The sequence below is a fragment of the Lolium rigidum genome, chromosome 7 (assembly GCF_022539505.1).
Source record: "Lolium rigidum isolate FL_2022 chromosome 7, APGP_CSIRO_Lrig_0.1, whole genome shotgun sequence".
NCBI classification, from domain to species: domain Eukaryota; kingdom Viridiplantae; phylum Streptophyta; class Magnoliopsida; order Poales; family Poaceae; genus Lolium; species Lolium rigidum.
In genome coordinates, this window is record NC_061514.1 from 156,739,163 (window position 1) to 156,810,282 (window position 71,120).

Below are 71,120 nucleotides of genomic sequence, written 5' to 3' on the forward strand. Positions count from 1 at the left end.
AAATAGCCAAAATTCAGAGGGTGAAAAAAAATCCAAGAAAATAAAATTTTATAGCACATAGAGGATGACATGCGGGTCCCATGAGCCACCAGGTTCCTCAACCTTTCAAGGCATGAGATCGAAAGAAAAAGGCAAGTGACCAAAAATCAGAGGGTGGAAAATAATCCAAGAAAAGAAACTTTTATTGTACATACAGGATGACATGCGGGTCCCATTTTGCAGCAGCGGTCCCAACGTTTCAAATGCGACTTGAGATCAAAAGAAAAAGAAAGTAGCCAGAAATTAGGGTGCCAAAAAAAATCCTAGAAAAGAAAGTTGATGGACATAGAGGATGACATGCGGGTCCCATGACCCAGCAGGTTCCTCAACGTTTCAAACGTGGCATGAGATCGAAAGAAAAAGGCAAGTGACCAAATATCAGGATCCAAAAATAATTCAAGAAAAGAAACTTGATTGTACATAGAGGCCGACATGTGGGACCTATGAGCCGACAGAGTCCTCAACGTTTCAAAGGCGGCAGGGGATCAAAAGAAAAAGGAAATAGCCAAAAATCAGAGGGTGAAAAAAACCAAGAAAATGAACTTTTATAGTACATAGAGGATGACATGCGGATCCCATAAGCCAGCAGGTTCCTCAACGTTTCAAACGTGGCATGAGATCGAAAGAAAAAGGCAAGTGACCAAATATGAGGAGCCAAAAATAATTCAAGAAAAGAAAGTTTTATAGTACATAGAGGATGACATGCGGGTCCCATTTAGCGGCAGCGGTATCACCGTTTGAGAGGCGGCAGGGGATCGAAAGAAAAAGGCAAGTGACCAAATATGAGGTGCCAAAAATAATTCAAGAAAAGAAAGTTTTATAGTACATAGAGGATGACATGCGGGTCCCATTTAGCAGCAGCGGTATCACCGTTTGAGAGGCGGCAGGGGATCGAAAGAAAAAGGCAAGTGACCAAATATGAGGTGCCAAAAAAAACTCCAAGAAAAGAAAGTTGATTGCACATAGAGGATGACATGCGGGTCCCATTTAGCAGCAGCGGTCTCAACGTTTCCAAGGCGGCAAGGGATCAAAAGAAAAAGGAAGTAGCCGGAAATCGGGGGTCAAAAAAATCCAAGAATAGAAAGAATTTTGGTTCATAGAGGATGACATGCGGGACCCATGGGTGCCAAAAATAATCCAAGAAAAGAAATTTTATTGTACATAGAGGATGACATGTGGGTCCCATTTTGCAGCAGCGGTCTCAACGTTTCCAAGGCGGCACAGGACCAAAAGAAAAATGAAGTAGCGAGAAATCAGGGGGTGAAAAAAAATCCAAGAAGAAAGATTTCAATTGGGCTGCATCTGGACATCTTGGCCTTCGAACTATCCTGCTTGGCCTTTTGACTCGTACAATTTCAGCCCACTCCAAAACAGGAAAGTTTGGAATTTTCTAAAAAAAACAGGAAAGTCCTATGCTTCACAAAAACAAAAAAAAACAAGGAGATTCAACATATAAGTTTGTTTATGTAAAAATAAAGATTTATTTTATCCGTTTGAAATAGCTCAGAGCGCAATACACTGTTTATTGTCTGCAAAATAATCAAGATATCACATGTTTGTTGTACGGGGAGGCTAACATCGGGGACCCATGAGCCAGCAGCATCGTCAACGTTTTAAAGGCGGCAGGGGATGGAAACAAAAAATAAACCAAAAATCTATTGGTAAAAAATCCAAGAAAAGAAACATTTTCGTTCTAAGAGGATGACATGCGGGACCCATGAGGCAGCAGCATCCTCAGCGTTTATTGTTCATAGAGGCTGACATGTGGGACCCGTGAGCCAGCAGCGTCCTCAACGTTTTAAAGGCTGCAGGAGATCGAAAGAAAAAATAAGCCAAAAATCATTTGGTCAACAAAATCCAAGAAAAAAACATTTACCCTTCTGAGAGGATGACATGCGGGACCCATGAGGCAGCAGCATCCTCAGCGATTTCAAGGCGGCAGGGGATCAAAAGAAAAAAAGGAAATATCCAGAAATTGATTAGGGGTTCAAAATAAATCCATCAAAGGAAACTTTTATTGTTCATAGAGGTTGACATGTGGGACCGACACGCCAACGAGCATCCTCATCGTTTCAGAGGGGGCATGAGATCAAAAGAAAAAGGCAAATAGCCAGAAATTAGGGGTCAAAAATAATTCCAAGAAAGAAAACTTTTATTATCGTAGAGGATGACATGCGGGACCCATGAGCCAGCAGCTTAGTCAACGTTTCAAATGCGGCATGAGATCGAAAGAAAAAGGCAAGTGACCAAATATCAGGTGCCAAAAAAATCCAAGAAAAGAAAGTTTTATTGTACATAGAGGATGACATGCGGGTCCCATGAGCCGGCGGGTTCCTCAACGTTTCAAACGTGGCATGAGATCGAAAGAAAAAGCCAAGTGACGAAATATCAGGATCCAAAAATAATTCAAGAAAAGAAACTTGATTGTACATAGAGGTTGACATGTGGGACCTATGAGCCAGCAGAGTCCTCAATGTTTCAAAGGCGGCAGGGGATCAAAAGAAAAAGGAAATAGCCAAAAATCAGAGGGTGAAAAAAAACCAAGAAAATGAACTTTTATAGTACATAGAGGATGACATGCGGGTCCCATGACCTGCGGGTTCCTCAACGTTTCAAACGTGGCATGAGATCGAAAGAAAAAGGCAAGTGACCAAATATCGGGATCCAAAAATAATTAAAGAAAAGAAAGTTTTATAGTACATAGAGGATGACATGCGGGTCCCATGAGTCGGCAGCTTACTCAACGTTTCCAAGGCGGCGGGGATCAAAAGAAAAAGGAAATAGCCAAAAATCGAGAGGGTGAAAAAAAATCCAAGAAAATAAACTTTTATAGCACATAGAGGATGACATGCGGGTCCCATGAGCCACCAGGTTCCTCAACCTTTCAAGGCATGAGATCGAAAGAAAAAGGCAAGTGACCAAATATGAGGAGCCAAAAATAATTCAAGAAAAGAAAGTTTTATAGTACATAGAGGATGACATGCGGGTCCCATTTAGCAGCAGCGGTATCACCGTTTGAGAGGCCGCACGAGATCGAAAGAAAAAGGCAAGTGACCAAATATGAGGAGCCAAAAATAATTCGAGAAAAGAAAGTTTTATAGTACATAGAGGATGACATGCGGGTCCCATTTAGCAGCAGCGGTATCACCGTTTGAGAGGCGGCAGGGGATCGAAAGAAAAAGGCAAGTGACCAAATATCGGGAGCCAAAAATAATTCAAGAAAAGAAAGTTTTATAGTACATAGAGGATGACATGCGGGTCCCATTTAGCAGCAGCGGTATCACCGTTTGAGAGGCGGCAGGGGATCGAAAGAAAAAGGCAAGTGACCAAATATGAGGTGCCAAAAAAAACTCCAAGAAAAGAAAGTTGATTGCACATAGAGGATGACATGCGGGTCCCATTTAGCGACAGCGGTCTCAACGTTTCCAAGGCGGCAAGGGATCAAAAGAAAAAGGAAGTAGCCAGAAATCAGGGGGTCAAAAAAAAATCCAAGAATAAAAAGAATTTTGGTTCATAGAGGATGACATGCGGGACCCATGATCCTGCATCGTAAACGGCTCGATCGGAGAGCGTTGAACGAGATGGCGTGATCGAGAAAAAAACAATGCCAGAGAGGCTGCCATCTGGGCCCTACATCCCTCGACGGTGCGGATTTGCGTTGACTCGGCCGGCGAACCCGAGATTTCGAGATGCACCACGTCCCGGGCCACCATACGCCACGTTTTGGCCGTTTTCGTCGGGCTAGGTGGCCTCAAAAACGAGAAAAAAACGTTTTGACATGCACAATGGAGAGACCAAAAATCGTCGGCCATGGTACACCAGCAACCACGGCGCGACTTCAACTTCGTCGGCCATGGCAACTTTTCTTGTAGTGAGCATCCCCAAGCTTAGTTCCTACTCGTCCTCGAGTAGGTAAACGATAACAAAGATAATTTCTGAAGTGACATGCTATCATAATCTTGATCATACTATTGTAAGCATATGAGATGAATGCAGCGATTCGAAGCAATGATGAAGATAATGAGTAAACAAATTAATCATATAGAAAAGACTTTTCATGAATAGTACTTTCAAGACAAGCATCAATAAGACTTGCATAAGAGTTACTCATAAAGCAATAAATTCAAAGTAAAGGCATTGAAGCAACACAAAGGAAGATATAAGTTTCAGCGGTTGCTTTCAACTTCAACATATTTATCTCATGGATAATTGTCAACACAAAGTAATATAACAAGTGCAATAGGTAAACATGTAAGAATCAATGCACACAGTTTACACAAGTGTTTGCTTCTAAGATAGAAAGAATAGGTAAACTGACTCAACAATAAAGTAGAAGATAGGCCCTTCGCAGAGGGAAGCATGGATTACTATTTTTGTGCTAGAGCTTTTATTTTGAAAACATAGAAACAATTTTATCAATGGTAGTAATAAATCATATGTGTTATGTATAAGACATCCTATAAGTTGCAAGCCTCATGCATAGTATACTAATAGTGCTCACACCTTGTCCTAATTAGCTTGGATTAACACGGATTATCATTGCATAGCATATGTTTCAACCAAGTGTCACAAAGGGGAACCTCTATGCCGCCTGCACAAGGGTCTAAGGAGAAGGTTCGCATTGGATTTCTCGCTTTTGATCATTCTCAACTTAGACACCCATACCGAGACAACATAGACAACAGATAATGGACTCCTCTTTTAATGCTTAAGCATTCAACAACAGATAATATTCTCATAAGAGATTGAGGTTTTGTGTCCAAACTGAAACTTCCACCATGATTCATGGCTTTAGTTAGCGGCCCAATGTTCTTCTCTAACAGTATGCATACTCAAACCATTTGATCATGAAAATCGCCCTTACTTCAGACAAGACGAACATACATAGCAACTCACATGATATTCAACAAAGGTAAAAGTTGATGGCGTCCCCGGAAACATGGTTACCGCTCAACAAGCAACTTATTAAGAAATAAGACACATAAGTACATATTCTTCACCACAATAGTTTTTAAGGCTACTTTCCCATGAGCTATGTATTGTAAAGGCAAAGAATATAAGTTTAAAGGTAGCACTCAAGTAATATACTTTGGAATGGCGGAGAAATACCATGTGGCAGGTAGGTATGGTGGACACAAATGGCATAGCTCAAGGATTTGGATGCACGAGAAGAATTCCTCTCAATACAAGGCTAGGCTAGCAAGGTTGTTTGAAGCAAACTCAAGTATAAAGGTGCAGCAAAGCTCACATATGAACATATTGTAACTATTATGAGACTTTACATTGTCTCCTTGTTGTTCAAACACCTTAACCAGAAAATATCTAGACTCTAGAGATCAATCATGCAAACCAAATTTTAACAAGCTCTATGTAGTTATTCATTAATAGGTACAAGGTACATGATGCAAGAGCTTAAACATGATCTATATGAGCACAACAATTGCCAAGTATCACATTATTCAAGACATTATACCATTTACCACATGCGGAATTTTCCGTTTCCAACCATATAGCAATGAATGAAATAGTCCAACTTTCGCAATGAACATTAAAGATAAAGCTAAGAACATATGTGTTCATACGAAACAACGGAGCGTGTCTCTCTCCCAAACAAAGAATGCTAGGATCCGATCTTATTCAAACAAAACAAAAATAAAAACAAACAGACGCTCCAAGTAAAGCACATACGATGTGATGGAATAAAAATATAGTTTCACTAGAGGTGACCTGATAAGTTGTCGATGAATAAGGGATGCCTTGGGCATCCCCAAGATTAGACGCTTGGGTCTTCTTAAAATATGCAGGGATGAACCACGGGGGCATCCCCAAGCTTAAACTCTTTACTCTTCTTGATCATATTGTATCATCCTCCTCTCTTGACCCTTGAAAACTTCCTCCACACCAAACTTAAAACAAACTCATTAGAGGGTCAGTGCATAATTCATATATTCAGAGGTGACATAATCATTCTTAACACTTCTGGACATTGCACAAAGCTATTGAAAGTTAATGGAACAAAGAAATCCATCAAACATAGCAAAACAGGCAATGCGAAATAAAAGGCAGAATCTGTCAAAACAGAACAGTCCGTAAAGACGAATTTGGTAGAGGCACCAGACTTGCTCAGATGAAAATGCCAAAATTGAATGAAAGTTGCGTACATATCTGAGGATCACGCACGTAAATTGGCAGATTTTTCTGAGTTACCTACAGAGAACCATACCCAAATTCGTGACAGCAAGAAATCTATTTCTACGCAGTAATCCAAATCTAGTATTGACTTTACTATCAAAGACTTTACTTGGCACAACAATGCAATAAAATAAAGATAAGGAGAGGTTGCTACAGTAGTAACAACTTCCAAGACTCAAATATAAAATAAAGTGCGAAGTAAAATAATGGGTTGTCTCCCATAAGCGCTTTTCTTTAACGCCTTTCGGCTAGGCGCGAAAGTGTGAATCAAGTATTATCAAGAGATGAAGCATCAACATCATAATTTGTTCTAATAATAGAATCATAAGGTAACTTCATTTTCTTTCTAGGTAAGTGTTCCATACCTTTCTTGAGAGGAAATTGATATTTAATATTACCTTCCTTCATATCAATGGTAGCACCAACAGTTCGAAGAAAAGGTATTCCCAATATAATGGGACAAGATGCATTGCATTCAATATCCAAGACAACAAAATCAACGGGGACAAGGTTATTGTTAACCATAATACGAACATTATCAATCCTCCCCAAAGGTTTCTTTATAGCATTATCAGCGAGATTAACATCCAAATAACAATTTTTCAATGGTGGCAAGTCAAGCATATCATAAATTTTCTTGGGCATAACAGAAATACTTGCACCAAGATCACATAAAGCATTACAATAAAAATCATTGACCCTCATCTTAATAATGGGCTCCCAACCATCTTCTAACTTCCTAGGAATAGAAGTTTCAAGTTTTAGTTTATCTTCTCTAGCTTTTATGAGAGCATTTGTAATATGTTTTGTAAAGGCCAAATTTATAGCACTAGCATTGGGACTTTTAGCAAGTTTTTGTAAGAACTTTATAACTTAAGAGATGTGACAATCATCAAAATCTAAACCATTATGATCTACAGCAATGGAATCATTGTCCCCAACGTTTTGAAAAATTTCAGCAGTTTTATCAGTTTTAGCAGTTTTAGCAGTTTCAGGTAATTTTGCACGCTTTGCACTAGGAGTAGAAACATTGCCAACACCAATTATTTTACCATTGATAGTAGGAGGTTTAGCAACATGTGAATCATTATCATTACTAGTGGTGGTAATAGTCCAAACTTTAGCTACATTATTCTCTTTAGCAAGTTTTTCATTTTCTTCGATTTCCCACCTAGCATGCAATTCAGCCATCAATCTTATATTCTCATTAATTCTAACTTGGATGGCATTTGCTGTAGTAACAATTTTATTATCAATATCCTTATTAGGCATCACTTTCAATTTTAAAAGATCAACATCAGAAGCAAGTCTATCAACCTTAGAAGCAAGAATATCAATTTTATCAAGCTTTTCTTCAACAGATTTGTTAAAAGCAGTTTGTGTACTAATAAATTCTTTAAGCATGGCTTCAAGACCAGGGGGTACACTCCTATTATTGTTGTAAGAATTCCCATAAGAATTCCCATAACCATTACCATTAGCAGCAGGATATGGCCTATAGTTGTTACCAGAATTATTCCTATAAGCATTGTTGTTGAAATTATTATTTTTAATGAAGTTTACATCAACATTTTCTTCTTGAGCAACCAATGAAGCTAAAGGAACATTATTAGGATCAACATTAGATCTACCATTCACAAGCATAGACATAATCACATCAATCTTATCACTCAAGGAGGAGGTTTCTTCAACAGAATTTACCTTCTTACCTTGTGGAGCTCTTTCCGTGTGCCATTCAGAGTAATTTATCATCATATTATCAAGAAGCTTTGTTGCCGCCCCCAAAGTAATGGACATAAAGGTACCTCCAGCAGCTGAATCCAATAGGTTCCGCGAAGAAAAATTCAATCCTGCATAGAAGGTTTGGATGATCATCCAAGTAGTTAGTCCATGGGTTGGGCAATTCTTTTCCAAAGATTTCATTCTCTCCCATGCTTGAGCAACATGTTCATTATCTAATTGCTTGAAATTCATTATGCTACTTCTCAAAGATATAATTTTAGCGGGAGGATAATATCTACCAATAAAAGCATCCTTACATTTAGTCCATGAATCAATACTATTCTTAGGCAAAGATAGCAACCAATCTTTAGCTCTTCCTCTTAAGGAGAAAGGAAACAATTTCAATTTTATAATATCACCATCTACATCCTTATACTTTTGTATTTCACATAGTTCAACAAAATTATTAAGATGGGTAGTAGCATCATCAGAACTAACACCAGAAAATTGCTCTCTCATAACAAGATTCAGTAAAGCAGGTTTAATTTCAAAGAATTCTGCTGTAGTAGCAGGTGGAGCAATAGGTGTGCATAAGAAATCATTATTATTAGTGTTTGTGAAGTCACACAACTTAGTGTTTTCAGGAGTATTCATTCTAGCAATAGTAAATAAAGCAAACTAGATAAAGTAAATGCAAGTAACTAATTTTTTTGTGTTTTTAATATGGAGAACAAGACAGTAAATAAAGTAAAACTAGCAACTAATTTTTTTGTGTTTTGTTTTAGTGCAGCAAACAAAGTAGTAAATAAAATAAAGCAAGACAAAAACAAAGTAAAGAGATTGGACGTGGGAGACTCCCCTTGCAGCGTGTCTTGATCTCCCCGGCAACGGCGCCAGAAAACAGCCTTGATGCGCGTGAGACACACGTCCGTTGGGAACCCCAAGAGGAAGGTGTGATGTGCACAGCAGTAAGTTTTCCCTCAGTAAGAAACCAAGGTTTATCGAACCAGTAGGAGCCAACAAGCACGTTGAAGGTTGATGGTGGCGGAGTGTAGTGCGGCGCAACACCAGGGATTCCGGCGCCAACGTGGAACCCGCACAACACAATCACAGCACTTTGCCCCAACGTAACAGTGAGGTTGTCAATCTCACCGGCTTGCTGTAAACAAAGGACTAGATGTATAGTGTGGATGATGATGTTTGTTTGCGAAGAACAGTAAAGAACAATTGCAGTAGATTGTATTTCAGATGTAAAGAATAGGACCGGGGTCCACAGTTCACTAGTGGTGTCTCTCCCATAAGATAAGCGGATGTTGGGTGAACAAATTACGGTTGGGCAATTGACAAATAAAGAAGTCATAACAATGCACATACATATATCATGATGAGTACTATGAGATTTAATCGGGGCATTACGACAAAGTACATAGACCGCTATCCAAAGCATGCATCTATGACTAAAAAGTCCACTTTCGAGTTATCATCCGAAGCCCTTCCGGTATTAAGTTGTAAACAACGAGACAATTGCATTAAGTATGGTGCGTAATGTAATCAACACAAATATCCTTAGACAAAGCATCGATGTTTTATCCCTAGTGGCAACAGCACATCCACAACCTTAGAACTTTCGTCACCGTCCCAGATTTAATGGAGGCATGAACCCACTATCGAGCATAAATACTCCCTCTTGGAGTCACAAGTATCAACTTTGCCAGAGCCTCTACTAGCAACGGAGAGCATGCAAGAACATAAACAACATATATGATAGATTGATAATCAACTTGACGTAGTATTCAATATTCATCGGATCCCAACAAACACAACATGTAGCATTACAAATAGATGATCTTGATCATGATAGGCAGCTCACAAGATCTAACATGATAGCACAATGAGGAGAAGACAACCATCTAGCTACTCGCTATGGACCCATAGTCCAGGGGTGGACTACTCACACATCGATCCGGAGGCGATCATGGCGATGAAGAGACCTCCGGGAGATGATTCCCCTCTCCGGCAGGGTGCCGGAGGCGATCTCCTGAATCCCCCGAGATGAGATTGGCGGCGGTGGCGTCTCTGTAAGGTTTTCCGTATCGTGGCTCTCGGTACTGGGGGTTTCGCGACGAAGACTATATGTAGGTGGAAGGGCAGGTCAGGGGGCGTCACGAGGGGCCCACACAACAGGTCGGCGCGGCCAGGGCTTGGGCCGTGCCGCCCTAGTGTGTCGCCGCCTCGTGGCCCCACTTCGTTTCCTCTTCGGACTTTTGGAAGCTTCGTGGAAAAATAGGACCCTGGGCGTTGATTTCGTCCAATTCCGAGAATATTTCCTTACTAGGATTTCTAAAACCAAAAACAGCAGAAAACAACAACTGGCTCTTCGGCATCTCGTCAATAGGTTAGTGCCGTAAAATGCATAATAATGACATATAATGTGTATAAAACATGTGAGTATCATCATAAAAGTAGCATGGAACATAAGAAATTATAGATACGTTTGGGACGTATCAACCACCTGACATACTGCGGCACAGCGGGAACTGTGGCGTTCAGGATCCGGAGAGCTGATTTGCATGCATGGACTATTGGAGTTCCAAGGAAGGTGTGGTACGCGCCCGCACTCTTTTTATCGAAGGGGTTGGGTTTAGCTGCGGATCCGGCTTTAGGATCCGGCGAAGCATCGTCCTCATCCATCGCCTCGAAACTGTCTTCCTCCTTGTCCTTGTTCTTGCCCTTGCCACCTTTGCCGCGTGGGCGGTGCTTCCGGGCTCGCTTGTATCCTGCTTTCGGGTCAGATTTGAGATCGTTGACCCACTTGCAGTTGCGGTTTGTGTGAGTGGACTTCCCTGTAGCCGGATCCAGATGGGCCAGGCAAGGCATGTCTCTGTACTCTTCATAAGTTTGGGGAGCGCGGGTTCCGGCAGCGGTGACCTCATCGCCACGCTGCTGGCCCCTTCCAGCTCCGCCTCTGCGGCCGCGGCCTCTTCCGCCTCCTTGGCCTCCGCGTTGGAAAGCCATGGTGATCAAGTCGGATCTGCCACTCCTTTGGTCATCAGGGGGATTTTTCCGCTTGGTGCCGCTGCTGCTACCGTTATCACAGTTCTTCTTTTGCTGATGCAAGGGGATTGCTGTAGCTGCCAGATCTCCGCCTGCGTCGTCATCGGCGGCAGTATGATCACTGGCGATGGTGATCATGTCATCCAACGTCAGTTTGTTTGCATTGACCAAGCAGGTTAGCTTGTGCCGCAGCAGTCCTCCTCGCTGCAAGCCACCAATAAAGGCGTGCATTGCTGTGCGGTTATCGACGTTCTCGCACTCGTTCCTGGTTTGCAACCATCGGGTGAGGAAACTCCTTGATGTTTCACCCTTCTTCTGGATACATGCTTGTAGGTCGCTTGTCGTGGCAGGTCTCTTGTAGGTGCCCCTGAAGTGTTTCTCGAAGGCGTTCTTCAGGTCAAACCAGCAAAAGATGGAGTTCTTCTCGAGGTCACTGAGCCAGATCCGGGCTGGACCTACAAGGTATAGCTGAAGCATGCGGCCGGCAATATTAGGGGTTCCTCCGGCAAAGGTTACTGCATTATAGTAATCCTCAATCTAGGTATCCGGCCTTTCCGTGCCATCATAATTCTTCAGGTTTCATGGTAGCTTGAGGTTCATTCGTGGCTTTCGTTCCTCCCGAATCATCCTGCCGAAGCACTTTGGGCCAATGTAATCAGTTTTGTACTCATTGAGGCATTCTCGGGCATCACGTGGGCCGCCGCCCGGGGTTTTTGAGCGGGAGCGAGATCTCCGGCCACCGCCTCCGCCTCCGCCTCCACCACTTGGTGGTGGTGAAGGATACCTGCGAGGGGGCCTATGGGATTTTTTGCTTTCGCCTTCAGATTCCCGACGGTCTTCCCGTGGTTCGCTCCGGCTCCGGTGGCTACCTTCACCTTGGTGATAGTCTCCTCCATCGTTCCGGCTTCGACGGGGTTCCGGCTCACGCTCCGCATTCCAGCCCCTCCTGGGCTCAGGCTCGCGATCATTGTTCTGGCTCCTTCTGGGCTCGGGGTCACGATCGTTGTTCTGGCTCCGACGTGGTTCCGGCATACGCTCCCTGGTTCTCGGGGGCTGCATGTCGCGGATGTTGATTCCACCGGCCCCATGGGGCCTGGTGTTTCCGACTGGACTACGGCGGCGAGGAGGCGGGGGACGCGGGTACCCGTTAGGCGGAGGTGACGGATTCCGGTACTTGTTCCTACCAGCGTACATTGCATCCTTTCCCTTCTTTGGATCTGACGGAGGCGTCTTTGATGGTATGGGGATCGGATTTGGGTGCTCCCTGGTTTTTCTTCTGCGCTCCGAAGATCCGGTGCGCGATTCATCATCGGGATGGCGATTGGCGTGGGCGTCCTTCTGCGCGGTAGAGACACAGTGATCCGGATTGGATTCCAACCTGCGCGAAGTATCTGCCTTACTCTGCTGCTTCATTGCTGAGGCAACGAGCGTACGAACGTAGTCGATGTCAATCTCCTCGTCCTTCTTTTTCAAGATCTCCGCAGCCTTTTTCATGTTGTCCTTTGGGGTTGCAAGTGGTTGTTGCTCAGTGGGGGTTGCGAAAGTGATCTTGCGAGGGGGTATAGCCTCCCGCCTGATTTGATCAACCTCCTGCTGAAGCTCGGTGACCTTGTCTCTCCAGTGCTGTTGGAGCTCCTTGACTTTTACGAGTTGTTGGTCAACCTCAAGTTCTCGCTGTTGGAAACCTTCCACGAATTGCGCGGCTTCTTTCCTTTCGTCCAGCATTGCTGCTGCAGTTCGAGCGATTTTCTGGGCTGTTGCCAACATCTCCTGCCTCTTGGCCTCTAAAGCCTCCGGGTCTGTAGCTTCCTCAGGAGTTATTGGTTTGTTGAGGATCGCCAAGTGTGCTATTGCGTCCATGCCTGCCTGCTCAACCAGTTCTTCTGGGGACAGGATTTCCTGACGCGGTCGTTCCCGCGATAGCGGAGTACCTGCATAGGATGGCTGTGGGTCGGAAGTGGTGTGCTCATCTGCTGATTCCTGCTGATCCAGTGCTGCTAAGGTTGCAAGAACCTGCTTAGGCTGGGCGGAATCTACCTCGATTTGCTCACCACCTCCGAGTTCCTTCAACTTGCGATCGTACTCTTCAGTGTCCATGGAGGAGGTGTCGTCGGAGGTTGGGCTGAGGTTGCCCAGGATCGATTCTTCACCCGGAGCGTCGCTTTCTCCGACAGCCTCCTGCTAATCCGGAGCGTCGCCGTTTTCCGGTGCCTCAACCTGCACGGGGCCAGCTCCGACTTCATGAGGGGCGGCTCCTGCGGTATGGGCTATGAAGTGCACGAAGTGACACCTTTGCTTCTCTAACACCTGGGAGATTCAGGCGGATCTGCATTGGTCTTCCACCGTTATTTCCTGCTTAGGGGCGGATTGGGTGGGCTTTGATTTTTCCAGATCTAAGGCGGAATCTTCCTTAGGAAGTTCCTGCGACTCAGATCGGATCTTCGCGACTGCGTCCTGCTCAGCGGCGGTCGCGTCAGCGTTACTTACCAGTGCGTTCCCGTCGGAATCGACGGTCTCGCCGATGAAGATGTGTATCCCGCTGATCGGGATGATGGAGAGCTTGACGGGGTTTGTCTTAGCCGGAATCCAGCACTCGTCCTCAGGGACGATCGGGAAGTTTCCGGCGTACATGACGCGCCCCACGGCGATGGTGTCGCCGATGCCTCCGAAGGTAGAACCCTCCCGGTTCCGGCCTCCAGACGCCGCAGGCCCCACGGTGGGCGCCAACTGTCGTTGCCTATTCGACGGTACCTCGGAGGAGGGATCCTCACGAGGGGGAGAAGAAGTAGGGGCCATAGGGCGGAGTGCGCTCGGGACGGTGGTACGCGATTTACCCAGCTTCGGAACACCTGCTCGAGGACAGGGCCTACTGCTGCTTGTCTGGAATTATCTGGGCGCTTTCGTGTTGTTACAATGAGTTATGGTTGTGCCTCTAGGGCTCCCGGGATCCGGCTTATATAGGCGCACGGATCTAGGGTTTACATGGAGAGTCCTAGCCGGAAAACAAGTTGCCTAACTACGGTACAATGTCTTGCCGTGTACGTCAAGGATCCGCCTTCCATCAGGGCTGTGCAGGATCCGGATACTTCATGGGCCTTCACGGATCCAGCCTCCTTCGTAGGTCGGTTGGGATCCGGCTTCCTGTTCCTGGGCTGGACTTCATCTTTCAGGACCTACAGCAACTGGGTCGCCCGATGGGTCACATGCCACATCACCATCTGTGGGCCACCCGGGCTTGCCGGATCTAGGCCATGCCGTTGATATACCCATAAAGTATACCCACAACAGTAGTTGTCTTGCGTCAAACCATTTATGAACTTCATGGAAGAAAATGGATGGGATTCTATTTAAAATGTACGCATGTTAGATTGGGAGCTTCATTCCCCATCTTGCCGCGGGGAGGGGGGGTTCCTTCTTGCAATATGCGGACGATAAAATTCTCTTTATCGAGCATGACCTTAAAAAAGTTGTAAATATGAAGATAAAATGTGCATCTTTGAACAATTATGTAGCTTATAAATCAATTTTCACAAGAGTGCGATTTTCTGTTTTAGAAAAGAAAAGGATGAGTAACGACAATATAAACAGATTTTGGATGTAAGTCCGGTTCCTTACCCTTCTACCTTGGGTACCAATACATTATAGAAAACTTCACAATGATGAGTGAAATCCAGTAGAGAATCGCTTCACTCGGAAGCTAGGATGTTTACAAAGCAAGTTGTTGTCTTATGGAGACCATCTTGTCTTGATTAATTCAATATTAACTAGTTTACCATATGTTCATGCTTTCTTTTCTTGAAATGCCGAAAGGGGTATGTAATTGGCTTAATTTTTTTTAGGTCTAGGTTCTTTTGGCAAAGTGACAAAAAGAAAAAGAAATATCCCTTGATAAAATGGAGTATAGTTTTTGTCGACCTAAAGATCAAGGTGGTCTAGGAATTGAGGTACTTCAGCTAAAAAACAATTCTTAGTCAAAAAAATGAGTTTTTACACTTCAAAATGAAGAGGAGGTATGGAAAGAATTATTACATAATAAATACCTTTAAAATAAAACTTTATCTCAAGCACATATATATAAAGCCCACAGATTCACCTTCCTGGAAGGAAATCATAAGTGTTAAGGATGAGTTTTTTAATAGGGATCATTTTAAAGTAGGAGATGGTGCAAATGTTCGCTTCTGGAAATACACTTGGTTGCGTGATACACCTTAGCATAGCAATATCCATTATTATATAATATTTTCCAAAATAAAAAATGTCTTAGTCGCCAATTTTTTCACGTAAGCTCGTTTGAATATTGGTTCCAGAAAAACTTTGTCGAAAAATAAATGGAATGATTGGCTTCATTTATGCCAACGTTTGATGATAGTACACCTCTCAGATGGTATTTTTACGGTTAAGTCTATGTTTTTGAATTTAATGAATGGTCATACGAGGTTTCTTTGCAAGTACTTGTGAAACTTATAACATTGAAATTAAAAAAATTCATGTGGTTTCTAAATAATAAGGCTTTATAAACTAAAGATAACTTAGCTAAAATAACTGAATGAATGTCACAAGTGTTGCTTTTGTGACTAATTGGATTTTATAGAATATTCATTTCTTTCATGTCATTTTGCACATATAATTTGGTGAATGATATATAATGTATGGCCGCCAACCAACATCACAAATATTTTTGAAAATCACTTAAATGGGCAGACAAGATTTAAAAAGCTCGAATTTGTATTGGTGTCTCGCTTTATGTTAGTCTATCTGGAATGTTAGAAACGATTATATCTTCAATAACACAATGGCACAACCTTTTTGCAGGTTATTCACTTGGCTTCTCATTGGATTCAACTTTGGTCCTGGCTTCTCCTGACGGATCAACGAGACTCTATGGTTACTAGATGCAACCGATTGTTGATGGTCGCTCGGGACTTCTACTCTCACGCTGGCTGGCAACATAGTAGTAGACTTGAAGATCAATATCTAGTTTATGCATCTTTTTTTTTTTGGTTGATACATGTCTCAACTTTTTGGATCCGTGATTGCAACAAATTGAATATGTGAAACTCTGTGATAGAAAAGGTATGTGTGCGTCAACTGATGTAGAGGACAAGGCTATGCTCCCCATTTCGAAAAAAACAACAACAAGTAGGCATGTGGATCCTTCGAGTTGGAACTTTTAAAGGTTTCGACATTTTCTTCTCATAACGTTCTTCTTCTGGATCTTGAAACCGGAACACTGCCGGTTCCACTCTTAGCTTTCAACTAAGGTGTGAAACTCGGCATCCAAACTCTGATGACGCTTTATTTTTAGAAGATCATGTGTTCTCGGAAAGTTTCAATATTAATTAGGGTTGGAACCTCTGACATCCATCTCTTGATTGGGCAGCTTCCATAATTTGTGTCAGAGCTCCAATACTCGTTTCTTACATGATGATGAGAAGCTTCTAGTGATGTTGATTGTTTGAACATTGGGGGTCGGAGTTCCTTACATTTTCTTAGAGAAGATGTCTCTATGATCAATAACAAAGCCCAAAGGTTAAATAAACATTGTCACGCTGCAATCGCCGTGTTATATCTAACTTGAGAAATGCATTTTGTTCAACTTGAATTTTACACATTATTTTCGCTGCATCTACACTCCTTTTTTCTTAAAAGAATTGTTATACCTTCCGGCCTCCGCATGAGCTCATACACACAACAATAATTTTATTAAATCGGATGCAACACAACAATGTGAAAATATCAACTAACATATATAACTTGAAATAGACACAAATGGTGGACCATGACAAGATATGAGCAAGCATAAGCAACTAAATTGCCTATTACTGCATGTATGTACACATGATTGCTTAAGAAATTATTAACTTCCACATGTGCTGTCATACTAGGTGCAATATTCGCTTGTCACTTCTCTTTCTACACGAAGGAACACTAAGGTGTGGGTGGCCATGTGGTTTGTGTGTTCAAATAAAAAAAATTCGTCATTCTTTGCATATGTAAGCCCAATGTTTGAAGCGCATATAAAAAATAACAAAGCAAACCCTAGCCTCCTGGACCACTCTAACGCAACTCTGGAGGCACTGCCACAAAAGTAACCGCTTCCTACCACCCCAATCACTTTGCGGCCATCGGATCAAGACCGTCATCGCTAGCGGTGTGTATCTCAAGCCCTTTTTTCCCTATGGATATTTCCTACTCCAACTTACCGAGTTCCTTGATCTGAATCATGTGTTGCCAGGTACACATCAAATCATATGGCTTCAAACCCCGGAAGGTTGCGACACGGGAGCCTCACTGACATTGTCTCCCATTTTCCTTTGTTTGGCCTATCGCCCAAGACCCGATTCACAATCCTTATCCACCGGTGGCATGCACAAACATGCAACGAGCGCTCCTAGCGAATCAGATCGAAAGGGATTTGGACGTGCACATCCAAAGTTCCTCTTTTCTTGGCATGGATACCATAGTCTCATGGCCTAGGAGTAGGTGAGCATATTCCTTGTTGCTTCGAAGTAACGTGCCACAAAGCTACACGCTTCGTTGATGCTATTGGGAACGCCACATCACCGTCTTGATTACGATCGTGCTGGAAGAGGTTGGGAATGTTAAGGAAATTGCACTCTGAAGGTTAGAGGATCTCAATGGCACATGTCACTAGTTCAGAGCTATGCCAATGAATCGCATCACAAAAGTTGTGAGAAGCAGGCCATGATTAAACATATTTGTGTGTGGTCGACGAAGCCTGCTAGAAATGGGTCATCTCTGATAGGCCAACATGAGCCACAATGGTTGTTTCAAATGCCTGTTACCAAAATACTGCAGATTGACAGGTTGGTCTCCGTTTCCAACATGTGCCTCTATGCAAACATAGGTTCAAAATAAGATGTTGATGATGGTTGCATGACCTTTATACACATCTCGTAACCCTCAGAAAAAAAACCTAACCCTCACTCTCCCCACATCTAGACGTGGTGCAACGTCAACGCTTGCAAATACCTTCACGTCTCTCTTGTCCTATTTCGGCTCGAGAGAGTGCATCCATCGTGTAAAGGCACAACTCATCGTCCTCCTATCCTCTTCTACTAGCTAGATTTGGTCACACCAGGTAAAAGGTGGGAACAAATAAGAAGCCCCTCTCCTTCCTGCTCATTCACGTGGAAGAGGATGTTACCAACACAGAGGGATCCTCCTTCACATGGCGTGTCGATCCACTGGTGGCAAGGCCGACGAGGAACTGGCCAGACTAGAGGACGATAGTGACGGAGAACTTCTGCCAACTCGAACGTATAACTCTTTGTGTAATCGTTCATCATGTCGATGAACTAGGGTTTATTCCTGGCTAGGGTTATGAATGTTATGTTTAAACTATATTACTTATATTTGTTTAGATTTTGATTTATTGTGGTTTTTCTATTTACATTATATGGGCCATTCTATGTTATTATTCATGCTAGGATTTTGGTGGTTGTTTTGTTATTATACCAATCAGGTTCAGTAAAGTTTTCCTATAACTAGTTATTTATTTGGTTAAATTGTTCTTTGTCGTCATGCAGATGAAATAACTTTATTCTTTATTTACATTTAAATTGGGATATAAAGCTATTACATTCACAATTAACGTTACACATTTAAATTACATCTATACCACCTACCGGGGAAAACTATTACAACTTTGAAATAAATGCAGAACAAAACTAGCTTTTAATTTATTATATTCAAAATCTATAGATGCTAGACTCAACTATGTGCACCAAAAACCTATGATAAACAATATAAAAAATTATGAGATGGCAAGATATATAACGTCAAGCACGAAGCTATCACAAGATAAATGCATAAGTAAAAGAACTAAACCGAGGCACGTACATACATATGAAGATGTATCCCAAAATTCACTCACAATGGGAAGCTAATATCTGTTGGAGAGTTGTGGATGCACAATGCTCTCCAAGCGCCATCAAGTCTCACCTTATTCTCCTCTAACCCTCACGTAATGTGAGGTGCCTCGATCCATTAGGAGGTCCCTTGAAGGCGACAACATAAACTTTACAATAATCTCGAAGCAATCTCCCCAACTTAATTGGAGGCTCCCAAGAATCGCCACCAAGCTCTACAACACCAAGATTATGGTCCAAGGTGAAACCAACGCTCTAGGGATCCAAGAACCCAAGAGCAATAACACACAAACTTTAACACACTGAATTCTTGTGGAGAACTCAAATTTATGCACCAAATGCAATGAAAAAAAACCACAACAGATGCTCAACTTATTAGCTCCCAAATCCCACCAAATCAACTAGTGCTATGGAGAAATATGAGCGGAAGAACAAGGGAAGAAATCAAACTAGGAGTCTAAGATCTACATATACAAAGGCTCCCCTCACAAATAAGAGAGATTGGTTGGTGGAATAGTACACCTAAGTATCATCTCTTTTTTCCCTCAAATAGATGCAAGAATCATGGAATGGATAAAGGGTTAACAAGCTCAATACGGTCAAAAATGGAGGGGGGGGGGGGGTGATCTCAACAACTTAAAAACCATTGGGAAAGAAGGACCCTTAAATAGTCTCCCCCAATAATTTATTTCAACTCTTACACGTATAAATTTGGTTACCTGTACAATCGGGTAGGCGTGGTACTACCGCTTGGCAGCTAGCCATTGCACAACATCCATGAGAAAAGTCCAGGGCGGTACCACCTGACTAAATAATGAGGGAAGTACTCCCTCTGTTTCAATGAATAAGGGTTATAAACTTAGTAAAAAAAAGTCAGCATATTGCAAGTTTGACTAGTGTGACAGGCAAAAATATGAAAAATATGATACCAAATCAATATTAGTAGATTTGCCGTAAAATATAATTTCATAATCTATTTATTTCGTACATGTTGTAGATTTTTACATTTTGTTTCTTTATGTTTGGTCGAACATAGTAAGCTTTGAATTTTAAATAAATTTATTAGACTTATTCATTAGAACAGATGTAGACACCTCTGTCCCCACTCACTTTTATTTTTCAAGACATACTTGCCATAGGCTCAACCCTCTCATGACTTTTCTTCAGATCACTCCTTGAATAACACCTTAATTGGTAATCACTTAATCTTCTTTTCCTTCTTATTCTTTAAACCTTGAAGACAACATATTGTCCATGTGTTGCATATGAACAAACCTTTTAAGTATAGCTCAATGTAAATATTAGTTCTTATGGATTGTCATCAATTACCAAAACCACACATAGGCTCCATGCACTTCCACACATCCACCCGTCGGCACTATGAATATTTGGTGTACTACATAAAATACTCATTTAAATATGTTTGGTTGAGCAACAAATGGTGTTGTCAAGATTCCCATGAATGAGTTGACTTAATATATCTTAGTAATTATTTCAGTCCCCTTAAATTTAGTGTATTTATATTTAACCATATTTACTAATTGTTGTAATTTTATCTCAAGGAGTTATTCAAGGTGTTGCGTGTTTATATGATACATCGTTCTCCATATCTACATCCTTCTCTCAGAAAGCGGAAATGAGTTGGGACTGATATACTAGCTATGGTGTAGATTAGTAAAAGGGTATATGGAAGAAATCGTTAATTCTTTTTGCCCTTTTCATGATAGGTTTAGTGAGATATTGTTGTCATTGACATGACAATGTGTAATCGGTCATATTATGGTACAAATGTAATGACGAAATTGGTCTATGTTATGAATAAAATTCGTTTTAGTGTTTATGGTATGGGTCATTTTAGTGTGATGTGAAATGTGTGCTCTTGATATAGACACACGAAAAATGCACATTGCGAACGAGAAGCACAAAACCGTACTTGGCGAGCCATTCTTTTTGAAGAAAACGGAGAAAAGTGGAAGAACATTGCCAACTAAGGGCCTCAACAGAAACATACATTACCTCAGTGGCCAAAGAGTCATTCACATCGTACGTCGTTACGAGGCTCACACAACAAATTCATTTTCTGTTGCCCAAGGGGATTTTGACCTGTTGCTACAGAATCGATATTTACTAGTTGGTGTGTCGATTAAGAATACTAAATTATGGTGGGGCACGGAATGATAACATTCCAACAGTTTGTGTGTGCACGTTTTTTTGTTTGTATGGCGATGTACATGCGAGAAGTTGTCTCTAGGCGTGTTTGCAGCGGATGGCATGAAGACGATGCTTCACGGTTTGTGTGACGATGTAGACATAAAAACTTTTGTGGGGTGACCTTGAGCTTTGTATCACTGAATTGCAGTAGCGTTCTCCAAAAGTGGAGTAGCCACATTGGAAGACTTAGTTTTTTGTGGTCCATTTTGCTAACCGAGTGTCGACTGCCATGATAAAAAAAAACACTAGATCTGGTGTGCATTGGTTGTGTATGTAAATGGTGAGTTTCTAGTTGTTTTGTTGTTAAATGCATCGTCTGGAGATCTCGAACTTTATACTAGGTAAAAACCGATGATTAAAACTTGTGGTTGAATTGGGCGATGGTGTTGGTGCATTATTCTCTCGCTAAAGGCGTCGCGGTTGGAGAACCTGCTCGCCTATGGTGTTGTTGTTTTCTGTTGTTGCCCGATCTTTTTTGGCGGGCCTTTTTCTTTCGTTTTTCTCGTTTTCTTTGTGTCTTTTTAGTTGTGTGCTAATGTAAGTTACATTATTGCAGGGCGAAACGTAATTGATATCATGTCGATATAATATATGGGTGTGACTAGTTCTTAGCCTATCGAGAACTATTGAGAAGTAGCTTAGTTCTCAGTAGAGTAGAGTGACGTCATCGAATCTTAGTTGCAACCTATATTGGAACTTACCATTAGCACAGATCAAGAAGAAAATCTAACAGTTTGGAGGCATTTTTCATAGTAACCTCACTTGCAACTGATTTTTTTCAGTTACAATAATGTTTAGAACTGAAAAAATCTCAATTGCAGCTCAACTTACAACTCAAGTGAACGAATCACGATGCAAAACCGATGTTACATGAGTTTACTGAGCACTACCTTAGTTCTCAGTGAAAACTAGCAATTCCCATAATATATTCCTCTCATAAAAAACAAGAATCAATAGACCGAAGTGCTGTGTGAACAGGTCGATGAATCTCATTCCGTGGGCAACGAGCATAATGGATGATCCAACAAGCCCGATCGTTGAAAAATTAGGTAAATTTAGCAGCGGGTTCATCCGAAGGATTCTCCGACCGGAGCTGCTAGAGTGTCGCAGTGGCAACCACTTATGTCTTCTGATCCGCCTTTTGCGCGAGCACTCACTGAGCAAGCAATTAGCCAGAACCGAGGGAGAGAGGGAGAGGATTAGTCAGGCCGCACTAGCAAATCTTCATGCTGGTGGATTCCACACGGTCTTATCTGTCCACAGCATGTCAGATTTATTAATTCTACTCTCCATGAGGTAAAATTCAGATTTCAAGAACCTCCAAGTCAGAATTGCCTCCCAAAATCAGACACTTTAAAATTGTTTGGTGGTCAATCAATCCACTGAATGCTGAAGTATGAAGACCTAAGCGAAGCAACTGTCAACTGCCATGTGAATAGTAACCGCAATGTTTGAGAAAAACTTAAAACGATAGAAGTTGATTATGATATGTGGTTACCCTTAAGCTAGCACTTTAAGTTGAAACTGCCTCTCCAGATTGCTTTTGTGGTTGCTACTGATGCTCATGAACACACAGAAAGCAGGGATTCGTCTCTTTATGCCTAAATGTAGTAGTACACACGGGACAGAGAAGTTGAAACCGCCTCTCCAGATCGCATTTTTGTGGTTGCTACTGATGCTCAGGAACACACAAAAAGCAGGGGTTTGCCTCTTTAGCCAAAATGTGATGGTACATACGGGAAAGAACAAGCTTGTACAACTCTGACTGTCTGACAGCAGAATTCCAGCTAATTGTTTCTAGCTCGTTGAAGAACACAAGATGTTTCTGTCTCAAAAAGGAAAACATAACGCATGCCGTTCTGCACACATGGTCCTCAATATGCAGTTAAAAAATATTTATTTGGTTATTGATTTATTTTTAATCGGATAATATCATTTTCATCTGATCAATCTAAATGTTGATGCTTCAGTAAAATTGTCCTGTTCAATAAGGTTGATGCTGGACACCTGCAATTCTCAAAGTTCAGTGAGCCAATTATGTGGCAGACTTATTTAAGTTTACCAACAAAGCAATCTTAGGTACAACCTTCTTCAATCTGAAGGAATATATTTGGATTTCGAGTGGTTATTCAGATAGACATAGGTAGGGCTCTAGTGTCGATTCCCGTGCACTAGCAGTTGGTAACCTTAACTAAAAAGAAAGCATAACTCTTGTCGTAATCTATGTGCATATCTAATCGATCGAGGTGCTCAGTTCATGCCACTTATATAAGTTATACTAGCTAGATTAACCTACACAAATTTATTTGGTCAGAATGTCAGATACAGTTAGCTTCGTGTTCAACCGCTAGTTGTCCGCTGTATAAACAATAATCCAGTAACTCTAGTATATCTCCAAGTGGTCATTTTTGATAAATCTAGGCAGAGGTTCTAGTGTCGAACTGTCGATTCCCAAGCAGCATCAGTTAACCTTAAGTAAAAGAAAGCTCAACTCTAGTCCTAATCTATGTACGTCTAATCAGTCGAGGTGCGCAGTTCATGCCACTTAACTAGATTAACCCGCACCAATTTATTTGGCATCTACATCAGTTAGCTTCGTGTCAAACCGCTAGCAGTGCACGGCAGTATAATTAGTAGACAAATCCAGTAATTTAATCCCCTCCGGCCAATCCCGTTCATCTTCTTCTCCCCCACTGTTAATTCCTTCCGTAGAGTGCAAACTAGATCCAAATCAGATTCCTTCCACATCCGCGAGAGGTATATAAAAAGCGCGGCAGCCAGTGGAGCTCCTGCCTGCAGCCTCAATCACTTTTGGAGATAACAACAGCCCACCACACCGTAATACCGAATCGATAATGGAGCACCACCAGCAGCGGCTGCTGCATTTGTCGCCACACCAAGAGCACCTCATGCTCAGCCCGGGGTTCTTCGACGTCGTTGACCCGCTGCATTTCCACGACCACGGTGATGTTTTCGTGGAGCCCCTGGCCGCGGCGGCGGGCGTGGTGGATGATAGCGCCTGGATGGAGGACCTGATGCAGCTCGGCGACGAGCTGTTCGGCGGCGGCACCGGGGACAACGATGTCGTCGTGGACGACATGGTTGGCGATGAGCAGGCGTGGCAGCAAGAAGGCGACGGCGGCTCGCCGGACGACCAGGCGTGCAGCTACGACGACGTGATCAGCCCTGACGGTTCCGGGGAGCAAGGCGCGGGCTGCGAGCCCAGCCGCGACGACAGCGACCTGTCGGGGACGAGGAAGAGGAGGGACCGGTCCAAGACGATCGTGTCGGAGCGGAAGAGGAGGTTCCGGATGAAGGAGAAGCTCTACGAACTCAGGGCCCTCGTCCCCAACATCACAAAGGTAATACTCCACCTCCTACCGTGAGCGCATAGACAGAGACGAGTATCTGAGTTTTCTTGCATCGATTCTTGGTTTCTTACTGTCATCTGCGAATTGCATGCAGATGGACAAGGCTTCCATCATCGCCGACGCGGTGGAGTACGTCAAGAACCTGCAGTCGCACGCCAGGAAGCTCAAGGAGGACGTCGCCGCGCTCGAGGCGCGGCCGGGATTGCCCGGGCGGCGGCAGCAGCAGCAGCAGCAGCAGAAGGACCGCCCCGTCGCCGGACGCCGCCAGGGGCAGCACGGCCGCAGCGGCAACAAGGACGACGAGGGGAGCAGCTCGAGAGGAGGAGGAGGCGGCGGCGGTGCGAGGGTGACGCACGTGGGCGCGGTCCAGGTCGGCGAGGGCCGGTTCTTCGTGACGGTGGAGTGCGAGCAGCGGGACGGTGGCGTGGCGGCGCCGCTGTGCGCGGCCGTCGAGTCCATGGACTGCTTCCGGGTGGAGAGCTCCAACATCGGCTGCGAGTCGGACCGCGTCGTGTCAACTCTCACGCTCAAGGTATCCACCAATTAACTACACACACGCACACGGAATATAATCATACTGTGATCCGTTGGTCTGAATTGGTGTGCGAATTACAGTACTTTTTACTGTTTTTTGTGCCGATTTTGACCTGAATTGTACTGATCCGTAAGCGTGTAATGTGTGCAGGTCAGTGAAGCAAGAGAGGACGCGGTGATCAACGAGCGGACGGTGAAGCTGTGGGTGATGGCGGCTCTTCTCAACGAAGGCTTCCGGCCCGAAGCGACGGCGGAGATCTGCTAGTTCCGTCCATCAAACGGCTAATTTTAATCCGCTAGCTAGCTCTCTTCAAATTTCCGATGTAGCCCCTCATGCTCCATGTCCACGTGTAGTGCTCCAATGGTATGTTGCATGCCCTATTTGGTTGTTCCCGTCCGTCCGATCTGTGGATGATGACGAAGATTACAAACCACAAGAGAGTGGCCATGCTGATCTACCACTCCTGTGTAACGAATCGATCCGAACCGTCCACCCACATGGTTGATCGATCAAACGGCAAATGAAGAATGCTATGGTCCTCGATTTATCTTTCAACCTTAAAGTGCAAAGAACAAACACTTGTATGAATTTTTTTCGTGCATGACATCCGTGCAAAAAGAATAAGAAACAAACGCTACGACTCAGATGCACACACACTCATTCACACCGAATCATGAATCAAGGAATTACTTGTAGAAGTGAGTCGGAACCGCTTGTCCTATTACTCGAGGTTGTGAGATGTTTCGGTACCATGAGTTTAAACATAACTATTTCACGTACGAGGATGCTCCACACTCTTAAGTCGCTTTCCATCGTTGTCGGCGGGAACCACTAGAAATCGACGCCATCATCATATATACTACATCCCACCCGTGCGGTGGTGGTGGCGGGCCTCATACCCAGAGTTGGTGAGGATCTTCTAGTTGCATCCGTGTAAGCGAGCCTGGATGGTGATGTGTCGGGCCCGGGATAGTGGTGGCGTCAAGAGGTAGGGGCCATGCGACGACATTGTCCCACACTTACATGGCGTAGAAACGTTGGTTGTTTTATGACACATAAGGCTTCTCTGTTGATGATGATGATGATGATGATAATGATGATGATGATGATGATGATGATGATGTGAAGTTGTTCTCTTGCAAACAAGGACATGACGACACGGTGATCAACCCATGGTGGTGTTGGAGTAGGTGGCGAGCGGGAAGCGTGCCAAATAATGTAGGTCTAGAGCATATTCTCTATTACCTTGACGAGCGATGCAGTAACGATTGATGGCGGAAGTGCAAGAAGTACGGATACACGTCGAGAGTGGCGGCTCCCTGATGGAGGAAAATGAATATGGAAACCCTTGTGATTGGGGGTTGGATAAGTGACAACTATGGAGGAGTGAGGTGCTAGGTTGATTTAATGGTTGTGGTGGTGGTGGAAGATACTAACGAGCAAGCTGGTGTGTATGCCTATTATGCGATGGTGTTCGGCTGAGCCTACAGCAGTGACAATGGCTTAATTGAACTCCATGTGAAATCCAAGAAATAATATGGATGGAATCCATAGACTTAATTAGTTACCCACCTGGGATGCATCATTGTGCAGCCCCCTTTTTTGACACCTTTATCGTAGGGGAATCCCCTACGGTGTAAATTTTATATTAATATAAACACATATACAACCAGCTCCACTGTTGGCGGATTACATCAAGGTGGTAGAAAGTATCTAAGAAAGCGTAAAAGGATTACACCAAAATGGAAAGGAGCCATTCTACCAGGGGTTGAACATTACAAGGTTTAACCTTCTACTTGTGAAGAAGAAGGTCGCTCTGGAAACAAAATTTCCACCTATTAAAAGAGATCGGCTTACTGTTGAAGATGAAATCATTCCTTGCTTTCTAAATATTCCATGCAGCACAAGCAAAAATCTCCATAAAACGTGGTCTCCCAAACGCCCCTCTTGTAGACGTATAATTTTCTGCAAAATCCCGCGAGAAGTCCCAATGTATATTTAAAAACAGCCAACAGTGCCTTGAAAAATCACAATGGAAGAAGAGATGGTCTCTCCTTTCAGTATATCCTCCAGTACATAGAACACACTCAGGACAAGAATCAAGGTGTCAATGTTTATGTAACATTAAATCCCGTGTGTTTAGCCGATCTATTAAGAGAATCCAGACAAACACTTTAAGTTTTGGTAGAGCTTTAGATTTCCATATCGCGTTGAACCCTGCATCTGCGGGAAGCTGTCCAAACGAAAACTTGTAATATTTGGAGGGAGCATAGTTATCCCCCCCCCCCCCCCCCAAACAAAGGTACAGTGATCAACTTCATGTCCCGAGGGAGGCATCTCCTGCAGCAACTTTGAGGATTCCTGGCATTCTTGAAAAGCTTGTACCGACAAAGGTAGCGCAAAGTAATTTTCCAAATCATCTACATTACATAGATCCGCCACTGAAAGATCTTCGTCCAAAGCATAAGAATATAACCGTGGAAATTTTTGACACAACAAATCTCCATTTGACCAGTGTTCTTTCCAAAACAGAACATTAGTTCCATTTGCAACATGGCATCGAGTCACACTCCTATACTCATCGATAAGGCTAAAAGTGTCCCGCCACCAAAACGAGCCTCTTCTAGATTGTGCATGAGGGACACGATCCTGAAGCCCCCATTTCACCTTCGTAATCTTTTGGGCTTAGGATGGAAAGCCAACTTTTGGCATATTTAGGGCTAGCGTGAGCATCACATTATCATCTTTGAGGTATGATCTTTTAACCGAGGGGAGTGATTTGTCTTGCCTTGCAGTTTTATCGTCAACTAGGTCAATGCGGAACCTTAGGGCCACATGGAGATTGGAGTGGCTACCCCAAAACTCGCTCTCGTGTTATAAGTTGTGTTGCACTAACACGCTTCAATGACATGCATCATCTTATATGGTGTGCTGCCTCAGGGGTGGTGTAGAAGCCAGGGGTCCAGGAATCGTATTGTGTTGGAGTATGGATGCTCTAGGTTGTTTGACTAGTTTAGATTTGGCCACTTCCATGACATAACAATCATCTTAGATGGTGTGCGGCTAATGGAAAGGAAAGAGGACATATGCGATGAATGTGGAGTGAGAATACAAACATTTACTCAGGTACGGGTCGCCTCTCGTGGCGAATCTCCACTCCTGCTATAATTCATAATACATGGATGTGTGTATATATTAAAAATTGGTTGTGACCTAAGCGCACCCGTGGGACTTTATATAGGAGTTGGCCCTAAGATTTACACGGAACTCCTACGTCAAGAAGATAAAGAGTCATATACTAATGTGGCTAACATGTCGTTTCTTGTACTCCAAGGCACACAACACTTGGGCCGTAGGCACACACCATCTGTAAGTCGTTTGGACCTTTGTCTCGTGTCTGCTAGAATAAATCCATGTTGTGGGCCTACTTATGTAGCATTCTCCTAAGAGAGTAGAAGTTAGAGAGGTGGCGCGGGAAATCATTGTCTTGAAGTACACTGGTTCTTGGTCGTGTGGTTGGCTCTATAAGTAAACATTATATTTTAGGGTAGTGAACTTAGCATCGTGGAACACACAAAAATTATATACAATCCACACATGCCCTATGAACCTCTGCTAGGCACGGAGACAAGGGGGACGAGGGGTGGAGGCTCAGCCACCCCCATCATGATTGGGATTTTGTGAAGAACACTAGTCATTAGAACCTAATTTCTCACCGATTTAGTCAAATCTGTCCCCTCATCAAGTTTACATCACTAATCAGTCTATTTTCCCCCCTCAACATGGGAAGCTGGCTCCATCCCTCCTCTGCTCCGTGTGTTCCATAGTTGTTGTTGATTTAGTATAACTTTATACTATCTCAACACAGATAATTGAAATGGAGTGAGTACTATTTAATTATAGGCACATTGCATTCGCTTGTGAGAGTAACATATTAGATGACCCATGGTCTATCAGTCACCCATCCGCCGTTTATAGTCCTAGCAGCCCTTGTGATTCGTGCTTCTACTTTTCTTGTTCTTATCGAAATGACATTTGCTTGAAATCTTTTCTTTTTAAATGAAAACTTAATGAAATCTTGTTATTTCATAATTTTTTTTATAGATCCAACATAATTATTTTTTCAATTGTTTCTAATCAAATTACGATAAATGTCAATTGGTAATTTTGTCTACAAAGTTTTATTAGGGTTTCGTATTATACCCTGTATCAAATACATGCCATATCAGTATGCAACAATAATTTGTGCTGAAGGGCCTAGCACAAATCACGAGGAACCGTGAACGGCCGATGAGAGACTGTGCCACATCACCACGAGAAATGCATTTATTATTTTCTAAAATTACACCATATAGTTAATGTCTTTTATTAGAGGAAATTTGCAAGGAAGGGGAAGAAAATTAAAGCGCGAGGCTCCACTGATGAGCCCAACCCACAAACAAGGCCCAAATACCATCCCCGCGGAAACCTTGTCAGTCGTCGGCCTTCCCCGTCTCCAAACCCTAGCTCCCAATTCCCCTTCCGACCAAGATCGGATCTTGACCTCCCCGCCCCATCGCCGTGATGGCCACCGGCGGCAACCCCAACCCCAACCCCGGCCAGCCACGCCCGCAGCAGCCGCCTCCGGGAGGCTCTCCGGCGACCCCGCACACCCACATGCGCCCCCCATCCATGGCCGGCGCCCACTACCAGGGCCTCTTCCACTCCCCGCCTAGCCACAACCCCGCCTTCCAGATTCACATGGGCGCGTCCTCCACCCCTCAGACCCCTCTAATGGCGGCGGCCGCCGCCGCCGCCTCGGCCAAGCGCCCCCCGCAGAAGCCCCCTTCGCGTCCCCCGGCGCCCACCTCCGCCGCCGCCGCCGCGTCCGTGGCTGCCGCTTACAAGGCCGCCAACTCCGGCAGCGTCGACCTCACCCCCGCCGCGCGCCGTAACAAGAAGCGCAAGCTCCCGGAGAAGCAGCTCCCCGACCGCGTGGCCGCGCTGCTGCCGGAGTCCGCGCTCTACACGCAGCTCCTCGAGTTCGAGGCGCGTGTAGACGCGGCGCTCGCCCGCAAGAAGGTGGACATCCAGGAGGCGCTCAAGACGCCGCCGTCCCTCCAGCGCACGCTCCGCATCTACGTCTTCAACACCTTCGCCAACCAGGCGCCCCGCACCATCCCGCCGCCCAAGGCCGCCGAGCCGCCCACCTGGTCGCTCAAGATCATCGGCCGCGTGCTTGAGGACGGCGCGGAGCTGGACCCAGCCGGTGTCGTACCCAAGCACAACCCGATGTACCCGAAATTCTCCTCCTTCTTCAAGAGGGTGACCATTGGGCTGGACCCATCGCTCTATCCGGAGAACTCGATGATCACTTGGGAGAACGCCCGGTCTGCTGCGCCGCAGGAAGGGTTCGAGGTGAAGCGGAAAGGGGACAAGGAGTTCCTTGCGAATATCCGGCTGGAGATGAATTACAACCCCGAGAAGTTCAAGCTGTCGCAGCCACTGATGGAGGTGCTTGGGGTTGAGGTGGACACTCGGGCCAGGGTCATCGCTGCCCTGTGGCAGTACATCAAGGCAAAGAAGCTGCAGAATCCGAGTGATCCTTCCTACTTCATGTGCGACCCTCAGTTGAAGAAGGTATTTGGTGAGGAGAAGATGAGGTTTGCGATGCTGTCCCAGAAGATATCGCAACATCTTGCACCTCCGCCGCCCATCAATTTTGAGCATAAGATCAAGCTATCGGGGAATGGAGCAAACTCTAGTGCTTGCTATGATATATTGGTAGATGTTCCTTTCCCGCTGCAGAAGGAGATGACAGCATTTCTTGCCAATACCGAGAAGCACAAGGACATCGAGGCATGTGATGAGGTGATATCTGCTTCAATCAAGAAGATCCATGAGCATCGTAGGAGGAGGGCATTCTTTCTTGGGTTCAGCCAGTCCCCTGTGGAGTTCATCAATGCGTTGATAGCATCCCAGAGTAAAGATTTGAAGCTTGTTGCTGGTGAAGCGAATAGGAATATTGAACGGGAAAGACGCGCAGACTTTTACAACCAACCATGGTAAGCTTAAGCAATGCCCCCTATAGGTTCTACTTATTTCATCTGCTGCTTGAATTTATTATCTATTGTTCGTACATATGCTGACTAAACTTTCTTCGACTCCACAATTAATAGGGTTGAGGATGCTGTTATAAGATATTTGAACCGTAAACCGCCTGGCGGCAATGATGGCCCAGGTGCGGGTGGTTCTTGAGGAGAAGATTGCTGCAGCGCCCTTTGGTGTAGAAACAACTTGTCTGTCATGTATTAGTAAAACTTCAGAGGTGGTAGGAAATTGCTCGGAGGAACCTGGCAGGTTACCTTCTTTGTTTGCCTAAATGATTTAGCTATTGTATGCTGTGTTATGTGTGTGATCCCTCATTATCATGGTAAATGCTGAACTGGATAATTGTTGTAGTTGGTCTTTCTTACAATATAAATGTTACTGCAAGTTAACTTTGGATTATGCAGTGGGGTTGTCATTAGTCCACCAAGTCAATGAGAAAGCTGTGGAGAGGACCTGATAAAGTGGGCCTTTTGTATTTGAACGTAGAAGTGGAGGGAAATGCAAATAGATGGTTTCGGTCCCTTTCATTACTACCTCAAGGATTAGGACAACTGTTGTGCCCTGTGGCCCATCCTATCCTGTTTTCTTCTCTTCTGTGATGCGTTTGTTCACTTTTGGCTCATAAGGGTGTGGTGGAGTATATTTTGTCTATTGTGTTATGGTTTGGTTGCACGGTTTTGTTTGTCAGTTTGCATGAGTAGTATCCTTACGTTCAGCGTTGTTGCTTTTCTTCAAAATCTTGGATAGTACCATTCTTTCATGGCCCTATGTATATGAACTATTTTTTTTCTTCAAAGTCTGTTGCCATTTGTATTGTCCCTTAATTGTCAGGTCTCCTTTCGATGTCAATTGTGGTATTGCAGTCTGAATTCATGGGACCTTGAGGGCACTAGTACTTGGAAAGATCAGATTACCCACTGTTTGCTCCCTTCTCCACTTGCAGCGTGAGGTTTAGATTGTTGCCCCCGGTCTCTGGAACTTTGGGTTCTGACTGCCCCTGGTCTGTTTGCTCTTGCTACTTGCTACCTTGCTCTGTTAGTCTGTTTCTACCTGGAGGATATGCGCTACGGAGAAACATAATGGCTTAGAGCATCTCCAGCCGCGTCTCCCAAAAGAATTTAGGGGCGTCGGACACTTAACCTCTCCTAGTCGCGCACTTCAAAGATCGCTTTGGTCCGGACGTGCTCCAAATATTGTTGGGCGTTCCTAGCCCATCCCCTGTGTATAGAGGTCTATCAGGGACGCCGGACATGACTTTTACACTTGTTTTTTTGTTTGGAGATTACTTTTAGGGGACGTGGCTAGAAAAGAGATCTCCTCCAAACGTGAATTTGGTCTGGACGTCCTCCAAACGATCAATCCGGCGTTTTTGCTGGACATCGTTTGGGGGATGCGACTGAAGATGCTCTTAAGACCAAGGGGCGATGGAAATGCCATAGTTGTCTGCGCTGCTAAGAAACAGGGTGTTGCTGGTGTCCTGGTACCAAATTATCGAAGAGATCCTCGTGGGAATTTTACAAAATGCATATCAAGCAGAGTGACAGAACACACGCCAGTCAACTTCGGGGGAAATTCGACGGCCCCGCTGATGATACGAGCAAGCTCTTTTGAACTGAATCGACCCCATGGACGGTTTGTTGCTTTGTTAGATACTGTCTGTCTGTAGACATGTACTAGTATCAGGAATTGCCAGGCACACATGGAAGTTGGGCAATCAGAATTATCGACATGTAGTATATCAGATGTTACAGCGTTAGCAGCACAGCCTTCCACCATTTTATACTGTTAGCAAGTGTAAGATCTGAAACCAAATCCACCGATGAGAACCACTCTCCAGTCTCCACAGCTTCACTACATCTAGAAGCAATGTGTGTACGTGGAGCAGGGGTGTGACGCCACCTCATCGAATAATTGAGTGACCGGAACTCTGGTCTTGCCCACTGTCACGGGCGGGCCTCCTTTTGGTTTGCAATGCGTGAACCGTCCTGCCGAAAGCCCCAAAAAACGTGATCATGGTAGAAGTTCTGGTTCCCTGTCAATCTGTCATGGTGCTGTAATACCAGAGGAGTCCATAGGAGGATCCCTTTGGTTTCAGTCAGATCATGTGTACCAACACATAATGTACATGTATAGTTTTTTCAGTGTACTTGTATCTTTGTACGCATTAGAGTGGTGGGTGTAGTGCGGGTGGTGATAACCCCCAAGTGCGGGGATAGTTGCATCACCTCTCAATGTGAAAGTATGGGGTATCTAACCACACGAGCAAGAAGGATATAGAACCGCAGGAGCAAGAAGGTAAATCAATATATTCCCTCAAACTAGAGTGTCACAATTCTAGTTATATATGCACGAAACTATTTTGAACATACAAATGGTGAATTGTCGTTTTCAAGTTTTAAAGCAACAAGTAATAGTTGTGAGGATGTCAAAAGATATCCCAATCCTCTATATTGCAAGAGGACACAGACAAAGGTTTTACTCTTATGTTAATATAATGAACCTAGCTTCATGGGTTCACTTAATATTTCTCTCTCAATAATGGTGGTGGTCATATTATAGATAATAAAGTACGCATAACTTTCATGCTTTTATGGTAATATTTGTATGGGCAATATCTCCTAAAACATGAAGCTGAGAAGGAAAATACCGAAAAGGTGCTTTCATGTATGCTAATTCTATCACTTGGACCCAAGCAGATGTTCGCATTTATCCCTAAATGCGCGTATACCAAAAGGTGCTAAAAGTTATTGTTGTCACAGAGCAGTATCGTTTCTGTCATTCGGCTACACCCTCCAACACCGTACACATCTACTTACATCATACTTTTTTTTATATAAAAACACTCATACAATAATACATGCAAAGATTTATTTGTCATGGGCATCCTGCACCCCTCTCATTTGCCTACACTTTGCGCTGTCAAACAACTCATGATATGGGCAAACAAGGCATTACCACACTTGTGACTCAGTAATCTTAACCAATGCAATAAACAATCATAATGTGATTCTAGAGTAGGACAAGCTATAAAAGTTCCAACACTATGGTGAATACTGTGCATAACATGTATCATCTCACACCACAATAACCACCATATGAATTACATCTATAGAATGGTAATCATTTTGGGCAGCTCGTAAGGATTACTATAATGACAACACATAGATAGATTGGATCAAGCTAGCGCGACAAACTAAAGTCCAGGGGTGGACTAGTCCCCTCTCATGGTGGAGAGTGACGTGGAGGCATGGGTGAAGGAGGGGGCTGCTAGAGGCGATTTCAGCAGTGGTTCCCTCTCCAATCTTCCTCTGGTGGCTAACTTTTGTCTCTCTGTTTCGTGTTTTTTTTATCTTCGCCCCTACCTGTCGCGAAATAAAATCCTAGGAGGTATTTATAAATGGTTTTAGGTCAATATGAAGGTAGTGGCATGAAGTTTGACACAAAATGAGCCACGAGGCTCGAGATCACTTCCATGGCGCAGCAGAGGGCATTCTTTCTTGGTTTTAGCCAGTCCCCTGCGGAGTTCATGAATGCGTTAATAGCATCCTAGCGTAAAGATTTGAAGCTTGTTACTGGCGAAGCGAATAGGAATATTGAACGGGAAAGAGGTGCGTATGACTTATACAACCAACCATGGTAAGCTTAAGGAATGCCCTTTGCTTCTACTTGGTGCATTTACTGCTTGAATTTGTTATCTATCATTTGTACATATGCTAAACTGGAAAAGTGTAGTTCTACGGATATAAATGTTGCTGAAAGGTTAGCTTTGTATGATGCACCAATGTGGTTGTCATTAGTCCACCACTTGAACGAGGAAGCTGTGGAGAGGACGTGAGAAAGTGGGCCTTTTTTTTAGATTCTCAGGGAGACATTCTCCCCGATTTCATTTATAGCATAAACGAAACCAGTGTTCAGACATCAAATTAAGACTTAAACACCACGTTTCAAAAAGCCACTTCTTTTGAAACAAACAGACCACAAGTTTTAACCAAACCTACTCATCGCCACCCCTCCAGGGCAAACTGAACCAGCTGCAGCCCAGCGCCATCAAAAGCACACCAAGAACCTAAGTTTTGATCAGCTAAAACAAAACCACCACCTCTACGATTACACCAGCATGATCAACAAAAGCAGCATTAGAATCTATCCCTATTACACACCATACTGCTGAAACTGAAACACCACATCACGACATGGACCGAGCCATCCTCCTCTGGGTGTTCCTTCAGGTAAGCCAGCGAAGCCCTCCCTCCATGAGCAAGCTTGGAGGCAGGAGCCCAGGAGGAGATCCACTCGAAGTTGGTGCACTTCAGCTCGATGCTAGTTCCAGTGGTGCTTTGATCCTTTTCGACAGGAGCTCCATGAAGGAGTCCACTTCCCTCCATGACTGGTCCTTGAAGGGAACTTTTCAATTTCTCAGATATGATAAAATCACTCTCTACACCTGTTTCAAATCCAACCAAGTAAGTCTATTGAACACTAAACTATTCCTAGAATTCCAAATCTCCCACAAAATAGCAGAAGAGATGAAATTGAATTGTAAGAACTTTTTATTACAAAGCCATCTACTAGCTATATCTAAGTACTTTTCTACCTTATGATTAAACAAATTTTCAACCAAAGCCCCCACTTTCCTAGAGACTATGCAATCAAAAAAGATATGATGCACACTCTCAAACTCTTTGCAGAAAGAGCATTCCATTGGTTTTGGAATACCTCTACATCTCAAATTATCCCTAGTCATAATTTTATTTTGTGATAACAGCCAGAGGAAAACCTGTATCCTGGGAGGGATCTTTAAATCCAAACAACAGGCAAAAAAATAGGAGTCACTCCCCTAAAATCAACTAAAGCATACATAGATTTTGAGGAATATACCCCATTTGTTTCATAAGCCTAGATAAGCTGGTCTTCATCAGCACTAAAAACTATAGTTTCAGCAATAACTAGGAGTTCCTGCCATTGTGCCATCATATCATCAGAGAAAGTTCTTCTAAAATCACACCTCAAATTTGTTCCATCCCACACCTCAGTAACAGTCTTAGTTTGTTGATTAGAGATGAAATAAATATCCCAAAATTGAGTAGCTAAATTAGTGTTACCAAACCAAATATCTTCCCAAATTAAATCTAACACTCCTACCATTCCCTATTTTTCATTTGTAACCAAACCTCACTGCTTCTACTGCACCCATTACTCCCTTCCAAAAAGGTTGATGGATGTGCATCATGATAGTAAAGAATGTTTGGATCCCTAGTATTATATTTGTTGTCTATTACTTTTCTCCACAGAGTCCCTTCCCCTTGTATATATCTCTTAATCCAAGACCCTAGTAGACAGAGGTTTAAATCCCGCAAATTTGGAATACCCATACCACCAAACTCTTTTCTCATACACACAGAAGGACAATTAGCCAAGTGAATTTTATTGTTTCCTTATTCATCATTCCACAAACAGTTAGCTAATTGTCTATTAATCAACTTCAAAGCCCATTTGGGGAATTTAAAGAAAGATAACAAATAAATTAGAATACTGGCTAAGAATGACCTAACTAGCTCTCTTTTGGCTGCAGAGGAAAGCAGTTTACCTCTCCAACCAGCTAATCTACTTAGGAGAGAATCAATCAAAGGTTGCAGATCTTTCCTTTTTAGTTTATCATAATGCAGAGGGATTCCTAGGTATCTAATTGGGAAAGATCCAAACACACATCCGAAAGTCTCCAAAAAAGGAGAGCACTCTTCTACCTCTACATTAATAGGTATCAACTCACTCTTATGATAGTTAATTCTCATGTGAGAGATTTTCTCAAAACAAGTTAAAATCCACTTCATGTTAGTTGCAATTCTATTACTCCCTCCGATTCATATTAATTGACTTCAATATGGATGTATCTAGAACTAAAATGTGTCTAGATACATCCACATTAGAGTCAATTAATATGGACCGGAGGGAGTACTTTTTCAAGGAAAAGCAGAGTGTCATCAGCATACTGAAGACAGACTACTCCTCCATGGACAAAATCAGGACAAAGACCCCTAATAAGCCCCTCACTACCATCCTTGAACAACATCTTAGAGAACACATCTACTACAAAATTGAATAGACCATGGGATAGAGGATCCCCTTGTCTTAAACCTTTTCCAGTGAGAAAGAAATCACTCTCTACTTCATTAATTTTAACACCAACAGAACCACCTGTGGTAAGTTGTTTAATAAGCCTAATCCAAAAAAGACTAAAGCCTCTAAGATGCAAGATCTCATACAAAAAATCCAGATTAACCCTATCATAAGATTTTTCATAATCAATTTTGAAAACAAAACATTCCATTTTTCTCCTATGCACCTCATGCACAATTTCATGTGCAGTAACTACACTCTCTAGAATATATCTTCCTTTAATAAAGGCAGACTGATTCTGAGAAATAAATCTCCCTATGATCTTAGCTAACCTATTTGTCAAAACTTTACAGAAAATCTTAAAACTGCAATTAAGCAAGCTAATAGGCCTAAACTTCTTCATAGTTGTGGCATCACTTTCCTTGGGTATCAAAGTAATCATACCAAAATTTAATCTAAAAATATCTAACTTGTCTTCAAACCAAGCATAAAAAAGATTCATTAAGTCTTGAGCAATAATATCCCAGTATCTCTAGTAGAAGAAAAAAGACAAACCATCTGGCCCAGGTGGCCCATCACCATAGGAACCAAAAACAACCTCTTTTACTTCCTCTAAAGTAAATCTACTCCCTAACATGTCATTTTCTTCTAGAGTTACTTTTTCTTCAGGTAGAAAGAAATCATCTAATAGCCTAATATCATATCTATCTTCAGCACCAAACAAATCTTTGTAATAAGTTTTGGCTATCTCCAACATCTCTTTTGTTTCAGTTACAGGGCCCTCAGAACCATCTAACACAGGAATCATTTTCTTTCTCCTCATTTGATTAGCTAAAGCATGAAAATAAGCAGTGTTTCTATCTCCTTCACAAATATGTTTATCTCGAGAGCTTATTTCTTCAATAAGCCAAAAGGAACTCAGTTCAGCAAAGATCTGTTTAAACCTCTCAACCTCACCAGCTAGGAGCTCCTAACTTTCAGCTTTAATATCTAGTGTGTCATATTCTTCCATAAGAGATTTTTTTTCTTTTTCCTCATATCAGCATCTATATTTGCACTCCACCCTTTTGGAGAGCTCCTAAAACACCTCACTTTAGCTTGCCAGACATCAAGTGGGTTACTGCTATGTACTTGGATAGACCAAGTCTTTACCACAACATCCAAAAAATCTACTCTAGTACTCCACCATTTTTCAAATTTAAAACTACTCTTCCTAGGTACAACAACCTCTCTAGAGTCCCAGATTATAGGAGTATGATCACTCCCTAACCTGAGCAAAGCCTTTGCATTTCCTAAAGGAATAAAGCTTCAAAACTAGTATTACAAAAAATCCTATCAATCCTACTCATGATCATATTGCTTTGATTATTACTCCAGGTAAAAGATCTACCCGCTAAACCAATTTCCGCTAAAGCCCACATATCTACCCAAGCATTGAATTTATCAGCCCATTTAAAATCTATAATACCATTACTTTTATCACTTTGGGACCTGACCAGATTAAAATCTCCACCAATCATGGCAGGTCCATCCCAACTTAAAAAAGTGGGCCTTTTGTATTTGAACGTGGAAGTGGAGGGAAATTCAAAGAGATGTCTTGGTCCCTTTCATTGGTACCTGAAGGATTAGGACAACTGTTATGTCTCTTGGCCCATCCTATACTGTTTCTTTCTATTCTGTCATACATTTGTTCAGTTTTGGCTCATAAGGGTGTGGTAGAACATATTTTGTCCACTTGTGCTATTCTATGCTTTGATTGAGCTGTGAGGCTTGTCAGTTTGCATGAGTAGCGTTCAGCATAGTTACTTTTCTTCAAAATCTTGGATTGCTCCCATTCTTGCATAACCACATGCATACAAACTAGAATTGCTTTTTTTTACAGCATAATTTTTTTTCCTAATTATTATCGTATAATAATAAAATCTGTTGCTATTTGCATTTTCGCTTTGTATGTTTCTCCTCTGGCTGATTGTCAGCTGTGAAATTGCAGTCTGAATTCATGGGACCCTGCGAGCAGTAGTAACAGGAAAGATCAAATTACCCATCGTTTGCTCCCTGCTCTGCTTGGAGCCTGAGATGCAGAATCGTTGCCCCCATCTCTGGAACTGAGCGTTCTGTTAACCGGTCTCTTTGCTACTGCTAGTCGCTACCTTTGCTCTGTTGCTGAGGGGAGGAGAGGCGAAGCCACTGCGATAGTAGCCTGGACTGCTTGCACAAGGTGTCGCTGGCGTCCTCGTTGGAAATTTTACAAGATGCAGAGGGAGAACAAATACCAGTCAACTTGGGGTGGGGGGCAAATGCCGATGATAGGAGCAGGCTCTTTTGAACTGATGAATTATCTCCGTGGACGGTTTGTTGGGTACTGTCTGTCTGTAGCCATGTACCAGTATCAGAAATTGTGGCTGGCGCTTACTCCATTTCATCTGGAGTTGGGCCATCAGAATTGAATTGTGCTCAGAATTGTCTGACATTACGTATATCACATGGTAGCAGTACAGTGTTTAGGAGTATGATACTGTTAGCAAGTGCAAGATCTGAAACCAGATCCACTCAAGAAAACCACTACACACGGCTTCACTACATCCAGAAGCAATATGGGGAGCAGAGGTGTGACGCCAGCTCATCGAATAATTGAGCGTTCTTATCCAGTTTCACGGGCGGGGCCGTATACGCAATGCGTGAACCGACGTCCCAAAAGCCCCAAAACGTGATCAAGGTAGAGCAGGTAATCCATGATCGTTATCACACGGCTGCGCCTTCTTTTCACCGTCTGAATAACATGTGACCCGACAAAGAAAAAGAAAACACACAAGCCAAACAGAAGTTTGTTTGAACAAAAACATCAGGGGCCACTCTAGCCCGGCCCCTGATACGAAATCAAATTATATAGTACAAAAATGTTTTTTGCTATTTTTTTCATGTGAACAAGAATTAGCTTAAGACTCAACCAACTCCTTAGCCATTGAGTACCGACGTCGAGGTTCATGACGATAGTTAGTTGCGCAACGGTTGTAACTACCAGGATATTTGTTTTCCGGTTGCAGCATGGCTGCAGTTAAATTCTTTCGGTTCAAACTGAGATTTTCTAATTATACAATGGTTTCGCAAAAAAAAAAATTACACAATGGTTGCAACAGCTATTTGTCCGCAAGGTGACTCTGAATTCACAATCAAAGGTGCATTCCAAAGATCACACAGGTTGAAGATTCTGAAAGATAATACCGAGAACGTTAGAAACAAATTCACCATTGAGGGTGTGTTTCCAGCTATCCCGGCTGACGGTTTGTACAAAATGACTGTATACTTGCAGGTTTGGAAGCTTCTGGTCAGGAGAGGAGACCGTCAAGCGGTGGAGCTGGTGATTCGCAGGATTCGAGCTCTTCATGCTTCTATCAGAGATAGTGTCTAGTGCTCCCCTCTGGGGCAGCGTGGTGTCATGTGGTGTTCGGTATCACTAGGCGGTAGGCTTTGGCGTTGGGGCATCGCCTCTTCTGCTGGTGTGCTAGGTCGACCACCTTGTATCTTGTGGAGTTCAGGTCCTGTACCTTGTGCTGGTGGTTGGGTGGAGCTTCCCTCCATCGTGTCTTGTCCTATTCGAGTCGTGTATACTGTATGAATGCTGCCGTTGGGGCTTTATTAATTTAAAGTCGGGCTCTGCTCGAGCTTTATGTTTAGTGGGATGGAGATGGAGGTGGAGATGGAAGATGATCAAGAAGTTTTGGGAAGATTCATCCGTGCCATCTCCGATCTAGTAGGAGTAGATTCGATGTACACTTGGTCAGGAAACTGAAAGCAACATCATACGGAAGTGCTGTATGTATTTGACAAGCGTGAATTGTGACTTCCCTTGATGGCATGCAAAGGCTGATAGCAATGTTGAGGAGATAAACCATAAACGATTTGCAACTGTTAGTTATAATGAGCACCACACGAGGTACTTGCACTCTGCCCACAAGAAGCCGATTCGATCAAAGTTCAGTGAGGGAGGAGGGGATCGGTGGCGCGCGCATAAATGAGAAATCGACAGCGACACGATCAAAGTGTGTAGATGTAAGTTACATAGGCAACTTACTCTTTGTACAAACATGTCATGATCAATCTCGATACTCTTCCTGGCAAGTGTAAAATTGTTGCTAAAAATTATGCAAAGAACATGCGAGTTGCTCCAAATAGAGATGCCTAGGGCCGTAGCTAGGGGTCGGTCCTAGCTAGGGGAAGCTCTAGGTAGTAGAAGTCGGCAAGTTGGACTTTAGGGGAGGGAGAGTGTGAGCTCCAAATTGCAGTAGTAGCTGTGCACGGTGGTGGATCAATCAAGCAGCGAGTGAAGAAGGAAGCCGGCAAAGTGGTGCCATTTGCTTCCCTCTTCCGCCCTTCTCCTCCTCTATCCCTCCGCCCAAATTCTTTGCTTTGGGATCTCTTCACTACTGTTACCGCGGCCAATCCCCCTCCCTGATCAAACCACCCGAGCTTCCCACCCCAGGTTAACCCGCCGCCGGATCGAACCCTAGCCAGCCCCCGCCGGCCATGTCGGCGCCTCCGCCGCCGCCGGACGAGGCCGTCCCCGTGCCCGGCGCCGTCGCCGTCATCGGCAACGACAAGGTGCTCGCCGCGGCGCAGCACATCGTCAAGTCCCTCGCCACCTCCAAGAACGCCGCCGACGACATGATCCGCATCCTCTCCGGCTTCGACCACCGCCTCTCCACCATCACCTCCGACCTCTTCCCCTCGCCCTCCCCTTCCCACTCCCACTCCCACTCCCAATCCCCCTCCCGCTCCCCCTCCGACCCCGACACCGACGCCGACCCGTCCTCCCTGGCCGCCTTCGACGCCGCCGAGCAGCTCATCCACCTCTGGGACACCACCCCGGAGGCGCTGGTCTTCGAGGCGCCCGAGGACGACGCGGCGCACTACCTCGCGGCCGTCGACGCGGCCGTCGACCACCTCGCGTCCGGCGGCCCCGCCGCCGCCTCGGGCCGGGCGGGCGTCGCCGTGCAGCTGGCCATGGCGCGGCTCGAGGACGAGCTGCGCCACCTCATGCTGCGCCACGCGGTGCCGCTCGACGCCAGCGGGCTCTACTGCTCGCTGCGCCGCCTCTCGCTCGAGTCCATGGACGACCTCGACGCCTCCTCCGAGTTCGACCCGGCCACCCCGCACAGCGGCGGGGGCCCCGACACCGCCCGCAGCGCCAGCATCAGCGTCAACCCCTTCGACGACCACCTCTTCGACCTCGTCCGCCCCGACGCCGTCGACGAGCTGCGCGCCATCGCCGACCGCATGGCCCGCGCCGGCTACGCCAGCGAGCTCGTGCAGGTCTACTGCGGCATCCGCCGCGACCTGCTCGACGAGTGCCTCTCCGTCCTCGGCGTCGAGCGCCTCAGCATCGACGAGGTCCAGCGCGTCGAGTGGAGGCACCTCAACGACAAGATGAAGAAGTGGGTGCACGGTGTCAAGACCGTCGTCCGCTCCCTGCTCACCGGCGAGCGCAGGCTCTGCGACCAGGTGCTCGCCGTCTCCGACGAGCTGCGAGACGAGTGCTTCGTCGAGTCCACCAAGGTCTGCATTATGCAGATCCTCAACTTCGGGGATGCCGTGGCTGTCTGCCCCCGGTCGCCCGAGAAGGTCTCCCGGATTCTCGACATGTACGAGGCGCTTGCCGAGGTGATTCCTGAGCTGAAAGAACTATTCTTTGGGACTCCTGGCGATGACGTGATCTATGACTTGGAGGGGGTCCTTGGGAGGCTCGGCGATGCAGTGAAGGGTAACCTCCTTGAGTTTGGGAAGGTTCTGCAGCAGGAGTCGTCGAAACGGCCAATGATGGCTGGCGAGATCCACCCAATCACACGCTATGTGATGAACTATCTTAGGCTGCTGGTCGTTTACAGTGATACCCTTGACAAACTCCTGGATGACGATGCTGCTGGAGATATTGATGCTTCACATGGAGATGAGGATGAGGAGTATCTGCAGAGCTTAACCCCGCTTGGGCGTCGTCTGGTGAAGCTCATGTCTTATTTGGAGGCTAATCTGGAGGAAAAATCTAAACTTTACGAGGACGGCGCGCTGCAGTGTATATTTTCCATGAACAATACGCTTTATATCGTCCAGAAGGTGAAGGATTCCGAGCTTGGGAGGATTTTGGGTGATCAATGGACGAGGAGGCGCCGCGGGAAGATTCGCCAAAATTCAAAGAGCTACCTTAGGATATCATGGACAAAGGTTTTGTCCTATCTCAAGGATGATGGACATAGCGGAGGGAGTGGAAACAGTCTTGGGAATTCCACCTCGAGGATCAAAGAGAAATTTAAGAACTTCAACTTTTCCTTTGATGAGACTTACAGGACTCAAACACTTTGGAAGGTACCGGATCCTCAACTCCGCGAGGAACTCAAGATATCGATATCGGAAAATGTGATTCCAGCATATCGGGCTTTTGTGGGGAGATATGGTAGTCTAGTGGATAATGGAAGGAGCTCAGGGAAATACATAAAGTACACTGCTGAGGACTTGGAGAATCAACTGTCTGATCTATTCGAAGGGTCACTAGGTTCTGCCAACCACTCCAGGAGACGGTAGTAGCTTCATTTGATGGAATTTGGTTACAGGTATGTCTAGTTACAAGGTTCAGCGTATTGCTGAACAGGTGGAGTTATCGCATCGCATGTATTGAACTGGTGCTTGTTCCCTGTTATGGTGCTGTACTACCAGAGGAGTCCACAGGAGGATCCTTTGGTCCCAGTCAGATTATGTGTACCAAGAAATAATGTACATGTAATTATTTTTTTCAGTGTACTCATATCTTTGACACTTTAGTGTACAAGATCTAGGATATGGCACTATGTAGAGGCCCACATCTTGGAATAGATTGAATATGTTACATGTGTTTACAATTGGAGTAATATATTACATAAGATGTGGAAAGAAAGCATGTTTGGACCCACAAACCAAAAGGAACAGAGTTTCTCACTTGCAAGCTTAGAGAAAATGAAATGACACAAGCAGATCTTGTGAAATCCTTGAAACTACATATCGCAAAATGGACCATAGTGCAGAATCTGATTGATCTTGATGCTCAAGAAAATAAATATCAATAATTGGGATGCCTGCACAAAAATCTTGATATTACACTCACACATGTCACCTTAGAATGAATGCTTATCTTTTCTCTAGTATGAACTAAACACATTTTTATTGTTAGTCTGAAATAAAAGGCTGAAATAAAAGGCTGTTTAATCAGACATTACTGTAAGCTATTGTTACAAGATAATAATGATATCAGGCAATACTAATTTCAAATTGTGTTCCAACATTTGTATCAGTGCTGTATTGAGCTAAGTTTCCAATTGGAAATGAATAATTATTCCTTACTACTGCTAGGACTTTTCTTGGTATTGGCAATGTTTGCCAACATAATTTTGGCTTAATCGCATACCTCATGATTTATTGGAACTATTATATTGCTCATATACTTAGTAAACTGAATTTAAGAATGATGTGTATCTATCATTCTTTGGATCAGAACCAATGCATATCTATCATGGCAAGACATATCTAAATACAGTATAACTAATTTTACTCTTCGGTGTGTTACTATTCATCATCATTGTTATGCTGGAGAAGGCAGATGCAATTGGCAGTTTACAAAGTGGATTTGTTTTGGTGGCATTATTCGGATTTCCGTGGGATAGAGGGATGATAATAAGCACTTGTGGATTTCAAGAATTCAGGATAGAGTTTAAGACATTGTTGAAATCTTCCAGTGCTTCTCCATCGTTCCAAAATTATGAAAAAGTAACAGTTAGTACTCACTGCATTTCAAAATGTAAGGTAGGCGCATGGAAATAATGAGTTTTGACTCTCTCAGCTCTTTTCGTTATTTATGATTAAACACACTACTCGCTGTGGTCCTGTAAAAGCTGTAGTTTTGGACAAGAAATCAAGAATAGGGCTGAACTTGCAATTTTTGACAGATAAATACCCTAAGAATATTTGGATCTGGTACTCGAAATTATATTTGTGAAAGTATCTTGGTAAGTAATTTCACAATAAACACTTCTTTAGATTTATTCAATATACCTATTATCTCCCCTATTCCCAAGTCAATACAAATAGGGATACCATGATCATTTCCCTCTACTATTGATGGCTTCCTTAATCCCTGTGCAATACGAAAATACACCTTATAAAGTAAAAAAAGGAGGGAATAGTTACTTATATGAGGCGAATTCTGGAGTTCTGGCAGATTTGACAGAAAAGCACAAGTAGTTAGCCTTCTCTTTGAAAACATAGTTTATTAAGTTTATATAATAGTAGTTTTATAACGTGAGGCTTCGGTGTAAAAGCATGGAGACATGTCTTTCTGGAAGAACTAGTTTGATAATAGCTTTCCTTTTATTGAAGTCCACCAGATCAAGTGTTTTAATTGATTGTTACTCAATTTTGGTGCCTCCCTTGTTTGATATAGCTGGAGCAGCTTCTTAAACTACCTAAGCACGGAGGGAGCATTGTGCGGTCAGGTCAGCTTGGTTCACCTGATGTTGCAGTTTTGGTATCCTTGTTTGTACTTCTCATTAAATTGATACTTCTTAGCGGCCCTGTATGATCATTTGAGGACATGGTTTTGCAGGTTTGCTTTGTGGAATTGTAGAAAAATGAATATACAGCCAAAGCATGTGTCGAGACTCCAGGCCTCATTCGTCAATAGGAAGCATTCTGAAGGATGGCACACTATAAGTGGCAACTAATTTCAAGAACTATACATATCTCCACTCTGGTGAGCTGTTCTACTTGAACTGTTTTTAAGTATGCAGTACTGGCAGAAATCTGGCATTAATTTTCATCATTGCGCTGCTTGTTTCCTGCAACATCTTTTTTTATGCGACAAACAAAAAATAATGTCATGTCTGCATTCAAGAGCGATTTTCTTTTATTTGCACTGTTTCCATATCAATCAGTCAGTTTCTTTTCTTTATTGTTGTATCGTATGCTATAACTTAAAATATTTTGCACAGTTCAAGATATGAAACAGGATAAGCACTGCATAGAACTTTAATTGTACCGCTCCACAAGAATTCCCAATGTTCTGAAGAGTCACTCGATGCCCTGTTACCACCATGATTTTGGTAATACTTGTTAAGCCGGGTACTGAAGCCAGCTAGGAAGCCATGTACTTATGTAGGTGCGGGCATACTATTACTTAGTTTTATTTTTTGCAATGAAAACTGCAAGGAAAGCCAAATTCGCATCCATGAGAAATCAAATGGTGATATTTTTATTTTTTTTGAGAGATCAAATGGTGAGGTTGTGCATTCACTCCCTAAACAAGTGAGCTAGGGTTAATTACAGCTACATAATTTTAGTTGCTTACATGAGAATTAGTGACAGAGGACTATGCATTCCAGGTCCGGATATTTGCTCTGTTAGAAAAAAAGGTCTGCATCAACTTCATATTGTTAAGTTTCTGTTATTTTACTATGTGCCGAAAATCTATTTAATACTCTGTTTTGGGTTACTAAAAGACTAGTTGGCATCTTTGCGAAGTGGGGCTGATAGATGCTGTTTTTGTAAGTTGCAACAGACATGACAGTTTCAGTACAGAAACGGTTTTCCTTTTAATGGTGCATTTAGTTCTTTGCCCACCTGGGCTATAGTTTAGCTAGCCCATCTGATCCTTGACGTGCTTGCATTGGCTAGCTATTTGGTTTGTTTAGCTGCGACGGCGGTTAGAAACTAGTTAGGACCCACTCTTATGTCACATGCAAAGCCCAAGGAGTTTGATTTGTTCTTTGTGGACAGTTGCGTACTTTGTGCAGCTTTGCTGTCAGAGGAGAGCAAATTTAGCTCTTCTTTTTGGGGAGAATTTCCTAGCCCAAAATGGTGGCTTTGCCAAAGATCTGAAACGCTGCCTTAGTTTGCTTATGTTGAAACGTGCAATTTGCACCCTGCTAGGTCTCCGTCTTGGGTCTATGCGGCACTCAGGCACCCTGCTCCCACCCATCTAGCGCCTAGAGCAATCTAAAACACTGAGAGTCATCCAACGGTTCATCTGACAGCTTCAAAGCTATCCTGTCCAGGTATCTTATTTCTCTTCACTGGAAAATATGCTTATTTTTGTTTCTGTTGTCTTTTGTGTCTTAGTGTTGCTTAAATAGTGAAATATAGAATTGATGAACATAGTTTTGGAGGCTTAACTAGTGAAATAGTGCAGTGCAGAGTACAGTGAAGTTGCAATTGCATTGTTTTACCTGCATGCCACTCTGTTTAAAAATATTTTTAGTTGCTTTGATTGGTACTAGAACATGATTGTCTACTTTGTGTCAATCCCATGCAGAGCCTTCAAGCTATCAAACAGATATAGATTTCACTTTTCGTTTGCCTTTGTCAGGTGGCTCAGGGACTCAGGGTGCGTCATTTCTTGAAGGGAGTGGATGGAGATGCTGTGTTTATCTTCCCTTTCTTCATGTTGTATCCGTTGATCTCTTCCTTGTGGGTTAGGTACTCGTACATGACATCTAGCTGGAGATTCTCGATTTTTTAGTGTAGCAGTTGTACCCTGGTGGGCTCACTGTAATCATGTTTCTGAGAACCGGTGATGACTGGGCATAGTGGCATTTAAAAGGCTGTAACCACCTAGTGAACTCGAATTAGTGCCATTGGGTTTTAGAGGAAGCCTCCATCTGGTAAACTGTAATTTTACACTGACGCTCTGGGCATCCGTTCTATCTTCCGTACCAAACTCATTATGTTGTTGTCACTTGTCACTGTTGCTCAAGGAGTGGTCTTAAGCTAACTGCTATCATCTACACCTTGGACCTTTTCCAGTGCTCTCTTGCTTGGTGCCCACTCGTCGTTCAGGAAGCCTCTTCATGGATGGGCCGTCGGACGGTACACACCTTCATATGGTGGAAGATGAACATGGAATGTCGGAATGAACCATGACACATAACTTACAGCTGGACTCTACCAACTCATCACGTATGCGTGAGATCACCCAAGAAGAAGCCAAGACCAAGAATGTCTCAACAGAAGAGTCTAGCTTAAATGCCCAAATACTGAAGGATGACAGCGTTCCGAAGTTGTGCAACTGTCATCAGGGAATTAAGAAGAGGCGTCAATCTCATTGCAAAACTCAGATGATTCTCAAATTATTTAACTGCACACTGTCACCCATTAGTTCTCCTGGTGGACAATTGTCTGTCAACCCAAGGAGATCGCGGAAGGAACTACACATGAAACAACCACAGCTCGAGAAAAAAGGAGTGAAGGGAGCCAAAGATAATGTACATTTTCAAAGAGCGCAGCGTCGCGTCATACGGTGCTGTTTGCGGGTAGAGGAACAACGCCGTCAAAGAAGTCCCCGAAGTAGTGGCGTGGCTCGTGCACCAGCTTGGAGATTATGTCCCTCAGTGTTATCACCCCTTCGGCGTTCCCCTTGTCGTCGACCACGTAGATCCGGTGGATCTTCACCGAGTCCAGCTTCAGTATGATGTCCTTAATTGCGTCGTCCCTCTTGCATGTGATGACGTCATGCAGGAAGGGGGAAGCCTCCTGTTGCTCCTGGAGATGATGCCGGACCGCGGTAAGGAAATCCTTCGCCGCGATCGTCCTGTGGATGCATCTAAAGTCATACAACTGGGCACTTATGTAGCAACAATATAAGGTGCAGTGGTGTTACTGGTAAGTACATATACAATGCATCAAAGGTTTATAGATAGCTTGATGTATGATGGGCAAGTGCAAAATTAGACCAGATTTGAATACGTAATCAGAGATAACAAAACCTAACAAGAAGCATGCATTGAGAGTTACAAACCTGTATTGTTTGTATATCTTGGGGGCAGCCAGAAGATATTGAACATCTCTGATGCTAATGTTACCAATTGCTTTTGTTCCGCTTGTGTCCATAACTGGCAGACCACCAACACCTTTCTCCCTCATCAGTTGGAAGGCTTTTAGGACTGGCTGATCTTCATTTACCTACAAAGGGGAGAAGCCGGTTATATATAAAAGAGAGCAACATGAAGGCGACTTTGAGTTTCCCTTTTGTTTAGCTGCAGGTAAAACATTATACGCTCGAGTTTTTTGTTGTTCAGTTGCACATTAACCCGTTTACAGATGTTTCTTTTGGATAACTGTTGAGCAACATAATTCTAATGCATTTTGTCTTCCATATATACAGACTAATGTGCCAAACAGTTATAGGAATGAGACCGCACAGTGGGAGGTACCTTAACCAGTTTGTATGGCTTCATCAGAGGAAGACCCAGATCACAGAGTTTCTTAGTTCCCCAGCTTTCAAACCAAGGAAGTCCAGCACACTCTGCGAGCATGTGCACAACTGAAGATTGTGTAATGATATTCTCAATGTGATCTCCCCCCATATCTACCACTGGGAGGCTCTTCATCCTGTACTTGGATAGAAGAAGCAGCATGGTGAGGAATGTGTCAGATGTCTGTAAGGCAAGAAACGGTGCCCATCGGAAGCTTCCTGAGATGTCGCCAACCTAAAAGCATCAGCAACTGTGTCATGAACGATTGCTAACTAGATGAGGGGTAAGCATTTGACTGTGGCAAGAAGGATTCACCTTTGTGTTCTTATAGAACTCAGAGGAAGTAAGAGTTTCAAAAAAGCTTCCACCAACTGATGCTGCTTCATCTGATTCTGAATCAGTGGTGGTTTCTACCCTGCCAGACGACGTTCTTCTGAATGTGAAAGAGCCCAACCTAGCTGCTAGATTGGCTACAGGTGATCCAACTGCAGAACCAGCTGTCCCATTAGGTGAAGCGTCCGTCTGCCGCAGAGGAGAAAAAGCAATTGTTGTCATACATGTACGAGTGTGAAAATAATCAGTTCCACAATTAACATAACAAACAAAGTTTACAATTTTCTGCTATTGTTGCGCATTATTTTGTTTTAAACTATCTACCTCTCTAATTATTCAAAATACTTTTGTTCACTTAGGTCAGCATTTCGGTGATCCGGGAGATGCACTTTGACAAGAGTAGAATGGTAAGCTGTTGTGAGTGACTCGATGGACGGTCCAGTGATACGATGCTTAATTGAGATTCATTTATCGTGCATTAAATCTAGTTCACTCAAATGCTGCACTGTATGTAAATGGTGCTAAAGAGCATTGAGCAATGTATTTGAATATGTTAGCAATCACGAATATGCTATCAAACATGGCTTAAGAGAAAGAGAGCTCTGATCAGAGATGTGGTCACCTTCATAATAAGTCAAAATGAACCGTGCTCTTAGAATATAAGAATTGAAACCGGAGCTTCCAAAGTTACCCTCTACACAAACAAAAATCAACGTTTCCACCAACAAGAGACTAATCATGTTACTTTAGACCCACCATTGTGATTTTCCATGAAAAATGTATTCATTTGATTTATATGAGGAGAATGTGGATCAAAGCTGCAGCGTATCAACATGTTTTCACTAATGACACATGGATTTATGGTGATCGAATTTGTATAGCTATATTAAAAATTATCCAACAGGAAGAGAGGGGAGATTAACCTGGTGAAGCAACCACATCGCAATACCAGCAAATTCCACAATACCAATGTATTTGTCTATCCAACTAGCATCCTCTGGTGCATCGACATTTCTTATGGGTGCACTCAAAATTTTGTTTTTAGATAATGTTTCAACAGTATCAGCAAGGCTGGCATCGGAAGGTATCTCGATTACTGCATCAAGAAACATCATGGTAGACATTTAGAATTCACACTGCTTATCAGATAATATGAGGTAAAAGAGTACAAGTTCTGTATATTTTATTGTTTACAGCCATGAATTTCAGTTAGTAGAAAAGCATGGTATCAGCTATTCCTTTTTGGAAAATGGTATCGGCTATTAAAGACAATGAGATATCCCATTACTGTAATCACATTTCAGTATTCAATAGCGTCCAACTGTATGGTACTCCCTCCGATTCATATTAATTGTCTCTAATATAGATGTATATAGACACATTTTAGTACTAGATACATCCATACTATTGACAAGTAATATGAATCGGAGGGAGTATTATTATTCAATCACTTCAAAATAGTATGCTGGCACATAAATCAACCTGTATTATAAGGTTAAAAATTCAAGAGTTCTATTCAACCTCCTATCCTGAGGGGTCCTCTGTACAGAGCTCGGTGCACCTTATCTTTGGGGGCTCCCTGGGCGCCCCCCATCCTGGCCCAAAACATAATTGTGTGCTAACCCATCTTAATTTGGTGTTAAACTGAAGAAAAGATCAGGGTGTTTGTGTGCGATGATTGTATCCTAATCATTGCTATTGCTGATCGATGCTAATCGTTTCCTACCAGTCTTATCCTACTTGCAACTACTAATTATGATGTTGATTGGTCTTTTGGATGTGGGTTGGTACCATTAGCATACCAAATGTGCACTATTGTGTCGCAAATACGTTGTTGCTTATTCAAGATACATATATACTTCCTGCAATATGCATCACTCGGGCCAAGAATGAGTTTAGCCACATAGCTAGAACAGAACAGTTTGAGAGAATTCAGGATGGAATTGGCAAAGTTCAGTTCAGTTTTTATGATCTGACCCTATCATTAGCAACTCACTTAGTCTATCAAGTGGCCAAGTAGGAGTTGCTCATGTTAGCATCACTGATTTTAAAACACCTCATCACTAAGGAGTGATTTCAATTTAAAAACATGTATATCCATCAAGTTGGGCAAAAAGTTGATGCCACCAAAAGCTACACCTCTTTTATACAGGCTCCTTCTTTATCAGCACACATCATACACACTGGTGGACGCCCCAGAAACACACTCACACAATGTACAATAATTTCACTATAAATATCTACAAAAAAAAAGCTAAAAATAGTTTTTTAGTTTGTTTAGCAAACTGGCTGAACTTGAGGATTCATTTGTCTGGAGAAGGTCACAATGGGACACCTCAGCGATCCAGAAGATACTATATATACAGGAGTAGTAGTCATGACACTGGGTGGAGACATTAATATGTTAGCAATGTATAAGCTGATATCCACGTCAGTCAGTCAGTCACATAATTGATGACATGAAGCAAAGAGAGTCGAGAACGTCTCTTGTTTGTCTGGTCTAAGACTAGGAGGGGATGAAAGGGACCTTTCAACTAGAGCAGGCACTAGCCTGAACAGTTGAATGCATTGGGATTTCGGAAACCTCGGCTGCATTTTGACCGGTAAACACACGCATCGGGACTGATATCAGAGAAAGAGTATATCACATTATTTCGAGAATCAACTTGGAACTTGGAAGTGAGCTATTTTTTGGTCCATAAGGGCATCTCCAACCGCGCGACCCAAACCGCGCCCGCGCGTCCGTTTGGGTCGAGCCGGACAAAAACGCGGCCCAGCGCGGGGACGCACCGCAAAAGCGGACGGCCGCGGCGTCCGGAACGACGCAAACCCGGCCCAAATCTGGGCCAGGTTTGCGTGGCCGCGGATGGCACGCGCCGTCCGCTCGCGTCCGAGCGCTGGTCGCCTTATCTCCCTTGGGCCCACCTGTCGGTGACCAGGGAGTCTATTAAATGGGGACTCGGAGGGATCCGGCCCTCCACTCCGGTCCCCGCTCCACTCCCGCAGCGAAACCGCCGCCATGGCCCCGAAGCGGGTTTTCGCCGGAGCCAACGACGACGAGGCGAGCAGCAGCCGCCGTCGTCCGCCGGCGGTGCGACCGTCGTGCGGAAACCGAGGCGGCCTCCACATCGGAGAGGCCGCCCGCGGCGGCGCGGCATTGCCGCAACCGCCGCCGCCCAAGCCCGAGTCCTCGGAGGAGGACCCGGACCTCCGCGCCGCCCTCGTCGTCTCGGCGGCGGAGGAGGAGGCGCAATGGCCGCAACTCCATGCGGCCATTCGCACCTCCGAAATGGAGGAGGCGGCGCGGCGGGAGGCGGAGGGCTGGGAGCCTACGCCCGGTGCGCGACGGGAGGAGGAGGAGGAGGCGGCGCGGCGGGAGGAGGCCGGGCGCCGCGCCGACGACCGGCGGCGCCGCCGGGAGGAGAGGGTGCCGCCGGCCGGAGGAGGCGGCGCCGAGGAGGCCGGGCGGCGCCGGCCGGCGGAGAGGCAGCAGCGCCTCCGGGCGGCGCGGGTGGCTCCGGACCCCCACTCGCCGTGGGAGGAGGCCCCGCGGTCTCCCCGGCCGGAGGCGGGGAGGAGCGGCGCGGCGGCGGAGAGGCCGGTCCCGGCGCGGTCGAGCCACAACAGTGCCTCGCCGCCCGGGGACCTCGACGACGTCGCCGACGACGCCCACAGGGGCTAGGCGACGCACCGGCGGCCACCGCGCCGCCGACCAAACCCTAGAGGGTTTGGTCTTTTCTGTTTATATTTTAGTTTAATTTTAAAAGCCCATATAGGGGCTTCTTTTGTTAGTTTTTTTTGCCCAAAATAGGGCTATGTACTAAATTTGCCCAAAATAGGGCATATGTTTAATCAAATATCGTTTAAATTTGCCTCTTCTTTGTTTTCGTTTTTCTCCGGTTTATGCGATGCGTCCGCGCGTTGGGCGCAGCACGCGACCCAAACGGACACGCGGACGCGAGGCGCTGTCCGCGTGTCCGGGCGGCGACCCAAACGGCCCAAAACGGACGGCCCAGCGCGTCCGTTTGGGTCGCCCGGTTGGAGATGCCCTAAAAGGCATGTTCACTACAATGGCGCGCCACAAGAGCACACAACAACGTGTTGATGAATGATGACGATGCCTCCGTCGGTTCACAGGGTAGGTACGACTGTACGAGCAGAAGCAAGCTGGTCGCAGTTTCATCCAATCAGAGCACGCACGGCACAACAAAAGACGAGCATGATCGGCACGAACGACGACGGTTGGCATCCAGAGAATTACTCCCAGGCCAAGGAAATTTCAGGAACCTCTCACACTTACATTCGAACGAACGCGCACACAAATGCTACAGTACTGTTCTTGTGTCAAGATGCAAGATTCAGGAAACAGCAAGGAGAGGAAGCAAGCAAGGATTGATTTTACCTTGCGAGGGGTGGGCCCGCGGGAAGGATGCGACTGGGATGTCCTCGAAGCAGGAGTTGAGCTTCTCGGAGGGCGAGAGCTGCGGCTGCGCAATCTCCCACAGGTCCTCCACCCGGTGCCCGATCGCCGCCTCCGGGCTCCGCGGGCTGTCCGTCTCCATCACCTCTCTCCTCTGCGCCTCCTCCAAACTCCTCAACTCCTCACCCTGCTAGGCCACCTCCCCTCCCCACCAACACCTGGATTCCTCCCAACAACTCTCTAGCTCTAGCTTAGCAATCTTTCCTCTTGTGCTCGCAGTCACAGGTTGCTGCTGCCTACGCGCGGGAAATCCTGGAGATAAACTCTGAGCTAAGTAAAAATTGGTGTAGTATTGCTGAGTCGGAGGATGGGAATCCGCGGCTACTAATAATGCTGGACTCCGCAGTCAGTGTAGTGTGCCTTTGTTCTTATCATCTGTGTCACTGTCAACGCGAGAAGGGGGGACGAACTGACGACTAAGGCACGCGCCCTGACAGGTGGTACCGAGAGCAAGACTGGGCCCGCATGTCACTGACACCGGTAGAGATCCAGCGTGTGCACGAGTTTGTTTTCTGGCCAAGAAGATTAAAACCGCTGCGGCCATCGCGAACCCGGGTTGACGTGGCGGGGCCACTGGTTTCCTCCCTTCCTATCGGTTTCGAGCTGGCTAGCGGAATAAGTGGGCTCCGTTTTGAATTTTTAAACATATCTCGAAGGTTCGGATGCGCTACGTCGGGGAACCAGGGCCACCTCTGCCTCCGCGTCTTTCCTCGATCAAGTCTGTATCGTGTCCACGTGCAATGACGATTAGAAGCTCCAGTTTGATTTGCAAACAAGATGGAAATAGTTGCGGCAATGATGTGCCAATCTTTCCTGCTACTGGATTTTGTACGCACGTATGAGTGTGTGGTTGTGTTATGGATCGTGCATTTATTCCTCGAAATTTACGTTCGTCTGGAAAGACTCATTTCTCTCTCATTTTTTGTTTATCTGAATCTTAAAGCCATACAGATGGTGGTAGAAAGACCCTCATCCATGTGTGCCCTCATCCATGTGTGTAAGTACAAAAATATTTCCGTTTCTGATATTGTCAGCTTATTTTAATTAGTGTTACTTTATCTGTCTTACTAACTCTCATCCGAGCGAGAGGTAGCTCATATGATTGCATAGTAATTCTTGTTAGCCACTTGAGATTTTTACATGAGGTTGAAAGCTAAGTTGCAACTGAGAAAAGTGCCTCATACCAATAGATTTTTTCGTGATTCATGCCAGTCAAGTTATAACATGCGCTGCAATTAAAAAAAACGCAAACCTTTAAATTCTTTCAAATTTGTGATAATCATGAATTGTAACTGAGATTTTCCCTAATCTAAAATTAAGCTAATTCTCGGTCGAACTAGTCACTTTGGAGTTTTTATAGTTCAAAATACTTGATGGACGTCCATGTACAACAATAAGAGTGCGAGCACCTTTCTCCGAAGAGGTCAATAAGCATACTTAAATCAAACAAAAATTAAGTGTAAGTCCTAGGGGGTTGATGTTGTTTTGCTCTCCAAATCGGAGCAAGAAGGTTATTGATGATGCTGCATCTAGGAAGCCACTGGTTGGAGCCAGAAGACGTTGCTGATAGCGGTCTGCGTAACAGATTGGTGTCCTACAGAATAAATGGACAAAAGGGAGTGGATGACCACCCGAGATATAACTAGTCAAGTCCAAGGAGACATGATCTCGCTAGCTCCGTGATGAATCCAAATTTGTTGAATCTCGTCGGTCGGAAAAGAAACCATGAAACCAAGACACAGAGACCACCCGCATAACATGAAGAGGAACCATATCCACCACATAACAGGAGCATTTTTTTTTGAACAAAGGACGGGTCCGAAGGACCCAAGCTGCTTATATATCAGCGGTGGGATTGCAAATTACAAGAAGGTCCACAAAGAAAAAGATAACACAACCAGGACCTGCACTTTTACAGAAAGGACCCCTAAAAGAAAATATAAAAAGCAATCGGATCCTTGAAGCCCTTCTCCACCGCAGCATCACGACGAGCTCGACGCCAAGAGCAGCGACACCATCGCCGGGGACGAACCACTTGGGATGGCAGCACCGATGAATCTCCAGCTGGAGCTCAAGAGCCTCCGAGATGGCACGAGGCCAAGAGGTTGAGATGCCACTAGAACGTGGCCTTGGAGAGCCGCCAATCGGCCATGAAGAGCAGAGGCAAGACGGACCTCGCCGCCGCAGGTCCTCTGCTGGTGAACTCCAGATCGAAGCAGCGAAAGATCCGGGCTTATTGAAAGAGATGTCGATGACGCCTTGCTTCTCCGCCTCCGACTCCAACCATGGGAGCAGCACGAGGAAGAAGATAGCCACCGAACGCCGGACGCGGCCCGCAAGCACCGGCGATGCACTCCAAACTAGCATAGAGCCAAACTCAGGCATAAAGCCAAACTCAAAACCAAACACAAGCGGTAGACCTAATCTACAGCTGTGCAGGGGAGGGTCCCTCGCCCATCTCAGCGCCGACCATAGCCAGAGAAGAGCGGGGAGGGGCCTGGCGGCCCAAGATCTGGTGGAGGTCAAGAAGAGCAGGAGGGGTCGGGAGAGAAGAGAGAAAGGTTTTCCATAACAGGAGCATCAACCAGACCATTTCTTAAGTAGCACACTTGCCCCTAACGTGATGATCATGCATGATTCACAATAAAATAGCTTAGTTGTATTGGTTAGTCAGAGTACCGAAGTCTTTGGATCTCCACCTCATGACTTGCAGTTAGAGACATATTAGCAATGAAGATTATCATGGTTGCATGAAATACGGTCTAGATCTTTTTTTTTGCGAAACACAGTACAATTAAAGACGCTTATACATACACGTATCACTCACCCCTATGAACGCGTACACACATACCTTATCCCTATATACCCTATCCCTATGAGCACCTCCAAGAGACTGGAAATGGAAAACACCTTGTAGTAGACGACTAATCACGCGCGGCAATGGGTCGTTCCGTTGCAAGTGTGTCCTAGCTTGGCCACATGGCCAAATTACCTTTTGAAGCCCAACTAGCATGTTTCATGTTATTTCCAACATGGGCCAGCCTGGCATGTATATTCGTTTTTTTTTTTCCTTTACGTGTAGGTTTTGTTGTGAAAGCAAATGCAAGATCTCTTGCGATGTTACCTAGGCATTTGCAACAAGCTGTGATTTTCTCACTTTTCATAATGCATAAGTGATTTTAAAATCTAACATACTTATACAGATTTTTTATTCGAAAGCACACACGAGATGTCGCAAGGTTGTCTGGGTGTTTGCTACAAGTTTGGCGTTTTCTCCGATTATTCGATGATATTTACGTTCTTTTGAAAATTCTACAAACACATGCCTTTTCTACTATAATTTTTTTTTGTTGAAATAGATGGTAAATTTTGGTGCTAATAAACCTTGAGCAGTTTTATTATTTATTTTTGTTTCTACTAATTTATGATATTTTTAAAAATTGATGGCGATTTTTTTTAGGTCCCTGCAACAAAAAATGTTGTTTTAACCACTTTATTTTAACATTTACTTTTCTAAAAATGTTGAAATGTTTTTGTTGAAATATTACAAATTGCTTTTACATGGGGTGAAGATTTTAGTTGCAATACTCTCTAGCCTATTAGTAAATCAATATTGTGGGTTTGCTATAAATATCAAGAAGATCGGTGCCAAAGAGGTGCGCCCCTTCCTTTTAACTGAAGAAGCCAGGACCGTGGGTTGTAACCTTGGAGAAGGACTCAAGGACTTGATTGCTTTCTCTTGTTTTGTTTTGGGGTCCTTTATGTAAAAGTGCAGGTCATGGTTGTATTTTCTTCTCTGTTTTGGACCTTGCATCAATTTGTAATCCCACCGCTTTAATATAAGCAGCATCTGGGGCCTTCTGGTCCCGATCCTTGTTCAACAGAGACGTCCTAGATTACAACAAGTTTTTAGACGCTGATCGGACGAAGGTTGGGTACGACCGCCCTCCATAAATTCGTTTAATATTCGATTAGTGCTCGCTGTCTTTTGTTGTAATTACTGTAAGATCTTGGCAACTTTGACTTCTCACAATACCACATGGGAAGTTGCCGCTCCTCCGCTCAAGAAATCGTAATGCAATTGGTTTCCAAAGAAAAAAGATTAGTAGTCCCTTTGTTCTAAATTACTTGACGCGGATTTGGTTAGATTTTGTATGGATGCGCATGTATCTAGACACATTTGAGTGTGCATGTTTGCAAAAAAGTTACATCAACTAATCTGCAATGAAGGAATAGAAGATCCCTCTTGACGATGGTTGCAGCATCTACCCTACACTTGAGTTTGGATCCTAGCAACATGGGTCACCTTGTCTCCTTGGCCACCGCTATACTCATCATGCCTTCCTCCGTCCCGAAGGAGGTGGTGTATTAGACTCAAATAAAAAAAAATCAATGTTCTCAAATTTTGATCAAGAATGTATACAAAAATATGAAGGTACACCAAATCGATATCTATATATAGACTCATCATACTAGTCCTTATTAAAGTAACACATTACATGTACAACTCGGTGTGATTACTTTTCTTTTTGAATCTATGTGAGCCATTGTTCCTGTTCGCGACGTACATGCAGTTTTTTTAATCTCGTACACATGTACTGCATGCATGTATTATGTTTTTTTTTTTTTGCGAATGATGCTAGTCAACAGCGTGTTTGTTTCAGGGGAATTAGTATTAGGGAATGGGGGTTGAGCATGTACGGGACTTTAAATCATCCGTATGGTTAGGGGGAATGGGACTTGAGGAGGGAGAGGGAAGGGGAATTAAGGAGTCCAACTCCCTCATATCTCTTCCCTAGGGGGACCCTGGTAATTCTAACGAGGATAAGGAATTGATCAAAAGAAAAGTATCGGTAACTATGTTCCGCTCGTCCCGCCATTGACGATAGAAAAAATCCCCGTGAGATACTTCGCTAAATAATCCTCGAGCAGCGCACAAAATTCAACGCCAGATGCGAAGATATCTAACACTGGCTCGTCCTTCTTCTTCCCAATCATCAGAAAATTTCAGATGTGCTCTCTTATTTCTTCTCGACAGATCATATCAGATTGTGGCAGCAACTCTCGTTCTGCTAGCTTTTCTTTTCATAGATCCGTCCAGATCTATTCTCATTTTTATATTTGGTTTTGTGCTAACAACGGAGACTGATCGATTTGTTCTTCTGTTTTATTTTCTGTGAAATCCCCATTAGCAATTCCCACCGTGTTCCAAACGGTGGATTGGGACTAAACTTCATCTTCCCAAGCCTAAACCAATAACAAACTCCCTACTCTCAATTCTCATTCCCTTTTCCTACAGAAACCAAACACGCTGCAAATGTACTTGCATGTATTTCATGCACTGCTCCATTACGTTACACTCTCGTTCGATGGAAACCCATGCTAATAGGAATAGCACGGGCAATAATCCAAGTTCGGTTTCTTTTTTTGTTTGTTTCCGTTTCAGCCAGATCCGGTGCAATAATACCAAAGCTGATCTGATCCAACACAAACTAGTCTAAGTCTGCTCTCCCTCTCCCCCTTATCTCTAGCTACACTACAGAGAGGCGAAAAGGGAGGAGAGCCCGTGTCCCTCCGTCCACCACCGTCAGCGAAGGCGCTGCCTCCCTTTCTCTTCTCTCGTCGCCCCGGCGACGGGGGGAGGGTGGGGGAGCTCCAGCTCCTTTGGCGCGGCGTGTAGATAGGTGTAGGGTAGGTTGTTTGAGCGGCGGCACTTTGGTGGTGGCGGCGGCGGCGCGTCCAATAAAGGTGCCGGAGTTCCAGCCCCATCTCGGTGTTGGTGGCAACGGCGTCGAGGAGCTCGTCGGCTTTTGGTTCCCAGGCGTAGTCGGTGTGGCGGCGGCGGCGACTGCCTTGGGGATTTTGGTCCTCTCGCTCCTTCCCCGCTTCGATGGCGGTTGCTCCGTCGCCGTCGAGGAGTCGTGGAGGCCTTTGTACATGAGTCTTGTTCTGCAGCTGTTCCCCAAGTTGATGTGTGTGCTGATGCAGGTCGGGGTGTTGGCCTTTGCCAGCGACCCTGTCCTGACTGCCGGAGTAGACCGGGGAGTGACCCCCGCCGATGTGCCTGGCCTGGGCCCGATTTGTTTTTCTGTGCGGAGCGGATGGGGCTACCTTCTGGTGGTGGTTTTGTTTAGCGTAAGAGCGGTGCTTGTAGGATTGGGAGATATCACTGGGTTTTTTTTCCTTGCACGACATACACGCACAAACAACGGATTACAATTTAATAGTAAAGAAGATGATATATTTTCATAATATACTTGTGTAATATTATATTTGTTCATATTTTTAAAAATATATTTGGTCAATGTTAGAAAACATTGACTTGTTGACTAAGTTTATACGCCACCTATTTAGAGTTGGAAGGAGCAACTTATATTTTATTGGTCAAATTATTATTAGTCAAAGTTTTGGTAGTGATCTTATAAAACCGAAGGGTGTACAAAACCGCGGTTTGACAGGCTACAGTTTAACCATGAAAATTCTCGCACTTCTTTTCTTTACAGAATTAGCCCACTGTTATGATAAAATGATGATTGCAGTTGCTACAAGCCTAATTTAGATGTAGATTTATTTAAATTTAGATGTATCTAATCACTATTTAGTGACTAGATTCATTTAGATTTAGAAAAACTTCAGCCGTTCTATTTATGGAGGGAGGGAGTAGTATTTAGAGCATCTCCAACAGGCACGGCAAAACCCGCGCGCGCAAAAAAAACCCGCCTGTTTGGTGCGCGCGAACCTCCAACGGACGCGCGCTAATTTTTTTACCGCGCCCGCGCTTTTGCGCTATCCCGTGCGGGAAAGTTGCCGCTTCGGCTGGCGCGCTATAAAACGCCACGCAGGCGCGAACCCAACCGTCCTGTACTTTCACTCTTCGCCGCGTGTCGCTTCTCCTCCGTCTCCCTCCTCGCGCCACTCTGCTCCGACGCCGCGCCCGTGCCGACGCTCTGTCTCCGATGACCATGCCTCCGTGCCGTTGCTCCTCCTCCGGCTACCGCGGCATTCGCGCGCGGCCGAGCGGACGCTTCGACGCCGAGATCCGCTCCGGCGAGGAGCGCATCCGCCTCGGCACCTTCGATGATGCCTCGGCTGCCCCCGCCTGGCGCCTCGGCCGCCCCCGCCGCCACATGAATTTCGACGGTGTTTGGACGCGCGAGCAGGCGGAGATGCTCGCGCCGCCATCGCCAGCCGTCAGGTGCGAGCAGCAGCGGCGCAACCACGAGCTCTTGCAGCGGCTGCACATCGCGGAGTAGGACGAGCGCCTCCACCTCGAGTGGGCGCGCACGTTCCCGGAGGATGTCGTCGCGATGGAGGCGTTCTACGCGCAGAAGAAGGAGCAGAAGGCGAAGGCGGCGGCGAAGAAGAAGGCCGACCGCGAGAAGCGCCGGGCCGAGTCGGCGGCGAGGAAGGCGGAGAGGGCGGAAAAGGCGGCGCGGAGGGCGAGGAGGGCGGAGGAGAAGAAGAACGGCGTCGGGCCGTCGATGAACATCCCCTCCTCCTCCTCCTCCTCCTCCTCCTTCAAGTGGACGACCACTCCGGTGTCCGACACTACTCTGACCAGCGGATCATCGGACTTCGACTGGGAGGACTCCGAGTAGATTTAGGATAGTTTAAATAAAATGTTGGTGTCCGTCAAACTTTTAATATATTTCGTAATTTACAGTTAAATTTTCGTGTTTTATTTGATTTGTTTCGAACCAAATACGATCAAACTAGCCGTTCGCGCGGCCCCGCGCGCTGCATAATGGCGCATCCGGTGGAGGACCACTTTTTCCGCCCGAGTACGCGCCGCAAAATGCCGCATCCGGCTGGGCAACTTTCAGCGCAGCGCGTGCTATCAGTGTACATCGTGGCCGAAACGACTTTTAGCGCGCCGACTCTATTGGTAGATGCTCTAATACAACACATTTATCCAAGAAACATTGTCAGAAACAACGATACGGACGCAATTGGCATCCAAAGAAGAACAGCCTGTCCAATTCCTCACCCTGATCAAACTATAAATCCAAAGAAGAACAGTACAGAGAATAGAGATTTACCTTGTGAGGTGTGGGGGTACGCGGGAAGGATGAGACCGTGTCCCCACCGGGATGTCGCGTCAAAGCACGAGTAGCTTCCCCGGTCGGAATCGCCCTCGATCGAACAACAACAGCTTAATTTGTAATCAGATTGGAGTCGAACTCGGAGTGACCTGTGCCGTGCGCCAATAGGACAGTCCATAAATATTTGGCCCCGGTCTGCCGCTTGCTCTGCTTTAGTTTGGATGATGGGAGAGTCGCAGCGCCTAGGTCATTTTGTAGGAGCCGATCTCCTCCGCAGATCGTCGGTGACCGTCCACCGCCGGCTTGATCACGTGAACGCGCAGTACCGGCAGCCGCCGCTGCTGAGCTACAAGTTCTCGTGGAAGCACCTCCAGGACCCGGTCGACTTCGGGCGTCTCGAGGAATTCAACGAAGCCGTCCGAAGGTTAGAGTCGGATCATCGCATGGCGTCCCACGGCGTCGAGAGGAAGAGGAAGGCCGGTGAAATCTGCCAGGAGGTTGAGGTTGCTGCGGTGGCGCCGGAGAGCGTGGGGCAGGTTGCTTCCGTCGTTCTTGTCGCGGCGGCGGCGCAGTCGGAGATTGGCGGCGGCCTGGAGAAGAAACTAAGACGCCCTGCCGATTCCGGGCGTCTCGAAGAACCCAACGAAGTGGATCACCACATGGATGTTTCTGCGGCGTCCCACGGCGTCGAGCGGAAGAGGAAGGCCGGGGAAATCTGCCAGGAGGTTGAGGTTCCCGCGGTGGCGCCGGAGAGCGTCGGGCAGGTTGCTTCCGTGGTTCTTGTCGCGGGGGCGCAGTCGGAGATCGTCGTCAAAGCCGCCGCCGTTGGTGGCGGCGGCCAGGAGAAGAAGAAGAAGGCGAGGTTTCGCCGCGTGACCTTCGTGTGCGGGAAGGACCGCGATGATGCAGAAAACGGACGAGACCGCCGCTCCACGGCGTCGCCCGAGAAGACGGGTGGTGTTGACGTGGCTGCTCCCGCGCTTGCAAGGATTTCGGACGACGACATTCGGCCGCCGTCCATCTCGGCACCGGCGGACGTCGTCTTCGGCGATGGCAAGCATACGACTGATCCGGTCAGCGGCGAGCATCACCAGGTGCCCGCGGGGATTTCGAATGATGATGACAGTCGGTTGCCGTCCATATCGGCACCGGCGGATGTCGTCTTGGGTGACGGCGACAAGACTGATCTGGCTGTTGGAGAGCATCACCAGGGGTCAGCGTCGGGAAGCGGCGATCAAGAAGCCAGTCCGAGTTCCTCTTCGGAACCTTCCGTTGATTTGACCCCTTCACCACGCATCAAAGCGGCCGAGGCCATGGAACAGCCGCCCGTTGCCGCCGATGACACGAGAACGGAAGGCAACCAGCGCAGTCCGTCAGAAGCGTGTCTTGATGTTCCCGTACCAGCAAGCGTGGACATGGCCGAAGCCCGCGAGCAAGATTCATGCCCGAGTTCACCCAATCCTTCCGACGACGACGGCGTTTCTGAGGATGACACTACAGTGGGCGGCGGCATCGACCCGTACCGTCTCGGACAAAGGATAGCGATGGAGATGGATGAGGATGCCATAAGGTTGGAGGTGGCGAGGCAGTTCGGCGCGGATCGGCAGCGGCGGGCTGCGAGACGGCGGCCAGTGGCGGCGCCGGCGCCGCCGCGCGTGCGCTTCTCACTCCGGCTGTCTGAGGAGGAGATAATGGAGGACATTGCTGCCGTCTCCCCCGAGAACATCCAACAGGAGGCGTCGACGGGGCACGGTAACAGAAAAGGTCGTCGAGGACGAGGAGGAAGATGATGGTATGTAATGCCCATTGCCAAGAACGAAGCACACGAGCGCGGCTCGAAGACAATGCTGTAAAAAGACCAACGCCTCTGGATCACGCCGGCAACACTATCGATCATTCTGTATGATGGTCAGGAATCTTGAGCATACTATGGAGCAGATTCAGAAGCTTCGCACAAGTCATCCCTTCGCCTTCGCACCAAGGGAAGAGACCGGGATGATGATCAGGAATCGTGAGTACAGTACTATGCTTGCAAAAAGAGAGGGAGAAGGCCATGTGTTGCCCCATCTCGAATATAGAAGTATAGAAGCTCTGTTCGTTCGTTCAATTTATTTTGTAATATGACCGATGAAAAATCGTTTTGTTACACCAAGCCTCGCCTCAATCTTAAGTGCACACACAGTAGTTAGCATAGCTGTTGAGTGGTTGTTTTACATTTCAGCTTTTCCCTACTAAAGAAAGAGAAATTATCGCACTTTTTGCCGTGACATATATACAAGCATGATGCAAAGAAGCAAACAGATGGCTTTGAGACTATCGGCTAATAAAAATCATTGAATATGTGGTGGGATATCATTTTTCAATCGACTTAGTTTTACCATCTAACCAATCAAATATGGTTTTTTAATCAATATCTTATTCTTCGCTCACAGTTACTATTTTTGTGAGGTTTAGTTGAGTGAGCTAAACCTACTGATCGTTGAACACCAACTTTGTCATTGTTTCTACGCTTGTGTGTGACAAGACCAAAGGCTGGTCGAGATATGATCCTATAATGGGCCACAACTTTCGAGCCTTCAAATTTGATGGCCAAACAAGTGTATTTTTTTTTCTTAAATTTGACGTCTGTTTACAAATTTATAGTTACTCGTATGTTTTATTAAATACTAGCACAAATATCTGTATGTTGCCATGGAAATAAAATCGAGGAGTTTATTTTGGCAAAAATGGATGTGCTTTGCTACGGTTTAATTTTTAGTGACTATAGCTCGGTTTGGGAGCTCGGTATATTTGAAGTATTCTGGAAATACTTCAGTTTCAGAAATAACAAAGTATAGAACACTTCAAAGCGTTTGGATTCAATAAATATGGTGGTTTTGGAAACGTAAGTATCTCCAAAACTTCAGTTTTTTGACGTATTATAATTTATAAACTTCAGCCAGAACCTCTTTTTCCCTAAACAGAGAAAACTTATCTACTTCGTCTTCCTCGCCTATAGCACTTGCGGCCATTGCCAAGCTATCTACTTCGTCTCACGATTTATGTTACGCACATTGAGAAAATTTTCGCTAAGATTTACTCCAAACTGAATCAATTTCTATTTTTTAACTTCAAACTGAATCAATTTCTACAGTTTCAGATTTAACTTATAGATAGGCCCAATCTCATTTACCATGCGGCGTTTCAAGTGGCCACGAGCGTTGAAACATTAGTTTTTCATTATGAGTAGCAATCAGCCCTTTTTTGTGCACAAAATCCAGTGTCACAAAACCACACAGATATCTGTTTATTGTCTTATTGGTGATTATCAAATGAATGGATGGTATGCACGCTATAACCCTGAATGATGTGTTGTTTTGAATTTACTTCGAATACCTTCCGGCACAAGTATAAACAAGCTTGGCCTTACAATTTCTTCTTCATGGTGAACTTTCACATCCATTTTCCCGGGAAAAAAAAACTTTCACATCCATTTTGATTATCAGAGCGCTGCAGCTCGCTGTAATTCATAGCTTCACACAAATAAGTGCCCGCCATAGTGAATGCCAACATAACCCTTTAATTTTTCCGAAGATGTCTACTCCTCAAAGGTGAGTATCATATCAAGCACATCTGCGGTGCAAGCATCACCGAGATGTTCCTCTTCAACATTTGCAACCCAACGATCATCTTGTCCAGCTTATACCTGGATGGGTCACCAAAAATGTATACATAGCACTATAGCAGGATAACGCATTGACGAGTGATGACGCGCTAGAGAAATCTAGAGAGAAAATGTCCGGGTTTATCTCAAAATTGTAACATCAAGTCTGAGGTGGTGTCGTTGTAGATGCCTCTATAGGGGTGCTGAAGTCGTAGACATTGGGCCCGAGAGCTTCACCTTTGAGTCGGTCCCCTAGGACTGGACGTCTAGCGTTGCACGGCGCAACACCACGTGAGCCTCCATGGCTCTATGCTCCGGTTCATGTACGCATGATATCCCTGATATATCATTGTTGTCAGCTCCTGCCTAGCATCTTCACTCTTAAGTCCTCCAGCAAGATGATGGTCAAAAGTAATTCAGAGACTAATAATATGAGGTGTTTTGTGGTACCATCAAATAAAAAATAACCCTTTATTTTCGTTCATCCAAAGGCCTATAACAATTTACACTGGTCTCAAAAAGGTGACCAGATTCATACTGATTACTGGTGCTAATATCTGCATCGTACTAAAAAAGGTTGTAGTTGAGCTTGGCCCAATAGAGTCCAACTCGCTCTACCTCTGTATTATTGTTCGGAAATGGAAAAAATGTTATTTAACTAAAGTTCATCAGCCTTGGACAATTTACCCAAAGTTGGTTGTTCATTGGCAAAATATCAAAAATGTTACACTTACGGGAATAAATTTTCGGGATAAGATCTACTACCTTCGTCCCAAGGAATAAGGCGCACACGTATTCTAAGGCGAACTTTGACCATAAAAATTGAGCAACAAAATCTTGGTTATATTATATGTAATTAGTATCATTGGATTCGTATTGAAAAACACTTTCTAATGATGTTAATTTCATACAAACAATCTTTATATATTTGAAGTAATTCTTAGTCAAACGAAAAGCACGTAAAACGAGGGCGCCTTATTCCTTGAATCGGAGGTAGTATGTGATTATGTGCATGCACCTGTGCGGTTCGAATTTGTTTGCCCTCCTTAATTTCAGGATCGTGGGTTTTTTTTCAGGCCTCCACCTCAGTGCGTAAGTGGTCCTCGTAAAGAAAAACCCCATAGGTGCAGCATGGTTGGTAAAATATCCAATAAGAACTTGAAAGTGAAAACCCATTTATACCAGACCCCTAATTAATTAAAGTAGGTAATGAAAGCATTCGATGGGTCAGCTTCATCGATTAGATCGCCCACCTTAGTTGTGATCAACCTTGCGTAGCCATTCCGATCGTGTTGAGCCGTCGTCCACATCAATTTCTATTGTACTGTCATGCGTGCGGGTCGTCGGACTGCACGCATGCTCCGTCGTGACTCCCCTAGACGTGGTCAGCAAGTTGGTTCTTGCCAGCGATTACTGCTATAGTAGCGAAAAAGCAACTCCACCAACGTATAGACGTCTATGTCTTATCCTGATAGTCCAATGTAGCATTGAGATTCGGGCAACTTTTTTCTGACATTGTAGAAACCACCCTACTCTATGTTGATTTCAAGTTACGCCATGGATCCTTGCAATTCCTCATGGCCACCACGAAGAGAGAGAGAATAGATGAGGGCTGTTCGGTGGAGTGGGATGCAGAACAAGACGTGCACAAGCTGGGTATTGAGGAGAGCATATCTAGTGTTATCTTACCTTATTTGATACCATGATACCACGCTTCAAAATTTAAATTGCAAATATCAAAAAAATTGGAAACAAATTTTTGGGTGTTGACATATTGTGTGTTTACATTTCCTATAACTTGCATAACCAAATTCGTAATACTCTTAGAGATACAAAAAAGTGAAATCCAACATGAATAGTATCATATATAGACAAAACACAAAATGCCCACATAGCAATTTTTTTTTGTTTCTCTTTGCATATTTTGAATTTGGTTCTGTAAATTCTAGAAAATGTAAAGACACATCTTGTAAACACTCACAATTTTGTTTCGAGTTTTTTTAGCACTTACAAAATTGATTTTTATGAAGTGGTATCATGGTATCATATAAGGTATGATATCACAAGATGTTTTCCCGGGTACTGTAGAAGAGCGGAGTTAATAATGCAAACAAGGGAACACGAATCTCCAACACGTGAATGATCGTAATGCCCAAACCATGGAGGAATCGCCGCACTCGAGGTGTAAGTTTCCCGTGCACAGTCCACGCCAAGCCTGCTTATTGCTGATACGGCCTAAACACTTGAGAGGGGAGCGGAGAACATATCTAGTGATGCCTGACCTTATTTGATAACATGATACCACTCTTCAAAATTTAAATCAGCCGGGACGCGTTTCCAGCCGGCATGGCGGGGCAGGCGGCCTTCGTGGCGCCCGGGACGAACACGTCCCGATTCCCCCGCCATCAGCTTCCCTCCTCTAGGCGTAGAAACGGGTAGAGTTGAAAGACATAATGCAATTCCGATTCCTTGCCAAATACGGTTTCGTGTCGTATTTGAGTCAAACTCTTACGGTATAGGGAGGAACACGAAATAAACCCTCGATGCTCACCTACAAACCCTTTCCCATCGCGTGCTCTTCTTCCCAGAAAGAGCTATCACGATGGAGCAGATGGATCGAACAATCCATTTAGCTGGAACAGATCTACTCCTCGCCGGGACGCCGCCCTCGCCATCGCCATCGCCGGTGGTCGTCCAGCTCGCGTGCGCCGGAATGAGCAGCCACCTGGTGGCGGTACCCATCGCTCCGGAGAAAACGGGACAGGTTGCTCTCAAATGTGTCCCCGAGGCGCGATCGCCGAACGCCGTCGACGGTCGGATGGCCGCCGATACTGAAACTGAAGATCAGAAGCTCGCTGGTTCAGCCCGTCCTGGAGGATTCGATTTCGGCCACGACAACATCCGCTCGGATCTCATGGTTTGTGCCCTCGCATCTGTACGCACCTACGTGCTGTCGGTGCCCGAAAGGAAAGAGGTGGCTTCCGGGCCAGTTCTCCCGGCGTCAGAGGCGAGCGTCCTGGACGTCAGCCGGGAGGCCCCTGACGGCGAGAACCAACACGGAGTCGCGCTGGCTTCGGCAGCGAGATCGGACGAGGACGCCATCGCCGCCGAGGACGATCAGCCCGTCGAGACGAATCTTCAGGCGCCCGCGCAAGAAACCGGTCTGGACTTCTCATTGGATCCGGCGGCCGAGCTCTGGGCGTCCTCTTCCAGCGACACAGACGACGACGACGACGACGATCTCTACAAACAGGGGATTGCGGCAGCCATGGAGATGGACGAGGAGACGTTGCGATCCGAGGTGGCCAAGTATTTCCGCCGGGAGGCCAATCGGGAACGGCCGCAGCGGCGGGCACGGAATGCCGCGGCCGCGATTCCAGCGCCGGCCGTGGAATTCTCCCTCCGTCTCTCGTACCAGGAAGCAATGGAGGACGTGGCGGCGGTCAGGCCCGCCCTCGCCCAGGACGTCGGGTTGGAGGCTGAGGTGCCGGCGCTGCCGCGCAATGCAAAACGTCGTCGAGGAGGCTGATACGGATCCACTACACTTCACAGCTTCTCGCCTGAGTAAGCGACCACCTGCAATGGTTATAATCGTGTTCATCCTAAATCGGTAAGTTTGATCTTTTTTTTTGACAGATTGAAGTATTTCTGCAGTAGGTATAGGCTGTGAACGAAAAGATGAGGTGCTTGGTGTGGTCTATGCCCTGTGTCAAAACTGTTCTTTCTACTGCCCGGTAATATGCTCATGCTCTGTAGTTGTAGTTGTACTGTACAGATGTTCTGTTCTTGGCCGTCCCTAAAACAGAGGGGTCGATTAAAGTAAAGAGCTATTTTCTTTGCCGTGTCTGGTCACCAGTTTAATTCTGTTTTTGTTATGATTTTTTTTTGGTGCTGGAAGACTGGAACTGAATTGCAGTCTTTTCTGGAAGAGAGAGCAATCGATTGTGTTGTGTTGCAGCGAGCCTCGCCACTTTGGTGAATACTGATCAGTAGTTCGGTTTGTTCTTCAAGATTTATTTGTGATATCTGGTTATGAGGTAAATTCTGTTTTTGTTACTCCACTTTGGAGTATAATTGTTTGTGCTGGAACTGTAATCACTAAAACACTATTGAAGATTGGGGACACTTCAAAGTATCTCAAAAGTTTAAAATAATAACTACTCACAGACTTTTGAGGAGTACTTTAAAAAAATACTGCATTTTCTTGTGTTGATAATTTTTTTATTTTTGACACTTTCAAGAAGTGGCCAAAAAATATCACAGATGAGACACTTCAAAATTACCATAACTTCTCGGGGCACTTTTGAAATGTGTCCCTAAAAACTAATATAGTGAAATAGACCCACTTTGAAATGTACCCTAAAACCTAATGGATGCACTTTGAAATGGGCCCCCAAAACAAATGGATGCACCTCTTGAATTGTGCACCAAAACATAAATGAATGCACTTTGAAATATTCACGGAAAAATACATGGACTCCATTCCAAAAACTGCCTGAAAAAATATGTACTCCTACAAGATTTGAGAATCCATAAAGGAATGCATTCTCATCCCAAAATGTACCGACAGGAGCATTACATTCTCATCCATTAATTGTACCAGATTCAGATAATCATCGTCCCAAAATGTAAGAAAAACAACATTACTTTCTCGCCATAGCATAACGCAACGGTTCATGGGCATTTTTGTCATGACAGAGAATCAGACCTTGTGGGTGTAGGTGACATTAGCAGTGGAAATGTGACTAGACAGCCATACTAAATTCATTAGCGCACTGCCAATCTAGAAGCAAGACAATGCCATGTGAATGTCAAGATTTTTTAAAAGAAATGGTAATGCAAAAACAAACACCAAAGCTTCGTGACGGCGTACTATTACCTTTGGTCCACAATATAAGACGTTTTGACAGGTTATTTTAGCCTAACAAAACATCTTATATTTAGAAATGGAGGTAGCACAATGAAATGAAAATTGACATGTTCCAAATGACAGCAACCACCATTGTCACAATATCTGAGTGGTTTTTAATTTTGTCCCTCGCTATCGTAAAATGACAGTTTTTTTTATACTATGAGCTGTTTTATGGTATCTGCAAAAGTTAGCTCTGAGGCATAGTTCCACCTCCAAGGATT

At 44.8% G+C, this 71,120-nt stretch overlaps 4 protein-coding genes and 1 long non-coding RNA gene across 6 annotated transcripts; 4 read left to right on the forward strand and 1 right to left on the reverse strand.

Moving 5' to 3' along the window:
- Positions 1-23,959: 23,959 nt before the first annotated feature.
- Positions 23,960-25,620, forward strand: LOC124679081 (transcription factor BHLH156-like). Its single transcript, XM_047214910.1, has 3 exons — positions 23,960-24,472; positions 24,576-25,013; positions 25,167-25,620. The coding sequence occupies exons 1-3, from the start codon at positions 23,966-23,968 to the stop codon at positions 25,278-25,280; spliced, it is 1,059 nt and encodes a 352-aa protein (XP_047070866.1). The 5' UTR covers positions 23,960-23,965; the 3' UTR covers positions 25,281-25,620.
- A 3,944-nt stretch (positions 25,621-29,564) lies between these two features.
- On the forward strand, positions 29,565-31,651 carry LOC124676959 (SWI/SNF complex component SNF12 homolog). The gene is made up of 2 exons (XM_047212970.1): positions 29,565-31,060; positions 31,175-31,651. The coding sequence occupies exons 1-2, from the start codon at positions 29,580-29,582 to the stop codon at positions 31,251-31,253; spliced, it is 1,560 nt and encodes a 519-aa protein (XP_047068926.1). The 5' UTR covers positions 29,565-29,579; the 3' UTR covers positions 31,254-31,651.
- A 10,096-nt stretch (positions 31,652-41,747) lies between these two features.
- Positions 41,748-44,107, forward strand: LOC124670644 (exocyst complex component EXO70A1-like). Its single transcript, XM_047207117.1, has one exon. It carries the CDS (start codon positions 41,748-41,750, stop codon positions 43,794-43,796), a length of 2,049 nt encoding a protein of 682 aa, XP_047063073.1. The 3' UTR covers positions 43,797-44,107.
- Positions 44,108-44,353: 246 nt separating this feature from the next.
- LOC124670647 lies at positions 44,354-47,941 on the forward strand. Its single transcript, XR_006992615.1, has 2 exons — positions 44,354-45,993; positions 47,605-47,941. It is a non-coding gene; the product is annotated as an uncharacterized LOC124670647 (long non-coding RNA).
- On the reverse strand, positions 47,440-54,602 carry LOC124670645 (SNF1-related protein kinase regulatory subunit gamma-1). 2 transcript variants are annotated; one of them, XM_047207119.1, is made up of 7 exons: positions 54,225-54,602; positions 50,746-50,918; positions 49,805-50,011; positions 49,448-49,723; positions 49,033-49,196; positions 48,504-48,825; positions 47,440-48,303 (listed from the first exon to the last, which is right to left on the reverse strand). In XM_047207119.1, exons 1-6 carry the CDS (start codon positions 54,382-54,384, stop codon positions 48,528-48,530), a joined length of 1,278 nt encoding a protein of 425 aa, XP_047063075.1. In that variant the 5' UTR covers positions 54,385-54,602; the 3' UTR covers positions 47,440-48,303; positions 48,504-48,527. The 2 variants fall into 2 exon arrangements, with proteins under 2 accessions (XP_047063075.1, XP_047063074.1); XM_047207118.1 differs by lacking the exon at positions 47,440-48,303 and having other exon boundaries at positions 48,318-48,825.
- Positions 54,603-71,120: the final 16,518 nt, after the last annotated feature.

What these genes read in the sequence shown, in the direction of transcription:
- LOC124679081 (XM_047214910.1), top strand. Translation starts at nt 23,966, where the DNA reads ATGGAGCACCACCAGCAGCGGCTGCTGCATTTGTCGCCACACCAAGAG. An exon ending in TCGTCCCCAACATCACAAAG is followed by an intron (nt 24,473 to 24,575) that starts GTAATACTCCAC and finishes AATTGCATGCAG; the next exon opens with ATGGACAAGGCTTCCATCAT. An exon ending in TGTCAACTCTCACGCTCAAG is followed by an intron (nt 25,014 to 25,166) that starts GTATCCACCAAT and finishes TAATGTGTGCAG; the next exon opens with GTCAGTGAAGCAAGAGAGGA.
- LOC124676959 (XM_047212970.1), top strand. Translation starts at nt 29,580, where the DNA reads ATGGCCACCGGCGGCAACCCCAACCCCAACCCCGGCCAGCCACGCCCG. An exon ending in GACTTTTACAACCAACCATG is followed by an intron (nt 31,061 to 31,174) that starts GTAAGCTTAAGC and finishes CACAATTAATAG; the next exon opens with GGTTGAGGATGCTGTTATAA.
- LOC124670644 (XM_047207117.1), top strand. Translation starts at nt 41,748, where the DNA reads ATGTCGGCGCCTCCGCCGCCGCCGGACGAGGCCGTCCCCGTGCCCGGC.
- LOC124670645 (XM_047207119.1), bottom strand. Translation starts at nt 54,384, where the DNA reads ATGGAGACGGACAGCCCGCGGAGCCCGGAGGCGGCGATCGGGCACCGG. An exon ending in CGATGTGGTTGCTTCACCAG is followed by an intron (nt 50,012 to 50,745) that starts GTTAATCTCCCC and finishes CCTCTGCGGCAG; the next exon opens with ACGGACGCTTCACCTAATGG. An exon ending in AGCCATACAAACTGGTTAAG is followed by an intron (nt 49,197 to 49,447) that starts GTACCTCCCACT and finishes TCCCCTTTGTAG; the next exon opens with GTAAATGAAGATCAGCCAGT.